General features: G+C 30.7%; 2 protein-coding genes and 1 long non-coding RNA gene across 18 annotated transcripts; 1 reads left to right on the top strand and 2 right to left on the bottom strand.

Annotated features, from left to right (window-relative positions):
* The first annotated feature begins 38,507 nt into the window (after window positions 1-38,507).
* Window positions 38,508-49,738, top strand: LOC107428893 (probable WRKY transcription factor 57). Of its 5 annotated transcripts, XR_009635033.1 has the most exons (6): window positions 38,508-39,196; window positions 41,384-41,527; window positions 42,135-42,524; window positions 45,149-45,199; window positions 45,567-45,804; window positions 49,599-49,738. XR_009635033.1 is itself a non-coding variant. In XM_048462140.2 (4 exons), exons 1-3 carry the CDS (start codon window positions 38,778-38,780, stop codon window positions 42,502-42,504), a joined length of 933 nt encoding a protein of 310 aa, XP_048318097.1. In that variant the 5' UTR covers window positions 38,508-38,777; the 3' UTR covers window positions 42,505-42,524; window positions 45,149-45,522. The 5 variants fall into 5 exon arrangements, 2 of the variants coding, with proteins under 2 accessions (XP_048318097.1, XP_048318098.1); XR_009635034.1 differs by lacking the exon at window positions 45,567-45,804 and having other exon boundaries at window positions 49,599-49,733; XR_007237429.2 differs by lacking the exon at window positions 49,599-49,738 and having other exon boundaries at window positions 45,567-45,938.
* Window positions 49,739-50,016: 278 nt separating this feature from the next.
* LOC107428858 (uncharacterized) lies at window positions 50,017-62,104 on the bottom strand. Of its 7 annotated transcripts, none has more exons than XR_009635037.1 (8): window positions 61,675-62,096; window positions 61,360-61,482; window positions 61,094-61,155; window positions 54,889-60,102; window positions 54,457-54,620; window positions 53,848-53,892; window positions 52,765-53,742; window positions 50,017-52,675 (listed from the first exon to the last, which is right to left on the bottom strand). It is a non-coding gene; the product is annotated as an uncharacterized LOC107428858 (long non-coding RNA). The 7 variants fall into 7 exon arrangements; XR_007237431.2 differs by lacking the exon at window positions 50,017-52,675 and having other exon boundaries at window positions 53,235-53,742; window positions 54,889-54,922; window positions 55,877-60,102; window positions 61,675-62,103; XR_009635038.1 differs by lacking the exon at window positions 50,017-52,675 and having other exon boundaries at window positions 53,235-53,742; window positions 54,889-56,026; window positions 60,009-60,102; window positions 61,675-62,079.
* Window positions 62,105-63,606: 1,502 nt separating this feature from the next.
* On the bottom strand, window positions 63,607-68,005 carry LOC107428864 (uncharacterized). Of its 6 annotated transcripts, none has more exons than XM_048463062.2 (3): window positions 65,493-68,005; window positions 64,868-64,945; window positions 63,607-64,780 (listed from the first exon to the last, which is right to left on the bottom strand). In XM_048463062.2, exon 1 carries the CDS (start codon window positions 67,184-67,186, stop codon window positions 65,576-65,578), a length of 1,611 nt encoding a protein of 536 aa, XP_048319019.1. In that variant the 5' UTR covers window positions 67,187-68,005; the 3' UTR covers window positions 63,607-64,780; window positions 64,868-64,945; window positions 65,493-65,575. The 6 variants fall into 6 exon arrangements, with proteins under 6 accessions (XP_048319019.1, XP_048319018.1, XP_048319016.1 ...); XM_048463061.2 differs by having other exon boundaries at window positions 64,884-64,945; XM_048463059.2 differs by having other exon boundaries at window positions 65,404-68,003.
* Between the last annotated feature and the right edge of the window lie 4,084 nt (window positions 68,006-72,089).

The raw sequence follows: 72,089 nt of genomic DNA, 5'->3' as shown, positions 1-72,089 counted from the left end.
TTTCAAACAACCAATTTACACATAATATATAGATCTTAACATCCCAAAATAATTTTGAAGGTGGGTCACTCACCTGGAGCATGCAATTAACCTAAGATCCTTCATGGGATCAATTCCACGACGCACACGTGCTCCTAGAACAACAATTCACACACAGTCAAATAAATTAATATTTTATTCGGGTAAATAATACTCGGTATCCGGGGGGTTAAACACAAACGTTAACCAAAATTGACGAGTAATATACCGAAACAAAGCTTATGGAATGAGGATCGTATTACCAGCCTCCATTGATCCCAATTCCGCCGGTGGTGGTCGGAATTTGCCCAGGAAGTACCGGTCGAACTTGAACGTGAGAGATCTCTCAAATGGTGGGGATTTTGGGCAATCTAATCACGAAAATGGACTCAGAGGGGTAAAAAATGGTGGGATAGAGGTATGGATCGAACTGGGTTGGCCGAAAAACACAAGAAAAGAGGAGAGAGAAAATTTCCAGCCGTCGGGCTTCTCCCGCTCGATCTGGACGCGTCCGGCGACTGGTGGCCGTAAAAGTTTGCGGCCGAGCTCGCCTCCTTCCCCCGCTCCTCCCTGGCCGGCGCGTGTAGCAAGGTGGTGGCCGAAATTAAAAAAAACGACAAGAACCCGAAAGGGAGAAAGGAAGGGAAAGGAAGAAGAAGAAGAAAGAAGAAGGGGCCCATGGCCCTTTTTTCCCACGTGGGGGAAAGGAGAAAAAAAAGAAAAAAAGAAAAGAAAAAGAAATAAAAATAAAATAAAATAAAATAATTAAATAATATTATTATATAAAATAACAATAATAAATAATATGGTATTAAGCATGGTTGACATGTAGCATCTCATCATGGTGACACATGGTCACATTTATTAAGTCACACGTGGCACATTGTTACACGTTTAAAAAATAATATTAAAATAATACGGTATTTTAAAACTTTGCAGGTCCATAACTTTTTAACTAGATATCCAAATTAGGCGTGCCGCTAGTCTGTGGACTCGTATCGATGAGCACTTTACAACCATATATGAGTCAAAGCTCATTTCCCCATAAATAAAAAGTCAACTCAGGCACCCTTGGACAGTTTGGACCCCAATCTTGTTTTGCTCATAACTTTCAAACCGTAGGTCCGTTTTCAACGTGCTACTAGTCTACGAACTCATGCCAATGTGTACTTTGTAACGGTACCTTAGTCAACCTAGAATTCCATCCAAGTCAAAAAGTCAACGTTTGACCCCTTCGGTCAATGGTCAACGGTCAAAGTCAACGGTCAACCTTGGTCAAATTTGAGAAATTTTCGATGTACTTCGGGATGGGGTGTTACAATATGAGGCATGGATAAGAAGACAATCTTCATATAAATACCTAAAAATATGAGGGTGCTTTGTTAAAGTAGTCATACCTACAGCAAAGAAACTGAAAATAGTCATATAACTCATTGATTGCATCTTCATTGTCCTATGAATGTGTTAGGTCTAAAATATTGATGATTTTATGCCATATTTATATGTTAATATTTGTTAATTTGTTACGAAAAGATACTTAATTATTTATTTTTCTTAATTTAAGTGAAGGAGGAAGAATTTCAAAAAAATGACCGTAAAAATGGATTCCTTGAATCGAATTATGGTGGGAAGCAAGAATAGAGCTCAAACGGACCAAGTATTAAAAAGATTCTTTGAAGATTCATAAAGATTCTGTTGGAAATTTCATAGTGGAAGTGGATGTCATATGAATCCTCATGATCTGACAATTTCAAATATCATATTAGTGTTGGATTTCGAGGTGCGAGCAAAAAGATATCATCATTTAGAATTTGGAATTTATAAAAAAGAATATTCTAGTTAAATCTCCACCATTGATTAAGAGAAGGAATAAAGGCAATCCAAGAGCCAAGATTAAGACAAGTGGCAATAACTGATTAATTTAGCATTATTGAGGCATATATCATATCACATGCTTCATTAAGGGTAAATTAGATTAATTAACTATTTGTTTAGAAGGAATTGGAGAAAAGAAAAGTAGTGGAGAGCAAGTAATATCAAGTTTCCTTTGTACACATGAAATTCATCCAGCCCTCTTGATGGTTTAAAAAAGCTATCTTGCAAGAGTCCCACATTGAAAAAATTTGGAGAAGAAGGCCGCGACTTGGAAAGCTTTTGGAGGATTTCTTCAATAGTTTTTATTTTCTTCACTTATCTCTTTATTTGTGAATCTTACTATTTTTAATAATTATGAATGTTGAATATATTTTTGCCATGATCTAATTTTCATAGCTAGGGCTATGATGTAGCCCTAACTATGAAAGTTTAATTACTTTAATATATAGTAAGTTTTATTTAATTAGTAATATGTTTTGTTAATAAATCATTTGTATGCTTAATGCTTTCATAGGCTGAAAAGAATGAATGATTTTAATAATATTTGAGATTGGAAAAGAATAATATTATGGATCTCCAATGATTTACATAAATGCATTATTGATTGGAAAATACTTATGTCTCATGCCATATTATTTGTTTAATGAATTTGCATGATTTAATTTATAGGCTGGAAGGAATAAATTAGGTTATGTGAATATTATCAATTGTGAGTGAAAATTGCTTTTGATTTATTTTATGATTAAGTGTTGTTAACAAAATTACTTGTTAATTAAATTCACATATTTAAGTAATTAAATTGGAATATTTAGTCATGAAATCAAATACCCTAGTATTCATAATTATTAATTTTACTCTCTCTTTGCTTGAAATTGATCTAGTTTAATTTTTTGCTTTTGTTTAATTTAGTTTATTTAATTTTCAATTGCCATCTAAATTTTTAGTTCAAATATTACCAAAATCTAGTTATCTTTAGTACTTAATTCTTAATCCCTTGGATACGACAACTATATTTTTCCACTTTACTACTTGAAAACAAGTTATGCACTTGCGAGTTGATTTTACACATCAAGTTTTTGGCACCGCTACGGGGATTAAGGCATTAATATTAATTCGGATTAGGTTTAGTAGTACTTTGAGCATTATTTTCCTTATTTCCAACTTTTTTTTGTCTTTGTTCTTTTCAATTTTTAGTTTGCATATTAGGGTTTAATTTTAATTGTTTGCTTGACCAACTTGCAATTAATTTGAACCTTTGTTTTGTGAGTGTTTTAATTTTATGAAAATCATGGAATATCAAGCTTATGGTCATCAACCTTATTGGGATTATGAGGTGCCAACTAGTTCTCTAAGTGAAAATTTTATTGAGTTACGAAAGAATCTTGCGATCATGTCTAAACTAGTTGCAAATTTTGGAGTTCAAGCTATATCTTGTGAATGGTGTGGAGGAAGTCATTTAAGTGAAAATTGTCAATTGGGGAATCGTTTTGCTCCAGAAGACTTAATTGAAGACTTTTCAGAACAAAATAAACGAGTTCTAAATTTTGGAGTTCAAGCTATATCTTGTGAATGGTGTGGAGAAAATCACTTAAGTGTAGAATGTCAAATGGGAAATCCTTTTGCACCAGAAAACTCAATTGAAGATTTTTCAAGACAATATAAACGAGTTGCAAATTTTGGGGTTCAAGCCATAATATGTCAATGGTATGGAGGCGATCATTTAAGTGAACATTGTCAAACAGGCAATCCTATTACTCTGGAGGAGCCATTCGAAGTCTTTCCAAAGCAACATAATTTTTATTCCAACACACATAATTCTGGATGGAGTGAACCACAAAGTTATTCATGTTATGACAATCTAGATCTTTCAAATTATCAAGTGAGCACATCTTTGATCGAGTCTATGGAAAGTTTTAGGGAAACATTTTCCAAATGTTATGAAATGAGTGGCAAGTTGCAAGATCAATATTCTTCAAGTTTAAACTTTCAAGTTCAATTGGAGAAACCGAAGACAACTTTTTCACAAGGAACTCAAGAAGACTTGGAAAGTAATATGGAGATTACTTCTAATAAGCAAGCTGATGAAACTGGATTCTTGCAAGAGCTACATAATGATGACAAAGGGTTTGAGAAACATGAAGAGGAACCTATAAGGAGTGAAATACAACAAGAATCTTCAATTTTGGGGAATTACAATGAGGTACACACATATGACCAAGATTGCTCATTGGAAGAAGTATCTCAATGCATTATCACTAATTCATGGGAATTTTCTAATTTTCCTTCAAATTTATGCAAAAAGGCTTAAGGATCATCAAGATGACAAGTCAAGGAATCAATCAAGCCAAGATTTGGCTAAACCCAATGAGGCTAAAGCTATGGTCACACTTCATGAAGATTGCTTACCAACAGAGGCTAAATCTAAACTTTTCAAGCTAAATATTGAATTTTCAAGAGCCCAAGATGTATATAAATGCTGCAAACATGCAATTAAGGATGCCTGCATCCCAAAAGAAGACAAACAAAGCATTTTTGGACATAAAGAAAGCCAATCCACTACAAGGAAAGTTCAACTCACACTTTTAATTCAAATTGACTAGGGGAATGGTTTTGTTGCACAACATCTGTGCCTTGCGATCCAAAATCTACACTAGCTGCTCCATGTATGATAGGTTTTCCCTCAACTCAATGTTGGGAGTCTTAAGCACGTGTGATGGGTCTGCAATGTACTTCTGTAGCATCGAAACATGAAATACATAGTGCACTCATGCTAACTCTTCCGGTAGTGCTAACTTATACGCCACAGGACCAATTCTCTTGATAATCTCCTAGGGACCTATGTAATGAAAACTTAGTTTCCCTTGCCTACCAAAGCGTACGACTCCCTTCCATTAAGATAACTTTAAGAAAATCGAATCTCTGACTTCAAAATCAAGATCTTTCCTACGTACATTGGTGTAACTCTTTTGTCGATCCTGAGCAGCTTTCAACATTTCTTAGATGACCTTTACCTTGTCCATGGTCATATGTAAATTTCGAACCCAATTACATTGTTCGTCACAAGGAGTCTTTCTTTTTCTAGTTCACTCCAACACAACGGTCTTCGACATTACCTCCCATATAGGGCCTCATATGGGGACATTTTGATGCTTTCTTGGTAGTTGTTATTGTAAACAAACTCTACCAGTGGTAATTGTTCATCCCAGTTCCTTGGAATTGCAAAATGCACGATCTTAACATGTCCACTGAGGTTTGAATTGTATGCTCTGCTTGTCCATCAGTCTGCGGATGAAAGGCGATACTATAGTTGAGCCTTGCTCCCAATGCATCTGCTAACTTTCGCCATAATCGTGAAGTAAAACGTGGATCTCGATCAGATACGATGGAGACCGGCACTCCATGTAGACTTCGGCCAATTTCTCTGCTAAGAACCGCTCTTGCATCGGTAAGAAGTGTGCTGATTTGGTAAGTTAATTGATGATCTCTCAAATGCCATCATACCTTCTCACTATGGGAGGAAGTTTGAAACAAAAAATCCATGTTAAGCTTTTCCCACTTCCACATGGGGATAGGCAAGGGTTGGAGTAGCTTTGAAGGTTTCTACCTTTCTGCCTTCATTTGTTAGCAAATTAAGCAATTTGATATGAAATCTGCAAGTTCCCTTTCATACCAATCCACCAATAGTACTTAATGAGCGTTCGATATATCTTGGTACTCCCAGGATGCATTGCATACATTGAACTATGCGCCTCCTCCAAGATCTCCTGTTTGAGTTCAAGAATATCAGGAATGCAGAGTCTACCTTTGTACACGAGGGGTCCATCACTCCTTGTAGAAAACTCCGGATCAAAACCTTCTTGCACCTTACTTGTCCTCAAATTAGGATCTTCTATTTGAGTCTCCAATATTAGATCTACCAACATTGGTCGCACCTGAAAACTAGCTAAGAGGACTTTAGAAGGATGCATGCGCATTAGTACTCCCATTTTCTTCAATTCCACCATGAGAGAAAGTTGGACTGTTCGAACGTGGGTAAAGGATCCGATAGCCTTTCTACTTAAAGTGTCAGCTACTACATTCGCCTTGCCTGGATGATAGTCAATCACACAATTATAGTCCTTCGATAGCTTCATCCACCTTCTTTGCCTCATATTGAGCTCCTTCTGAGTGAAAATGTACTTGAGGCTCTTGTAATCGATGTAAATCTGACACGTGGCTTCATACAAATAGTGCCTCTACTTCTTTAGAACAAAGGCTACCGCTGCCAACTCTAGGTCATGTGTAAGGTAGTTTTGCTCATGTTACTTCAATTATCGTGAGGCATATGCTACCACCCTTGATGGGATGCATCACAATGGACCTCAAAACCTTCATTCCCATCAGGTAAAGTTAAGACAGGTTCGGATGTCAACCTCTACTTTAATTCCTGCAAGCTCTGCTCACACCTGTCCGTCCATTCGAAAGCAACTCTTTTTTTAGTTAAAATGTGGAGTGGTCTCGCAATCTTTGAAAACCCCTCTATGAAACGGTGGTAGTATCCAGCTAAGCCAAGGAAACTCCGCACCTCTATCACAGTAGTAGAGCGCTCCCAATTCAACACTGCTTTCACTTTCTTAGGGTCTACGTAAATGCCATCTTTTGACACAATGTGTCCAAGAAAAACCACTTGATTCAACCAAAATTCACATTTTTCAAACTTAGCATAAAGCCGATACTGTCTTAGAGTCTAGAGCACTCTTCTCAAATGCTTCATCTATGAACACGATGACGAAACAGTCTAAGTACGGATGAAAAACTCAATTCATCAAATCCATGACGGTGGCTAGGAACTCATGGTGTCCACACCTATTCCTAAAGGCAGTCTTAGGAATGTCCGACTCTCGGATCCTCAATTGATGATATCCCAACCTTAAGTCGATCTGAGAAAACACCTTAGCGACTTGAAGTTGATCGAATAGGTCATCTACTATTGGAAACTGGTAACGATTAGAAATGGTCACCTTAGACTACTATCCTTCTTCTTCACAAATAAAACAGATGCTCCCCATGGTGATACGCTTGGTCTAATGAACCCCTTATCCACCAAATCTTGCAGTTGAACCTCTAGCTTTCTTAACTCTGCTGAAGCCATATGATATGCCAATAAAGAAATAGGGGTGGTGCTCGAAACCAATTTAATAAAGAAGTCAATTTCTCTTTCCGGTGGCAACCCCAGTAACTCATCAGGAAAAACATCTGAAATATCTCTTACCATGAGTACATCTTCCAAACTAACCCCAAAGTCTCACTACATGGGCTAAATACCCTTGATAACCCTTATTCAATAACTTCTTGACAGTGAGGGTAGAAATTAACCTTGGCAAGGGTCTCCCAACTTCTCCATGAAATACCACTTCGAGCATACCTGGTCTCCTAAACATCACTTCCTTATTTGTTGCTAACCAATCCATGCTTAGGATCTCATCGAGTCTAAATAGATCCAAAAGAATCACATCTGCTTCCATTACCTAGTCTTCGATACAGAAGAGGCAACCCTTGACAATCTGGCTAGACCATAGGGACTCTCCTGCCAGAGTGGCAATTTTTAGTTGATATCCTAGGAGGGTTGGAGTTATACCAACTCGGGTGATAAACTCTTTTAAGATGAATGAATGTGTTACTCCCGGGTCTATAGTACAAGTACTTGGTTACCAAAAATATTCTGCATACCTGTAACCACATTGGGTGTAGGTAAGGCTTCCTGCTGGGTCATCGCGAACACACAACCCTGACCTATCTGTTGGGACCTCCTTCCTCTACCTTGACTCGGTCCTGAAGATTCCTAAGCTAATCCCGATGAACCTTCTGCCACCGGACTCCCCTTGGAAATCTGACCATGGAATCTTCTAGTCTACTGTGCAGGTCTATTCCTGAGCATCCCAGCATCACCATATAGGCAATCTCTCCTCATATGGCCAGGCTGTCCACACTGAAAACACACACCGTCCAACTGACATTGTTCAATATGCATCTTCTTACAAACCAGGCAATCTGCTTGGGACCAAGATTGGACTACTGATAAAAGCTCACATCACCGCTGATCGAATGACGGGCTGCCTAGGGTATCCGACGACTGCCTCTTTGCTGAAAAGTACCTTGTAAGCTCGGTCCACCACTATCGGAGGAGCCCAAACTATGACTCTTCTTCAAAGCTCTTTGACTAAATGCCCCCACATAAGAACCCTCAAAGGACCTACACCTCGATCTACGCATCAAGATCTGCTTCTCCATCTCAAGTGCAGCATCTCGAACAAACTTGCAAGTGGGATGTACCGATCCAGCAATAGTCAAGGCTATGTTTTCATTCAAGCCATCAATAAATCTTATCTTCTTCTCATTATCATTTGGAATCAAATGCATGCAAAATTCTGACAACTCCCAAAATTTTTGCTCATACTTATCGCCTGACATACTCCCCCAATGTGATTCCTTAAATTCATGTCTTCTGGCCTCACGATAGGCAAGAGGGTAGTATTCAGTGGTGAAGGTACTTTTGAACTTTTCCAAGTATGTCTCCTTCGTGTCTTTTTGACCTTCCACCACTTTCTTGCATTGCCTCTAACATGAAGCCAAAGATTCTAACCATATCTTTGTCAGAGCACTGCATCTCTTCTTCTAAGATCTTTTCCATGTTAGATAGTTAACTTACAGCTACAGCTGGGCCTTGTGTCCCATCAAAACTCGCTACTCCAAATCGTCGGGCCTGATCCACAGTGTAATTACTAGAGCTTACGCTTCCCAATGTTCAAGTCAATTGGGAGACAAGATTTCTGAGGGTGGACCTATTTTCGGAACTCTTGGCCAAGTCCTCTCGAGTACTGTGAGTGCCCCGCCTACGCATCACTGCACGGCTAGAGAGAAGACACTTTAGCACGGTTAAGTAATTGAATAACTTGCGGATGGGATGTACAACAATGCATAGTCCTTTAAGAATACTAGAACCTAGAGCTCTTATACCAATCTATCCTAACCCATCCAAGATCCTTCATTAGAATCGTAGACAAGCCCTGATCCCAGGAAAACTCTACCAGACCCTCCAATGGAATATCCGGTAGCATCTCCCCTAAGGGTTGGACTTACCACCCTTATAAATGCAAATTTATATGCACCATCTTATTCCTCCCACCTTATTACAAATTATTACCACAAGCTTATATTATTCCAAAAATAATAAACAGGAAATCAGTGCAATATTAAATAAATAAATATCCAACATTGTATATAGAGCATCATAGGGTTACAAATAAGTACAAAAGTTAATACTACATAAGATAGAAAGAAATATTACAAGATAGAAATAAAAGAAAGGGAAGTCTTCTTGGATTTTGAAGAAGAACAAAGGCGTCATGCTCGCCCTTGGACGATTAACGCCTACTAACGTGGGCCTAGGGGAATGGATTTAAAAACGTGAGATGTTAATCATCTCAGTGAGTGACCCAATCTACTATATAATAATGTTAATAATATAACAATATAATAAATTTGATTAAATAATAATAAGAAATAAATAAATAATAAGTAGTTGAAAATAATGTTTTCTCTCAAAACCCTCACAATTCACTCAATTGGAAAGGTTCAACTTTTAAAACATTTTCACAAAATCCAATATTTGTATACCTCAAAAATTAAGGAAATATTAAATAAATAAATGCAATAAAATACAAAAGATTAGATTTATATTAAAGAAATTTGACATAAAAGCAAAATTAATTATGATAAATAATTTGCAAACGTTTAATTATATAAATCAATAAAAATAATGAGGATATATTTAAATTAATTTAAAACGTAAATTTGAAATGGGTAACAAAATACCATAAAAAATTTATTAAATTCTCAAATCAAAATAAATTATAAAACATGTCAATATACATTTTAATTTACAAATTTTAAATAAATAATAAAAACACGATTAAATCCATTTTAAATTTAAATACTTTTAAAACTTTTTATTTTTAAAAATCACGTCAAGAAAACCACTTGATGCACCAAACTATATATCAGTGGTGCCCGATGGTACCCAGTATCCAAAGCAACTCCAGACGAGGAGGTTAAAGAGAGAAACTTGGCAGATGGTCTTCTTGGCATTCCAACGGCGCCATTGCTTATATCAATCATCCCCGCCATGGAGAGGGGCGGCTTATGGCCACTATATAAAACTTGCATATCCTCGGTCCGATGGCATCTCACTAGAGAGCATACAACTTGCGCACTTATCACAATCACATATATAGTACAGAATACTAGTACTGTATGATGCATCTAAAACCAGCAAAACCATATTTTTCCAAGTACCAAAATCTCATCATTACCACTGAACTAAATATATCTTTTTCAAATCCACGCAATCCACATTCCTTTAACCATCATCGGAAATCCATTCTCACAAATCCAATAGTGTAAATCCACAAATTCTAATACCAAAAAATAAATTCCACCATTTTTTTTTTCAATGCATAATAAATTAAAATAAATATTTTCCTTCAAATCTATAAAATCAATCCATACCAAAAATCTAATATTAAAACCTCATGAAATTCATATATTCTTAAAATCATGTAAACACTGTTATTATGCATAATAATTTCAACATTTACTCAACAATAATTTAATAACAATTAAGTTCATAATTTCTCAACAATCAAAATATGATTTCTATGCACATATATTTTATTTCACCCCAAATTCGGCATCGAAATTTTCAAATAGAAATTTAATAATTATTCAGCTCATAAAATATAATTTCCAAATATTTAAATAACATAATATATATATATATATATATATATATATAATTTAACATCCAAAAATGAATTTAAAGATGGATTACTCACCTTAAGTACGTGAATCAATTGAGATCCTCCACAGGATCAGTCTCACTACTCACACGTGCTCCTAAGATATCAACATTACACAAGATCAAATAAATTAATATTTCATTCGGGAATATTATACATGGGTACCCGAGGGGGCTAACACAAATGTTGTCCAAAATTTATAAATGATATACCGAAATAAAGCTTACGATGCGATAATTACAAATCAGGTCTTACCTTCCGGTAATCGGATCTATGGTGGCCCGAATCTCGCTTAAAAGGTTTCAGACTTAATTCTTTTGAATCTCTCAATCTATCAAGAATTTAGGAAAAAGGACCTCATATTTAAGTTTAGGAAGATCAAATTAGCAGGAAAGGGTAAGTGGGTTCACAAGGAACTCCCCGGAATACAATTTCACGATGAGCCATCTTGCCTACCAGGAAAGGTCACTGCTGGTGGCACGTCCAGTGGCCAATGGCCTTGGTTTTTGGTGGGGAGGTAGATCAGAGGATGGGTAAGCCAATGGGATTAGCGGTGTAAAAAATGGATGGCTAGTTTGGGAGAAATCATTTGGAAAAGAAATTAGCATCGTTGATAAAAAAAATGGCTGATCTGGGTGCATGGGTAGTCGGTTGGCCATGAAATTTGGGTGGCCAGCCGGAAATGGAAGGGCGGTGGTGGCAGTCAGGCTCGTGTAGCAAGGGGATGGCCTGAAAATGGGTAATGACGGTTAGCTGGTTCTCACTCTTTTTCCTCACCCTCTCACCTCTTTATCTCTCTTCCCTCTCACCCCTACCACTCTTTCAGCCAAATAAAATGCCACCCGTGGGTGCCACTGTGCACACATGGAGTTGGCTAAGCAAATGGCATGTGCCACAGTGTCGGTGGGCACTGTGCACACGTTTTACACACACAGGCGATCAAACATAAAATAATACTATCTTAGAAAAAATTTACAGGTTCATAGCTTTTTAACCAAATATCCAAATTAGGCATGCCATTAGTTTATGAACTTGCATCAACAAGTACTTTACAAACATACATGAGTCAAAACAAGGTTTCTCAAAAATAAAAAGTGAAACTTGGCATTCTCGGATAGTTTGGACCGCACCTTATGTTGATCCTAATTTTTAAACCGTGGCTCCGATTTTGATGTGCTACTAGTCAACGAACTTAGGTTGATGCATACTCTTCAATGGTGCCTCGGTCATAGCATAATTCTATCCATATCAAAAAGTCAAAATGGGCCCTACTTGGTCAACAACGTTTAAATTCGGTCAACGCGAGAAAATTCCGGTGTACTTCGGGACGGGGTGTTACAACTGACAATTATTATGCTAGATTTGTAATTGAAGGTTACAGAGAACGAGAAGTCCTTGATAATATTGATACTTATTATCTTTTAATGAGAATAAATTCCATAAGAATAGTGTTTGTAATTACTACTTAGTGGAATCCTTTGGTCAATCAAATGGAATTAAAGAGTATTTTTTCTTTTTTTTTGTGAAGAGCGAGATAAAGAGATCTACATAGAGATCTTAAGGGTTTTTCTGCTCCAGGGAGATAAAAGAAAGTCTGCAGATTAATAAAGTCCTTATATGATATAAATCAAGCATTGAAATAGTCGCATCAAAAGTTTAATAGTGTTATGATGGAAAATGGGTATAAAATCAATGAATATGACAAGTGTGTTCTTGTTAAATATATCGAAAATAACTATGTCATTTTGTACTTATATGTTGATGACATGCTCATTTTTGGTAGTAATGACAAAATGGTCAAATCTACTAAGACAATGTTAAACTTATAGTTTGACATGAAAGATATGGGACTTGATAATGTGATTTTAGGGGGTTAAAATCTTGAGAACTTTGAATATATTACGTAGACAACATACTAGAGAAAATTCAATAAAGAGGATTTGGTGTGGCCATAATACCTTTAGATATAAATCTCTACTTTCTAAGAATAAAAGTGAGAGTGTATCTCAAGTGGAGTATTCTAGGGTGTTTGATAGTCTGGTGTACTTAATAATGTGTACAAGATGAGACACAACCTACACAGTTAGTAAATTGAATAGATACACAAGTAATCCATGTTATGATCACTATAAATGAATTATAAAAGTACCGAAATACTTGTAGTATACATGTGATTATGGATTGTAATATACTAGATATCCAGTTATTCAGGAAGGATATAGTGATGCAAACTTTCTGATATTAAAACTTGTAAGTGTTTTTATTGGCAGGTGTAGCCATATCGTGGAAGTCCTTGCAGTAAATAGTGATAGCCTGCTCCATTATGGAATCTAAATTTGTAGTTTTAGAAAAATGTGGTGAAAAGCCTATACAGTTATGCCATCTCTTAGAAGACATTCCAAGATGGTTGAAGCTTGTGCTTTTATTGTGATAAACAAATCTGCAGTAAGCAGGGCATAAAAATAATGTACAATGGTAAGTCTAAATACATATGTTGTAGACACAAATACTATTAGACAGTTAATCTCAATTGTAGTTATCTCTGTTAACCATGTAAAGTCAAATGATAACATTATAGATCCGCTTAAAAAGGGATAAATAGAAGATTAGTTAAGAAATCATCAATGGGAATTGAACTAAAGCCTGCAAAATAGAAATTCTATACAATGGAAATCAAACCTAGTGACTAGAAATCCCAAGATCTAAGTTTAAAAAGATAACTTAATTTTAAAACTAGTTTGGATCATTGTGGGGGTTTAACCTTCTGTCCATTCTTATGATGAAACAATAATATCCATTAGAGATAAAGTTAAACTATATTTTTAATTATTCTTATACATCGAGAAATCCAAGTAATGTAATGCAGGTTATTCTTGGATAATAAATCACCTATGTAAAAGATAAGAAGGGCATTTACAAAGGAGAATTATATAGGATACAATTTTTTAGAAACTCTTGCAAAACAAGAAAGATGTTTATAGCCAAAACGAACATAATAGTGAGAATTGAAATGTATTGAGGAGACATACTTTATTACCAAGGTCAAACACTTTGTCCAAAGGCTCGTGTCTATCTGTTAATTTTATTTATATAAAGGGATTATTGGAAAAACTTATCTTTAATACCTTGATAGATGGCTTTTAAGGTTTTGAAAGAAATTGAATTTTGTAATAGCCTTGATTAATGGCTTATTAAATGACTTTTTTAATATGGGTGTTACAAGGATTTATTGTTTAATTTAATTTTGTAACAGTCAATATTAAAGCCAGCTTTTAATTTTGTAATAGTTTGGTATCAAAGTTAAGATTTGAAACCCCCCTCATATGAAGCATATATATACCCTAACCTATTAGTTGAAAGAGACACACAACACAAGCATCAAGAAATTAAAATTAGTCTTAGTACTTCTTTTATACTCTAGATAGTTCTCTTAGAAGGTTTTTAGTTAATAGAGTTTTGGCATAGTTCAACTACGCTAGAGAAGTTGTGAAGGTGCTATTTATCAAAGCTTTCATAATTTGTTGTATTTTGGAAGACAAGACGCTACAAGAACACTTGCAGAAGTGAGAGTGAATCTATTTTAAGGAAACCATGGTATTACAAACATCAGATTAATTCATTCTTCAGTGAATTTTCCTTGTAGTTTACAGATTCATAATTTGTGTATCTAATTTTTCTTTTATTTCTGCTAACTATGTTTTATTATAATGAAAACATTATTTATCTATTTATTTTTCAATTTTTAATTCATTATTTTCTAACAATATATGTATATATAGAAATTCTCATCATAACGCGTGATGAACTTTTCATGTGAACTCAGGCATATCCAATTAAGAATACGTGGCTATTTCAAAATACACATATCCTTAATTGGATACGCTTAAGTTCACACAATAGTTTCATCCGGACATTCTGATGAGAGGATTGTATATATATATATACATATATTTTGATTAATCAAGTTCAATTTTTTCAATTTCTGGCGTGTTAAAAGCATCTCCAATGACTCTAGACATTAATTCTGTCCATTTAAAATTTTTTTACCACATGAGATAAATAGATAAAGTTTTAAAAAAATCATCTCCAATGGTTCTGTGCATTAGTTCTGTCAAAGTTGATGTCGCAACAAAAGAAATAGAAGCTGTAAAAGATACTGTCTACTTCTGGAAGCTCTGTTAGACAGGTTAAGTCAGTATTTTGTTTATTTTTATTGATTTTTGTTAAAAGAAAAATAACTCCTGCGTGGGTTTTTGGTTTTTTTTAATTAGATATAATTTTAAAATAAAAAATTACACATTAACATTGTAGGACATTTTAAACAGAACCCATTGGAGAGAAATTGTTTAAAACATTATCTATTAAATAGAGAGAATGCCATATAAGTATGAATACTTTCCAAAATCAATGTCATATAGACTCCAATAGAAAGAACTATTGGAGATGCTCTAAGGTTTGTTGAATGCCATAATTAAACATTTTATCAACCAATTAACATTTTTAAGGTGGACTTTACAATTTTCCATAATTAGTTAATACTCTTTATGCTGTGAAAACATATTTTCCCGTCTCTTATATATAATATACTATGCCAAAAAAAAAAAAATGTTTCTTATTCTTATATGCCTCCTATTTATGTATCTTATATTATGGGCTCTATGAGAGCTTGTTTGTTGTAAGATGTAAAGAGTATAATCCTAAGAACTAACACAAAATATTCAAAGCCTTCCTATATCATATAGCTAATATAAAAATGTTAGTGACAAAAAACAATTACCAATAAACAGCTGATAGTGATAAATTTTGTAATTCATCAAAAATTAAAAAGTAGGTATACTGTATCACCTCCTTTCAGGTTTTGGAAAATTAAATGTAACCCCCTCAAGTTTGAAAAACCCATTTGAGCATCTCCAGCACCAGAAACCATCTTTTTTTTTTTTTTTTAATAAAACACCAGAAACCATCTTGAATAGTCAACACAATGTCCTGTTGATTACCGCCGCTTTGATATTTCTGTTGAATGCACTCGAATCAATAACTTGGCTCATTTCCAAGTTGTGGAAACACAACAACCAACTCTGGAAAACCAATAAGAATTTCAGCAAAATCCATAGCAACAAAAGCGAATTGAAATTTTTATAGGTTTGAATTTGAAGTTTTCATATGGATTTGAATGGATTATGGGAATATTTCTTGTTTTTGTATGTTGCTTTCAAAATAAAAATTACATGGGAGTTGTCATGCTAACTGTACCCCTGGTACTGCTTGTGTTTGTAATTATGTAGTTTAGGAGAGAAGCTAGAATGAGGAAAATTTGTAGAAAGGAAAGAGATTTATTCTTTCTTATTTTCATAAAAATAAGAAAAATTAAATAAAAAATTAATAAAAAAACATAGTTACCAATAAAATCGATGTGGGTCAGGCTTTTTTTAAATGTAAAAAGCCATATTTTCTATTTTTTATTTTCGAAACATTGTTTTCAAAATATAGGAAAAAAATAGTTTTCTATTGTTTTATGAAAATAATGAGTGTTTGGCCAATTATGTTTGAAAACGATTTGCAAAAACCCAAAACATACTTTTAGAGGCAGTGCAAGCGGTTTCGGGTTGTGTAGGATAAATTGTCATTTTTACTCTCCTTTATCAACGCTAAAGTGTCAGATGCAGTGAACCAACATATTTTTAATTTTTTTGAAAATATGAAAAATATCTTTTTATTGTTTTCTGTTTTTTGTTTTGTTTTCCATTTATTCTTTGAAAATAGTTTTTGAAAATTAATGGCCAAACAATACATTTTGTTTTGAAAATAATTTTCTATTTTCAAAAACAAAAAACGGTTTTTAAAATAGGTGGTCAAGCAAGCCCTTGGGTTCTTCGTTAGTTTAGACAGAAAACCAATATCGGCATCGGATGTATATGCAATGATTATTTTTAATTTTCCAAAATTTCAGGGGAGGTAGATACAATATAACCTTAAAAATTTTGTAAATGATTTTTGGTAGAAAAATATTACAATTTAATATAAGATTATATAAGTACTTATTTTTCTTGATTAATACAAATTCAATGAATAATTGCAGAATTGCGATTGCACAAATTTATTTAGTGATCATCAAATTTTATTCTGACTAAAAAAATTGTGACGCATAATTTGTTTTCTTATAATATAAAGATTACAAATATTAATTATGTTTATGAACTGATGTGACAAAAAAATTGATAATAATTAATTAGTAGTTGAACTATTAATATAAATTAAAATAAGTGACGCCATTAATACAATTTAATAAAATAATATTACATCATTTTTTTATTTTTGAAAATATCATATCAGTTGGAATATGATAAACAAATTGATACAACTATTGTTACTAAATTCAATTAAAATGATCAAACCACTACAAAAAATATATATATATATTATTATTATTATTGGCCACAAAGAAAGTAGTAGCCAAAAGTATACATCTTTTAGTTATATTGTTGAAAAAATATGTTATTTTAATACTATATTAAGTGGTAAATAAAATTTGTTACGGTGTTAGTTTTTATAAGGCAAAATAAAATGGATTAATGGTGAATAAAATTACCATTATGAATTAATCGTAGATTAATTTGACTATTATAAGGAACTAATTAAGAATGATTTTATAATTTAATTGACCGTCATAAAATTAATTGACATATTACAAAATTAATTGTTGGAATTAATTAGCTTGTTAAATACTTATTAATGGATGATGTAAATTGGAGTCAATTCTTAGTTTTTGAATGTGGGATTTTCAAGAATGGCTCTTGCGAATTCTATTCCTTGTTGTCCATAATACTGTTAGCAAGCCATAGGTTCTAGAAGAAAGGCAATTTAAAGTTCATCGGACAAAAGCCCTAGACGTGCAAGATTTTGAAGTTTGTGTTAGTCCATTCTATCCAGGAGGAAAGAAGTATTCGAGTTCATTAGCACCAGTAAGCAAATCTATCTTAAGGACATTATATGAAACACATTTCTCAAACTCAAATTTCAAATCTTTTGTCCAAATCTCATGGTTTATACCAGGTTTTCTATTTGAATTTTTTTTTATATGTTCATGTTTATTTTTAATATTTTGTCCAAATTATATTTATAAAACCTTTTTGTATGCAATTTTTAACAAGCTTATTGTAAATTAAATTTATTGATTTTTTGTCAATATATTTTATTTGAATGCCCCTATCATTGAATATATCTATACATAATATTTTTTTTCCCTAAAAATCTTAATGAAGATTGTCTAAGTAAGGCATACAAGTGCTTTAATAATCGGGGTCGAACCGGGACTAAGGAATAACAACCTCAGCCCGAACCCAGCCCAATATATATTATTTATTTTTTTAATAATTTCATTTATGTATTTAAATTTAACATTATTTTTCTTTTCTTTACCCTTTTTTTTGTTTTTGTTTTTGCTTTTTTGTTTTTTGTTCTCATAACCTTTTTAAATAGCCAATTGTATGTATGTGGGCCTTCATAAAAGAAATTTTTTACATAAATTTCTCACAAAAAATTATATCAATTATTAAAAAGAAAAAAAAAAAAAAAGGGTGGTGGTGTGGGAAATGGGCTGCCCTGTCCCCGATTAGGAAATCTCCATCCCCGCCCCACCTCTAAAGAAATGAAAAAAACTGCGGGGACGAAGATGGAATTTTAAAAATCGGCCTCACCCCACCCCGTTGACATTGCTAGCTGAAACAACGTGGAAATCTGGCAATTTCAATTGAGCCGTATTTGATCCATTTCAAACTTAGGTGGTTTTTTTTTTCAACATGTTTTATGGAATTGATCTAAAAAAATAGCCATATTTGAGTGTTCTGTTTTTTTACATTTATTGGAAAAATTGAACCCATTTTTTGGTTGTCCCTGATGGGATGAAGAGAAAGAAATCAACCCCATTGAAAATGGCCACTAGAATTGGGAGAAAAATGTTGTGTTGGGTAGATAGGTCACATGGCTCGTTTGCAAAAAATTAAGTTAACTCACGACCTGGGTAAAGCTTGAAGATGACCTAAAGCAACATTATTTTAGATGCAAGTTGGGTTAGTGGGCGAATGTGACTGGCCAGGATATTGATGACAACTTGACAGTCAAGTCAGTTGCTAATGTTAGTATGATGACATAATCAAAGGGAAAGAAGAACAGTAAGCAAACTCATATTTGTGTTATGCTATAAATGGTCTTCCAACTCATGGTTCATGATCCCTTGACATTAGGACAAGCGATTCAAGTTTGAGCTAGTGGAGAAGCATCCCATACTTAGAGGAGTATGGTAAACCATAACATTGTCAATTCATTTGAATTTAAGAAATGTCAGGACCTCCAAGGATTCCCTACCGGAACCCTAAGCGAGCCCTAGTTAGGAGAAATCTTATTGGAAATTCAACTGGTTAGCCTTGGCAGCATCTCCCCCTAGGATTCGATTTATCCCGAAATTCTCGCACATAAAACATACTCCAAAAAGTACAATCACCTTTTTTCTCCCTTTTTTACTAAAAAAATTTGATAAAATAATAGCACTCCAAAATAAAGGAACAAAAATAGTCACAAAAGTATTGTTGAAACTTGCTTAAATATGAATAACTCCCTTTGGTATTCTATGTGCATTTTTATGTGAACCAATACATCTATTCTTACATGAACCAATTCTTGGTATAGGTTTTGCCATTGCATGGTTGGAAAAAGCCCTGTGCTGCTTGTGGAAAGTAGAATTGGAAGTGGAGTAGTTTCGAGCAAATGGATACTCTTAAATAGAACGAGAAAAATTGAATTTGATTAATTTAACTTATAAGACCTTGGAACAATTAGAAAATTACCACAAAAATAAATAACAAACATGAATAGCATTACACAGGCCATCAAATCCATAATTCAATACAGAGTATTCTAAGGTTATATTAAGAAACATAGATATTACAGAAACTGGAGAAATGATAACAAAAATAATATAGAGAGATAGAAAGAAGAGTTGCTACTTGAATGCAGCAACAGAACGACGTAATCAGAAGAACTCATAGCTGGATAATCGATCCACTAGTTACTTGAACCTAAAGAAATGGGTTGGCAAATAAATAAAACTAATGAGATGCTAATTATTTATGCGAGTGGCAACAATCTAATTAATAACAGTAATATTAACAATAAATTTAATTCTAATATTAAAATAATAAAATAATAATTTGATAAATGAAAATTAAAATTGGTATTTATAGTGATATTATTAATGTTAATAGTACTAATAAAGAAATTTTTTAAAAAAAAAGTAAATTAGAAATTTAGAAAAATAAATTTCTCTCAAAAATCTGAGTAATTCACTCAATATGAAAAGTTATCCTGTTAAAAATCATTTTTACAAAACATAATTTTGCATCCCAAAATATTTAAATATCATTATTGGAAATAAAATGCAATGAAAAAGAATAAAATTAAATTAAATTGAAACAAAATATCATTTAGATAAATGTCCCAAAAATATTCATTTAAGAATAATAAAGTACAACTAAGGTGAAAATAATATGATATATTAAATCTAATAAATGATAAATTAAACATTTTCAAAACCATAAATTAAATAAATAAACAAGTAAATATTAAAAACATTATTTTAATCATATACCAGGTGTATACTTGATGCATCATGCTATATATTAAGTGATGTCAAGCGGTGTTTGATGTCCCAAATATTCCCTGACAAAATAAATAGGGAGATACTTACAATCGAACATCTTGGTGTTCCAAGGTGCCGATGCTAATAACTTGTCATTCTACGATTAAGAGGACGATGACTAATGTTTACTGTTCAAACGACATGCTAACTCCTATCACCTAGCTCCTATAGAATAGCTAAATAATACCAACATTAGACAATTAATAATAATTATAAAACAGAACATTAGTATTGTATAGTGTATCTAAAAATAATATAGATATACAAATTACACAAGAATTCCAATTTATACGTTTCACCAGGATTTTTCAACACACCAAACCAATATAAATTATTTAATTTATTCAAATCATATTTATTAAAAAAAAATGATTTATACTAAAAACACATTACCAAATATATATATTTTCCATCTAAATTAATTTTATAATACTCAACCAAAAATTTTACAATATATATATATATATACATATATGGAAACACATTTATAAAACTCACATAAATATCAATTTCCTTTTTATTTATATAACAAAATATTAAGTAATACTACATATGGCATTTCATGTAACTAACCCAAAAATAAATTTTAGAAAATGTACCACTACCTAAAAATGCAAACCATTACAGATCCTCCACTAAATCTATTCCTCGATTTACATAAGTGCCTAAAATATTGAAAAATACAATATCTATTAAAATATTATTTTTATAGGGTATTTTACACACAATTTACTCAGAGACTTAAATACAAATCTCAACTAAAACTAGCATATAAATAAATAAAAAAAGCTTATGGTACAAGGATTGCGAATCGAGTCTTATCGGTAAGAGATTGGCTAGTTGTGGCTGAAATCTTGTCAGAAATTTGGGTCGAGTAAATGTCTCTGGATCTTACAAACTAGCTTGAATTGAGCTAAGAGAACCTTGGATCTAGATTTAGAAGGTTCAAAAAAAGGTGAAATAGAATGGTGGATCGGCCGAAAACTCCCCAGAATTGCGAGATCAATGAGTCGCTGTCGTTGCAAAAAAAAGTCACAAAGGCCAACACGTCGGTGATCCACCGATTGTGAAATTTTAAAGAAACGTTGTTTTTAAGTGGGTAAGAGAATGATGGTGACAGTGTGGCAAGATAGTGGCCCAAAAGGGAGAAATACGCCAACAAAGCAAATGACCATCACCAGACAGCTTGCCATGAATCTCGACAGGCTAGTACATCACTAAGTGGGTAGTCCTATTGGTAGCACATGTGGCTAGGAGATAGTTGGAGGTGGCTGATTTGGCCGCAAAACAGGGGTTGCCTTCACACACACACACACACACACACACACACTCTCTCTCTCTCTCTCTCTCTCTCTCTCTCTCTCTCTCCTTTCTCTCTATCTCACAAACCAAATGGTCCAATGAAAAGCACCACTGATGCCACTACACACCCACAAGAGTGGCTGTGGTGTTGACACATGGTGCATGTCACTAGAGGCCTTTAATCCCACATTCTAAATACATTGTCCAAAAATACCTTATAAAGTCAGTCTCATAAAAATAATTAAAACTTTATAGATCAATAATCTTTCAATCATAAGTCCAAATTAAGTGTATCGGTAGTTCGTGGACTTATATCAATGAGTACTATTCAATGGCATACAAGTCAAAGCCATAATGCATACAAATTAAAAGTCAACCTTAGGCTCACTCGATCAGTCTGAACATCACTTTGTCTAGATTATAACTTTATGATCTCAGTTTCAATTTCAACATGCTATTAGTCCACAAACTCAAGATGACATGTACTTTGCAATGATTCTTTGGTTAAAGTGAAATTCCTTCTGTAACAAAAAGTCAACTATGAGATGCACTTGGTTAACCCTAGTCAATTTCGATCAAACTTAGTCAAAATGCAAAAATTTTCAGTACACTTTAGTATGGGGTGTCATGAAAATGTGAAAAAAATGGGCTTAAAGCACTACAAAGGTTCATGGTTAGGGAAACAAGCACTTGCTTTTAAAGCTCATGTTATGCTTATAATTAGTTATAAAATTGTTGGAATTTGAATAACTTATTTCTCGAATTCTTTTAGTGATTACTATAATATATATTTGCTAAAAGCAAGTATAAAATATGTCAAGACCCATTCAAGATTCTATACCGAAATCCTTGGCTAATCCTAACTAGGGGAAATCCTACCGAAAGTTATTACAAAGAATCGGGTAGCATTTCCCCTAAGCGTTGGATTTGCCCCAAATTTTTTTGCATAGAAAGCGCGCTCTGAAAATATGCATTCGCCTTATTCCTTTCACCTTACAATAAGTTTTCACAAATTTACAAGACTTCGTTAACAATAGCATATGAATGTAGATGCAAGAAATAATTAGCATACCGTAAATACCTTTATAAGAGTCAAGATCCCTTCTAGGGTTTACTACATAAATCCTAAATGGTCCCAACCTTTCCCAAGTCCTTGTTCAGGATAGGTCATACATACTTTAATAACTCATGGCCAACTACACCACCCACTTACAACCGCTCGAGAGATTTGGATAACCTATTCGAAGGATACCATATTTGTACGAAGACTGTAGAACCTACTATAATACCTACTCAAATGCTACCATACTTGTCTAAAGGCTACTGTACATGCTCAAAAGCTACAATACTTATAAATTCATAAACTCAATTATTCGGACAAATACGATAATTGTACAGCTAACAATAACAATCATAATAATAATAATAATAATAACAATAATAGTAATAATTATAATAATAATAATAACAACAATAACAACAATAATAATAAATAATATTAATAATAAGAATAAGAATAGTAACAATTACAATGATGATGATGATGATGATGATGATAACAACATTTATTATAATAATAAATAACAATGCTAAAAATAATAATAACAATTAATAAAAGTAACAATAACAATAATAATAATAATGATGATGATAATAATAATAATAATGGTAATAGAAAATCATAATCATATATAGATGAAATAGAACTAAAATTTATAAATGCGTTACATAACTCGTACACTTTTAACGGACGTACACCCTGTGTACCATATAATACACTAATACACGGTCACAAGGTATTAACTATTGTAGGTATATTATTACTAATACGGTAAATGGTGGTTGTCTATAATGGCCGTCCAACCCACTAGATCCATAGGCAACAAAAATACAATACTAAGCTATTTATGAGCCGAATTAAATTGTTGCTCCCGTATAATGTGGTACATACTAACATAACATAACATATATATGTATACATTGAAAGGACACCTGATGCATTATATTATATATCATTGTTGACAAGTGATGTTTAGCATCCCAAACACCAATTGATAGATAGGAGAGGGAGAAGAGAACCTGCATGTAGCTCCATTAACATCCTTATTGTTTCGTTGCTAAATAACTTGTCATCCTACAGTCAAGTTGGGGTCAGCTGATTGTAACTGTTAAAATACCTATCAACCATCTCACCTTCAACTTCCACAAAAATGGCTAAACCTATCGTCCTTCAACCATGAGAAAAGTGGTTGATTACTTACCTACCCTCTCTTAGCACAGCTTACAAAGGATGACTATATATAACTTGCGTGCTAATCCATAATATAATAGTACAAAATACAAGTACTATATGGTGCTTTTACAGATTATTTGGTTACATAAAATATATAATTTTAAAAACTTCAATTCCTCATAACCATAATTTAATTGTTTTAAATCAATAAATAAATAGATAAGTAAATGAATAAACATTTAGGAAACCCAAAATATAATTTCTTAAGGAAATATACTACAGTATCATCATTTCAATATTAAATATTTTTACAACATTTAATTCTCTTAGATAGGCAAAGATAGATACATAAACAAATAAATCAAAAATATTTTTCATACAATATCCACGACCAAAATTTATATATCCAAAGTATAAATCATTATATGAAATGAACACATAAAATTCGCTAAAATGAAATACAATATTTTAAACACCTCTGCATAATTTAATAATATAAATGTAGATAACATGTTAAATCTAAATTCATCACAATTAAGCATAACAAATATACCCATAAATGTGCGCATACATACCTATATATATATATATATAAACATAATCTCAAAAACAATATATGACTCATAAAATCCAAAATGGGTTATGAATATTTAATAACACACACGCTAAGTGGTACACCAAAACATAAATAAATAGATAAATAAATAAATGAAATAAATTAATTAATTAACTACTTAATTAAGTAAACAAATAGATATACAAAATATTAGTTTATTCATAATTCAACATAAGCATCTAATTCTCCTTTTTTTTTTTTAATTCTATAAAATACTCAATTAATAATGATTGGTTAACTAAGTCCTTTAAATCCAACTTGTAATAATAACAAATTAAATGAATAAATATACTTATAAATATATATATATATATATATATATATATATACAAATCTAATTATACTCCCATACTCACACACACACACACACACACACACACATGTATATATATATATATATACAATCTTTTAACAAGAATATATATATGCACAATCTTTTAACAAATATATATATATATATATCTACACACATGCCAAAAGTTACACATATATACCTATGTATATATATATACAAAATATATGTAGTTACAAGCATATATACAAAATTTAACATAATTTTCACATTAAATACAATAATTTACTCAAAAATGGCAAAATCTCAAATACCAAATCAAAATTTACAAACTATATATCAAAGAAGGCATGAGAGATAAGGATCAAAGATGCTTAGCTCAAACTTGCATATCCTATCGCTGTGGCTAAAAAATGGCAGAGAAGTTTTGGTCAAATTTCAAACCATAGTATATCTTCAACCACTTGGAATTTGGAAAAATGGAGATCATATTTGGACTCAAGAGTCAAAAACTAAGGGGAATGACCAAGTTTGTGGCTGACAAATGTTGAAAATATGGCAAATTGGGAGATGCCAGCCACCGGCGTTGGAGCATAAATCCCAACGTGTCCGTTGGCCAAACAGCAAGAGAATTGGCAATTGAGATGGCCTAACCATGGGCCACCATGCCAATTGGAATGTCTCACTGTCTGACTACTGGAGCATGGCTAATGGTCGGTCAACAAGAAAGAGATATAGAAAGAGATGGGCTCCTTTTGTAGGGGTAAGAGAGAGAAAGGGGGGAGAGAGAGGGGGGGTAGAGAAGGAAAAAGAAAAAGAAGAAAGTATTTTTTATTATTTTTTGTGGTGACATGTGGCATCCATCAGGGATCCCTCTAAATATTTCAATACCCGTAAAGTCAATCCCAAAAAAATAGACACGACTTTACGGATCTATAACTTTTCAACTGTATGTTCAAATTAAGTATGTCACTAGTCTACAGACTTATATTGGCGAGCACTATCACGTAATAGATGAGTCAAGATTAAACTCTATACAAATAAAAAATCAAACTTGAGTTTGCTAACCAATTTGGGCAACACTTTTTTATCACCATAACTTTCAAATCTCAGCTCCGATTTTGATGTACTACTAGTCTACAAACTCAGATCAATGAGTACTTCATCATGGTGTCTTGCTCATAGCAAAATTTATTTCACAACAAAAATCAACCATAGAATCCACGTAGTCAACCTCTATAAACTTTAATCAAACTTGGTTAAAAGTTTAAATTTAAAATGTTTTCTTGGATCGGGGTGTTAGAAAATATGAAAGAAATTATGGATGCAAATGTGATAAGGTGTGAAGCCATTTGATTGTTAAATTACCTTTTAAGTTGTCACTAAATGAAAGAGAAAGAACCATTTATAAACTATTGAAAAGAAGATAACTTTCCTAAAAATTCTTATGAATGCAGGGGTCTCTTCAGAAAATGCCAAGAAGGTGAAATTGTTGAAATTATTGTAACTACATCAAAGAAGGTGAAAATAGATTCAAAAACCATTGATTGCATTTTCATTTGGCATGTATATAACAGTAATGTTGATTCGTTTTGGTGCATGAGTCTAAAATCCCATACTTATAGGGAAATAGAATAAAGATGAGAAAGCATCTTAAGTGGAGTGTTCCAGGTAATTAGAAGCTTAAGGTACTTGTTGAACAAGATTAAACATAACCTACACGATTAGCAAACCGAGTAGATACACAATAATGGTCAGAAAGTAAATGTAAGCCCAATCCGCAATGAGTTTATTACTTTGGATAAATGTGGCAAAAAAGTTGAACAGTAATTCCAAATATATGTCCTAAACACAATATCATTAAATAATTAATCTCAACTGGAGTTATCTATATTAATTACATAAAGTCAAATGATAACATTGTGGAGTAAAGATTAGTTAAGATGTCATCGAGGGGAATGGACTAAAGCTTATGAAACAAATAATTGGTATAATGAATATCCAACCTAGTTGATTGGAGATCCCAAGATCTAGGTTCAATGGTACCACTAAATTATAAAGATTAAATTAAATTATTATCCATTCATATGATAAAACAATGATAAAAGGTTAAGCTATGCTTTTAATGATTCTTATGCTTCGAATCCCATTGGATTAATGTGAGCTACTCTTAGATAACAAATGACCTATGTGAGAGAGAAGTGGGTCGCTTTGAAGGATAATTGTATATAGCTCAGATATTTTGAAACTCATGTAAAACCAAAAAAGATGTTTATGGTCAAAATAAATATAACAGTAAGAACTAAAATGTGCCACAAAGATTTGTGTGTGAGGCATATCATCATTTTACACAAACAAAGGAAAGGTTTAAGGACATCATGCCTATCTTTTAGTCACTAGAGTAAATATATTCTCACAAAGGAGATTCAAAAGGTTATACCAACATATCCTACATAGGTCTTAACCATAGAATTCTATCATCAAGATCAATATTTGTGTTTGTAGCTTGGTTTCATATCATTCTATCAATTTTCATGTCGGGGATTGTTGGAAATATAGTATTTTAATACCATATTAAATGGTTATTTAATGGTGAATGAAATTTGTAACCGTGTTGGAGTTTATGAAGCCAAATAAATTGAATTAATGACAGATTGATTTTACCATTATGAGGAATTAATTAAGTAACAAATTTTTAACTTATTGACAATTAATTGATGCCCATGCATGAGTGTAAATCGGCATCCATTATTAGTTTTCGAATGTGGATTTTTTGGGGATAGTTCTTGAGAATTCTATTCCTTGTTTATCCATAATACTCTTAGCAAGCCATAGGTTCCAATTTGATAAAAGGAATGACAATTCAAGTTTGCTAGAGAGAAGCTCCAAAGGTTTGAATCTTTTGTTAATCTGTTGTATACTTGAAAGACAATATTTGTATTCACTAACATCAGGAAAAGGCGAATCTGTTTTAACAACAATATGTTAAATACAGGCAACGATTAAATTTCAAGTCTTTCATCCAAATCTCATTGTTGATACCAAGTTTTTTACAAGAATTTATAAATATATATATATATATATATATATATTCATGTTATTTTTAATATTTTGTTTATACTATATTCATTAGAAGCTTTTTGTATGTAATTTTACCAAGTTTATTGCAAATTAAACTTATTGATTTTTTTATAATTTATTTTATTTGAAAGCCCCTATCTTTGATATATCCATTTATAATTTTTTTTATATAATTTTTCTAACATATATTTTTAACAGCAATAAAGGTCGTTATTAGGTTGTGGTTAATAGTCCTGTGGTAAAAAGGTTTTAACCACAATATGGTATGGTTAAATATTTTTAGCCACACTTTTAGAAACAATAAATTTTATCACTAAAACTAATTATTGTGGCTAATTGTTGTTGTCAAAAATGTTTTTAACCACAACATATTATGGTAGCTAAAAGTTCCATGACTAATGCTTTTTTTTTTTTTTGGGGGGTCAATTTATATTTGACTCAAATATCGATTTGTTTCTAACATTATTTAATTGATTTTTTTATGTTATATATTTAATATGTACAAAGCTAGGTCTTTCGTACTTAGCATGCAAAGTGAACCAACTCCACCAGCTGTTCTAGGTGTGTAGGGGATTATAGGGATCACTTGGACCCATGATGGCCAATTTTGCAACGCCAAAATTGTAAAAAGGAACAAGTGTGTATATGCAAAATATATGTGAGTTGCTCGTCACGTTATATTCAACTACTATTAATTGATTGGTGAAAAACGATAATGACAATGCATAATTATTATTATTGTTATTATTTACCAAAAAAAAAAAAAAAGAGAGAGAGAGAGAAATAAATAGTGAATTATGAAAATCATTAGAACCAGAATTGGGGATGCATATGGATATGCATCGACCGTGTATTTTGTTGAGTGATAAACAGAAAGCGTAGGTCGGATTTGACCTTACGTAACTTGGAAGCTACAATCTGATTTGATTTTAGATGCTTCATTTTGTTTCTACGAAAGTCACAATAATTAAGCACTTAATCAAATGTGTAATCCAGCTGATTCCCTCAACCATAATATTAGATATGTATACATTATAAAATCACCACTTTCAATTTTTTTTTTTTTTTTTGGAGAAGAAAGCAAACTATTCTTACCTTTGAAGTACTTTTTGGTAATTGGATACAAATATTGACTTGACTAGAGAACCATTAATCTACAATTTGATCTCAAATATAATATTATTATTTACAAAGTAACGCTATGTCTTACATTAACAAATAAGCTACTCCTATGGTTAAAATGCTTATACACTTTCAAACAACTATAATGTATTGCTAGATTTCATCAATTGACAAAACAATTAAAAATACACTTTTAGGTATAAATACTCATTAATTTTTTAAGGGAAGTCCAAATCCGAATTCCATTACATTTTTATTCAACAGGGTTGATATTATATTTTATTAATAAAATATAAAACCTATAGTTTAAAAATCATCTTGGCTAGCATATATGTGCTAAATATTTTAATAAATTTATTATTATTATTATTATTATTATTACTACTACGACAAGACAAATGAGGAGATTTAAGCATTTGCCAAAATTGTAATTTTGTCACTGCTCACTTAGACTGTTCTAAAGGGAGATATAAAGGTCTACATTTCTAAGCATATATTATTAGTTATTTGTTTCTTTTTATGCAAACTGAAGATTTGAATTAGGAATGATTTAACAGGTGGATGTGACGAGTATAGCATTGAAGCAATCTTTTTTTTTTTTGCTGAAAGCATTGAAGCAATCTTATTTGTTTATAATTCATTCTTTGAATATATATGTATATCAATCATAACTGAAATAATACATTAATAATGTTAAAATTATTAAAATGTTTATCAAATTTATTTATTAAATGATATAATAATATTTAATTGATTAATTTTTTTTCATTCACTTATTCATTTAAGAGTTTACTTTTTAAAATTTATATTATATAAATATATCAATTAATCATATTTTAACAAATATAATTTGATAAATAAATTTATTAAACAATTTTTTAGTTATAGCATTATTAATAATACATATCATCCTAACTGTGAAACAATAACTTTTCTCAAAACAAATAATTATCTTAAAAAAAAAATATTAGTGTTCTTCTAAAACTATAATAATATTAAATGAAAAATAAAAACTTTAGGTCAACTCATTCGAGTAAGTATTAGGTATGACGGGCCAATAATTAAGGTAATAGACCAGTTTAATTAAATATTGTCAACTCTTTACAATTTAACACATTATCTATATATCCACATAATCAATTTATAATTAGTAATTTTTTTTATTAATAAATCAATTTGCTTAATTCTACAACATTTAACATATTTAATTTCCTTATAAATAATTTTCACTCAAAAAAAAATATTTTCTTATAAAGAATACTTTTATTTTGATCTAAATAGTTCGTTGTCCTAAAAATAAAAAGTTAACATTTAATAACAAATAAAAAAAGTTAAAAAAGCATGAAATTGTATTCTACATGACTAAAATGCTTTTTTTTTTTTTTTTTGTATACTTGTGCATGATATATAACACCTATACGTAATGCATATATATATATATATATATATATATAGCACCCAAGTTAATTTTATTTTTCACGAACAAGCATAATACAAAATACATATGTATATTAGTTTCTTTTAGCTAAAATAAATTTTCTAATATATGTTTATATGTTTTTTTATTTTTAATATTCTTTCGATATCTTTCTACTTTTAATTTAATTATGTTTAAAAAATATTTAAATTGAAACAAAAATATTCTTGTTAAGCATGATATCTCCAACTCATTCATATTATTGCATAATCAATTTTGGGGTAAAAGACCCAATTAATGCAATGTAAGGTTGAAAACAGATCAAAATTTATACGGACCTCCTTTGAACCAGCAGCGAATCCAAAAGGACTAAGGCAACATTTTCCATTTTTAGGGCAGGAGATATGCCAAGCCGAATGAGGTCCCAAGTCCTCACATTTAGACGATCTAAAAGATCTGACAGTGTACACCATGTGATCATAACCATCTGATCTTCTCGTCTCCACGTACCTAAATGAATCTCTATACATCTGTTAAATCTCGTGAAATGTCATTGTGGGCCCTCGTAATACTACAAGCGAGTTCAAACTGTATCATTTTAGATCGTTTTCAAATTAAAATAAAAAATCAGTGCGGTCAAATATGCTTATAGTGCAGCTTGGTAACAGACGATCCTTGCTCTTTCACTTATAAAAATTTCTAATTCAAAAAAATAAATAAATAAATAAAAATGATATATTCCTTTTTTATGTGAAGTTCCGTTGAGAACGACGTGCAGCTTGCTTATGCCTCAAGTAAGCCCATTCTAGAAAGAAAAATGTAATTGCTCCAAAATTTTATGGAATCTTTTTTTTTTTTTTTTTGGGGGTAAATATTCAATGATAAAAGAATATATTAATATATAATTGAAAATTTTAGATTGAGTATCACCAAAATAATTCAAAATAGTAAAATTAGTTTTAAATTTGTGATAATATAATGCTGATGTAAAAGACATACTGAGTTCATTTAACAATAAGTGAACTTAAATAGATAAATGAAATACCATACAAGTCAATAAAGTATTATCATAGTATTTTCTAGATCAATTGCAAAATAAAGTCAGCAAAATAGTGAGTATCTCTAGCATTATTGTGCTTCAAATATATTAAATTAGTAACGCTGCAGACACTTCTTTTAAATGCAAACTAATTATTTGAAATTATTTTATTGTTTTATTTAGAATTCACTTATTATTTAGATCATATTAATTTATCGACTATTTGTTTTATTTAGAATTCACTTATTATTTATATCATATGAATTTATCGACTATTCTCACATCAGTTATTATCTATTGCCCCTAGCAGCATTCATTCAAGTTTGATAAATAGAACTATTAATTTTCATATAATTGCTAAACAAAATTATATTTTAAAAGTTTTCCTAATATTTTCTTTTGTGATTTTGAAGGTGTGAGGTTGCGGATTCAAGATTATGGTTGGAAAAAACAGTGAGTTTTATCACTGGATTATTCCTAAAATAACCTTTATATTTTGATTGTTGATATTTTTGTAATAATATACATTAAAAAAAAAAAGAATAGAAAAAACTATACATGTGCATATATATATATATATATATATATATATAATTTTACTATAATGGATAACGACTACCATCATAATGTGAGTGGAGTCATGATTTCACTTTGGGAGGCCAATTAACATTTTTTTTTCTTTTAATGATCAAATTAAGTCAGAGTTTTTTTTTTTTTTTTTGAATGTTCAAATTGGTGATATAATTCTTCTATTATATTTATAATCCCTAAAAAAATTGATAACTAGTTTTTTTTATATATATAAAATTTCATATAATTTATTATTTTAACATATGGATAAGTCTATTAGAAAATATGGTTTAGTTTGTTCCAACCAAAAAAAAAAAAAAATCTATTAGAATAATATAAGAGAATATACTTTAGAGGGTAAAATTGATACCGTACAAAAACTAAAATATTTGTTTGAAAAATGATAATCAAATAAATATATAATTGAAGATAAAATGCCAATAACAAATTACAAAACAAAGTAATAAAAGATAAAAATTTTATAAAATACTACCCAAAATAGATATTAATCGTAAAAGGAAATAACATTAGTACTTTCTAAAGCCAGGAGTTCATCAGCCATACATAGTGAAGGGAAACCATAAGTATACTATAAATAAATAAATAAAAAATCAAAATTTTCATTATTTTAACTAAAATTTCTAAATAAAATGTTAAAAAAAATAAATTTTCTAATTCATAACCAAAAAAAAAAAAAAAGAGTAAATACTGTAATTTGGAATAAAAAATAATTTATACTAGTAGTGTACTTCAAATTAGGAGGCCAAATATACTATTTAAGACAATTATACAAGTATTATGCTAAAAATTTCGAAAAACCAATATAAATTAAACAACAAAATAAGAAACTTTAGCCCCCAAGCCTGCAGTAGTACCGCCCCTCAATCGCAGTGTCAAAAGACTGGTATGTATCATTCTTTTAACATCGACAGATTGATAGCACCCACAGTTTTATAATAAAGTGGGTGGTCATCCATCATAGCAAATCTGTACGTATACGCATGTATATATGTGATTGATGCATCTCACCTAGGCCGCTGCCTCCTATTAACCATCACAACTTCCACGGAATAATTACAAATGAAATTTTGAGTGGACCATAGTGTGGCGTCCAAACGGATGGCCTAGTTAACATAGTTTTTAGGCATTTAATTGTAGCACTAAATTATCAACCACCATTGTAGTTGAATATGTATCATATGGTACCATCAAACCCATAATATTAATATATACACCAAAAATCATACATATATATATATATATATATATGTATATTTGATAGGGTAAGGATTTCATAACAATTTTACTTTATAAATAAAAAATATATCCTATATGACTTTTATGTAATAATCCACCTAATCTGAATAATGATATATCATCATTTTTTAGAACAGTTTAGTTAACAGCAATCATTGATGATAACTTTCAAATCCAGAATTTAAGATTTAGTGACGAGATCCCTTCTTCCTAATTTATCAATAATAATAATAATAACACATTATTTAAACATTTTTTGATTTTTTTAAATAAAAAAATTAGAGAAAGAACAATCCAAAAAAATTGAAAAAAAAAAAACCATGTTGAACTCCTTAATAATTATCAATAATACAAGTTACTAAAATATTTAACAAATGAGGTGATAATATTTAATTATTTCTCATTCACTATCCATTTAAAAAATTATTTATATTTAGATTATAAAAATATATTAACTAATAATATACGTATTATTTAGTACGTATTTTAGAATAATTATTACTGGTAGTTGATTGAAAAGAAATAAATAAATAAACATGATAGAAATTTTGTTTTCTATGTGACATAACAAGTGCTTTTTCCGTAAGTGTTTTTCCATAAATTGCTCATAAAAGTCCTCAATGTACTTTTTTTCTTTTTTCTTTTTTTTTTACAAGTTTGAAATATTTTATACTTTAAAAGGGGAACATATCTCATATAATCTCATAATGTAGATATGAAAGGCATATTATTGGATAACCTCACTTGACATCTATATATTATAGTTATAAATTGTAATTCTTTTTGGTGGTTTTTTTTTTGGGTATTATGGTAAAGGAATATGCGTTAATAATATATGTACACTTATGCTGCACTAAGACAGAGCAATAATTGTGTTATATAAGTATGAGAGGACATAACAATTCCACGTCAAATGATATTGGTTTGGTACGTACATATATATATATATATATATATATATATTATATATATATAGGGACGATGGTTTGGTTGGACCTGGACCAAATACTTTACCACAGAATATGGCTTTGGAACTGCCTGCATCAATTGAATCCCACCCTATAAATTAGAATGGGCCAGCTAGCTGCTATATATGTATCTTACACCTTCACCAGTATTGTCCAAATTAATTGGGTGCAAAGTTTTAACCATTCGTGCGGAAAAAGACTTCCAATCTCAATTTGTGCTTTTCCATTTTCTTTGAAAAAATACAATGGAACCTTATTACTAAAACTGTTTTTTTCTTGTGATTTCTTTTGTTTCTAAAAATTAATAATGACATAGGACAATTCAATGACGTTTAACAAATTTTTCCAAAAAATAAAATAACATAATGCTTAACAAATTACTGTTGTATTCCTTTTTGGATAACTTATATTAGTGAAGTCAATATTTTCTCTTAGGAAAATCTAAATTAAATTCAAATCCCTTATCTCTCCATCCTCATGAATAACACACGCACACACACACACAAAATAAATAAATGAATAAAAAAAATAAGTAAATTAATGTTTAGGCTCTATTTTATTTCTTTACCGTTTAAACATTAAATATGAGGGTTTCTGTATTCTAGAATAATAATTTTGAATTTGAATAATTTCATCCCTAATATTAAGTGCTCATATTTAATAGCAGACTGGTCCATTTTGTACTCAAATTAGAGTTACACAAGTCTTTAGGTTCTATGTCCCCAAAAAAAGAAAAAAAGAAAAAGAGTACTTTAGGATCTACCACCATATTGAATTATAATTTATTCTCAAGAAAATTTTTATTGCATTAGTCTTTACTTTCAACGATATTTTTAAAAGAACATTCCACAGTTTAAGATGTATGGACGTAAGTATATTTTAATAAGATAAGACTTCATGGGCAAGTGTTTTTTTTTTTTTTTTAAATAAAAAAGGAATTATTGTGAGAATAAGAAGGTTAATATTATATATTCACAGCATGGGATTCTCAAGGTAATAACTGTCCATGTAAATCACGTAGAAAGTTCAATAATACTCTTTTTATACATTAAAATTCACTGATCATGTTGATGAGGGCCTTGGGGGAGAGAAGGTTTGATTGATCTAATTTTTAAACTTAATTCAAAGGACATATCCTATTTTTAAGTTCAATAAGTGCTTAACTTAAATAAAAGTTTTTTTTTTTTTCTTTTACCCATGTACGTAACATCTTTCTTCTTCTCATCACTTTGATGATCTTAATTAAAGGGAAGTCATGATCTCCAAAAAAATAATTCAAGTAACGACAACATTTATTTCGTATTTTATAGATTTTTTTTTCTTTTTTTGGAGGGGAGAATAGAGCCCGGAACTTTGTTTAAGTGGTGTCTTTGCCACTGGATTAATGGGACAGTATTATAGGTTTTTTTTTTTTTTTTTTTTTTTTTTTTGGAACGACGGTGTTACAGTTTTGAATCAATAAATTACTCCAACTGAAACATATCACTAACTTTTACTATTATTATTATTATTCAAAAGACAAAAACTACTACACATGTTACCAATATTATCTTTACCAGTGATTAAAACTTTTTGCAACGGATCGAGTTGGAGAAACATGTATATTAAGGGCGTCTTCTTGTTCTAAATGAAAATATATAAAATTTGACCTAGAAAAAAAAGAAAATATATAAAAAGCGACGAATCAGACAACTTTGGCACTGGTAGAGACAATTTCCAGTTGGTGGATGGTCATGATGCATCTTAATGATATCCATGAATAACATATAAAGAAACAATTATTCCAATTTCCAATCACCTATCTAACCTTTAATGGTATCTTTTGGAATAGTTTGGTGACAAAGTACTATTTCTTGCATAATATCCCCATTCCCAGATAAATAACAACAACAACAATCATAATAATAATAATAATAATAATAATAATCTTTTATTTGCTATATCTACACATGATATTATAATGAAAAATTAAAATGGTATGAATCTAATAAAATCCTTCCATGTCATTGAGAATATATATATATATATATATACACATGTATATATATATGGAGAGCGTTTAATATATCAAAACATTTTACAAGTATTTTTTTTATGAAATATACATATATATAAATATGATTCAAAATATATATATATATATATATATATATATGTAATACAAAATTTTGTTTATCAAATCATATATATGATAAAATGTGATAAATCATTATCTCATCTGTTAGCCTTAATTTGTTTTTTTTTTTTTTGGGGAAATTTTAAATATTCCTCTCTATTTTGTTATCTTTTTTAAAACATCTATATTCAAATTTTATACAACATAGCTTGTTTCATTTTTCTTTTAGTTTAGTGCTGTACTTTTTTTTTTTTCCCATAGAAGTACATTTTTATTTCCAGAACATGAGTTTAGTGTTTATATATATATAATGTATACACACAAGTTGAAGTTGGTACATTTTTGTCGGCATGAGTAGTCTAGTAGCACATATCAACACTTTTTATATATAAGGTTTTAAATTCGAGTAAGTCTAATAATAAAATTTAAAAAAAAACAAAAAAAAAAGGCAGGTTCATGCATATTTTTGCATATATGTTTCTTTGTTTCCATATGACTAAGGAACAAAATGCAACATTGACTAAAATAAAATACAAAAACAATACATTACGCACATATACGAAAAAAAGACAAGAAGTCCTGCCTGATTGTATATATTGATTTAATTGGCTATTTGTATTATTATATATGCACACATATTTAACTAACTAATTAATTTCCTAAAAAAATATTTGATGTCCTATAAGATCTTTTTAAACTGCAAATTCACATGCAAGCTAATCATATGCCATCTTAACCAACAACATAATCTCCATGTTGAAAAGAGTTTTCAAATTCCCATGTTCCACTGTATGTTTGACCCAAAATCCTTAAGCTCACCTCTAATGATCTCCTGGTTTTTACATAGTAAATGATTGTATAATATCTTTTTTTTTTTTTTTATGTTAATGATTGTTAGTATCTAAATTAATAATCCGCAAATCAATCCACATGGTTGTTTAATTATATTAAGTAATCAATATGTTTAGTTAATTTATTATAAACTTAATTACAAGCTATTTAGTTTTATTTTTTTTATTGCATCAATTTTATTTATAATTATAGATGATGTGTCAATTAAAGAGAATTTTCGAATAAACAAGTAAAAATCCAACAATGGTAAAACCAAATACAAATAAATGAATTATGAATAGTAATGATATGGATATTAAAATATTTATAAAATTTTGATATTTTTAATTGATTTAAATTTAGTTACACCTATAGATCCTAAGAGTTTAATTATTCATATTTAATATTTCGACCAAATAAAATAATAACTCCTTATTACATAATTTTTATAGTATTTCGACCAATAAAATAATAATTTGTTAAGACATAATTTTGATATACTTATTGGAATTCTTAACATTATTCATTAATTATTTTTATGTTATATCATTTATTGATAAATAAATTTAGAAACAAATTAATAGATAAAATATTATTCGTTATTTGTATTCTAACTTTAGAATCCCATCAAATAATATGATTACCATATCAATAAGGTACAAAACACCAAAAGGAAAAAGGGAAAAAATAGTGCAATAATTGCGAAGGTATTAACATATTCTTCAAACTATAATGTTTAAAATTAATTTAACTTTTGTTTTTTTTTTTAATAATGATATTTTATAATATCTCATTAAATTCAAAAAAAATTAATGAAGGGGAGAGGCAAAAAAAAAAAAAAAAAAGAGAAAAAGAGAAAATTCAAAGGTAAAATAGTAAATTGAAAAGGAGAGGAAAATGGGGGAAAATTGGATTAGCAGAGAGAGAGAGAGAGAGAGAGAGAGAGAGAGAGAGAGGGGGTACTACAGTGTTTGGCTCGTGTCGGAAAGTATCTTCTCTCACTCACTCATTTATTCATGCGCGTGGGGTCCACTCTCCCCTCTCTCCCATGCTTGAATATCAGCCTCCCGTACTCCCATGAGAGGTTGACGGCGATTTTTCTAACTTATCTTTTTCTATTCCTCTCTCTCTCTCTCTCTCTTTCTGTCTCTGTCTCTCTCTCTCTCTCTCTCTCTCTCTTATTTTTCATTTTTTCATTTTTTTATTTTTTTATTTTTATTTCTCTCTCTCTCTCTCTCTCTCTCTCTCTGTATGAAACTGTTTATTGACGAGACAAAGCTTTTCAAAACCTCTCCTAAAAGTTCAAAAACTACGCGTCCTTTCCAACACACAACGAGCTCGCACACACCCTCCATAGAAACCCTAGCTTTCCTTCCTCTCCTCTCTTCCTTTCACTTTCTTTGCTTTTTTTTTTCTCTTTGTTTTCTTCGGTCTTTATTGGAGGTTGAAGAAGAATCGGCTTTTTGCCTGTGAATTTCGGATTCCGATTTTTTTGTTTTTTTGTTGTGGATGGATGAAAAGGAGAAATCCGATCCAGGAACTGAGTTTGGTAGCGATTCGAGCTGGAATCTTGGAGGAGACTCGGACAGCGTCTATTTCCTCTCGAATGACAGAGAGAGTAGTATACTGAGCGAATTCGGGTGGAATTTTCAACCGGAGGAGGTGAACCGGACCGATGAACGCGAACGGTTCGGGGACTTGGACCGGATCGGAGGAGGAGGTGAAGAAGAGAGGTCGGATTTAGCGGGGAATTTGGGAGGGACGTTGCTATTGCCGGAGAGCAGCGGCGAGTTGAGGACCAACAATCCGGTGGCAATTCAGGTGGGATCGACGTCGAATAATCCGTCGGTGTCTTCGAGCTCTAGCGAGGATCTGCCAGAGAAATCTGCTGACTCCTCCGGTGGCAAACCTCCGACTGATCAGATACCGTGAGTCGGTTACCATAATAAATCCGTGTGTGTCTTATGGCTTAATCCGTAATTAACTTGTTTTTATTGGGCATAATGACAGATTTTTCCACATAAGAAAACAAATGCGACAAAAAAAAAAAAAAAAAAAAAAGAAAAAAAAGGAAAGAAAGAAAAACCGTATCGAATAACAGAGTGCAATCCCGTATCCGTACGCTCCAGAAACTTGCTCAACACACAGTTCATGCAAGTTGGGGGAGCTGACAGTAGTGGTAGTTTCGTAATTGTGAGAGAGAATACGGTTCTGGAAAAAAAAAAAAAAAAAAAAAACCAAAAATATAAAAAGGGGTTTCTGGTTGGTAAAATATGAGTCCTCGAACACCGCCGTTATTGCGGCGGAAATGGCGTGCCGTAACTTTTTTTCACGCTTTGGGGAATAATCTTTTAGCTCCTATACACATTTTTTATTTTATTTTTTTGAAATTTATTTCTTATAAATTACTCTTTAAAAAAAAAAAAAAAGGTAAGAATATAGCCGAAATTATAAAAGTATGAGACACTTAAATTTCGGCAGCTTTTTTCAGTTATTGACGCATTACTTTTGAGCCTCAAGATACTAATCATCTTTCATTCTGCATATATAATTTTAGCATATATTTTTCTCTCTCTCTTTTTTTATTTTCCTTTTTTTTATGAAATTAAAATAAAATAAATTAGGTCATACTTGCTGTATTTTCTGTAGCTAATTTCTTTACATTCATTCAAGTTTCTTCATTGATATAATACCACTGCAAATGTGAGTGCACTGGGCGTGCAGTTGCGTCATTATATTGATTTAAATGTGATATTTGTCTGCAAGTTGCATGACATAATGCTTCTCAAATAAAGTCCATAGGGGAGGTGATAATTTTTTCTAGGTGGGTCTTCTTTAATTTTGTGGTCCTTATCTTCACATATGGTTCTTTCTAATCTTTATTTGTTCTAATAATTTGATTTTTACTTTCGTGGTTTTTGATTACTAAAATACAATATGCTTTTTTCAATTAAAATTTATATCTATGGCTTTTGTTTTTGTTAAGTAGCATTATTGCTTGTATGTTTTGGTCTAAAATTTCACTTCTACAAGATCTCATGCTGTTTAATATGATCTCTCCCTATATGCATTTTGTAAATACTTTTAAGTTTCTGACATATATGACTTAAAAGCGTAATTGTCGGTTGCTTAATGGGCTGCTTGGCGTAATTGTTGTGAGATTTTATTTTTGTTCTTCAAGGCATGCTATGTTACATGCTCACAGGAATATTTTATGAGTTAATATAAGGCAAAACAAATATAAGATCTGTGACTTAAAAAATGACGATTGATTTGACAAAGATGAAACTTCCCGAAATTCTTGGTATTATTCCAGACAAAACAAGATTCTATACTTTACAATGTAGAGCATGTTTACAACGTTGGACTCAATTTTTATAACTTATATTCATTTCATAGTCCATTTGAAACTCGGAGAATAATTCTCTTCTCATTATAGCTTGAATGTTATTTGGTTAATCATCATCCCTTTGAAGCACAAATTTTGAAATTGTTAACCTTCTGGCCAAAAATTCTTCATTGAATTTTATAAATTAGATCTTGCTTCGTAGTTCTCTCAATCCTTGTAGCAGTAGTACTAGATCAAGACATGTTAAAATAGCTGCACCATGTGTTTTCCCCTTTTGGTGATTGATTTCCCTTGGATAATTCAAGGGAAAACTTGTAAGCTCAAGTACTAGCTAATCATGTGCAGTACATGGTAAGCAGCTTCTAACGTTTTGACTTCTTTTTTTGTTTGATTGAATTTCTAAAAGCAAGTGTCATCTATACCTTCTTCACCATATTGAAGAAGAAAAGAAGAATTGCTGCTCTTCTATTTTATTAGTATTTTATGATTGGTATTGGATGAACTTTACTAGAGAATCTTCTGATAGACTACTATAATTTCCTACAAAAAATTATTTCCCATTTCATTTGTTTAAACCAGTCAGGTAATCTGTTCCCCAATAGGAATGTATCAAATATGGACGTTCAGTAGAAAATTACATCTAACATATGGAGAAACAAGAAAATTATATTTATTAGTTTGCAATTGCGAAATGCCTTCAATTTCTTTCAAATTTGATACGTTGTGTTTTTTTTTTTTTCGTAATTGATGGACATGTGGTGTGCAGGAACAAAGTTAGAAAAAAGGGGCAGAAGCGAATCCGGCAGCCACGATTTGCATTTATGACCAAGAGCGAAGTAGATCATTTAGAGGATGGCTACCGTTGGAGGAAATATGGACAGAAGGCTGTCAAAAATAGTCCATTTCCTAGGTCTGAAACTGTTAATCTCTATAAGTTAACCGAAGTGAATAAAAGATTTCACATAATTTTTTTCAAAATTAGTTAGAGTCCTTTTCTATTTCTTTAGGCTTGGGGCTAAAATGTTTTCTTTTTCTTATAGTTTGTTGCTGTCCTGCAAATTGTTAATTGTTTAAGTACATGACTGTTTTCAATAATCAAGAATTGGGATCTATCTTTTCTTTCCTTAGAATATTTTTATCGTTATTATTATTTATGCTTCTGACTAATATAAAAATGACTTTTAAAATGCGTTGCTTTTTTTCCATTTACAGTTGTTATAGGTGACCACTTTACCTAGTAAGTTTTAAAAGTTCAAAATTACATTGCTTGGTTAATTATTTTTCCTTTGCATACTGAAACGGAAGCCTCTTCAATTAAAAGCTGTATATGGTCACTTGAAGATGTCGTTGAAAACTGGAAAATACTATTAAATTGATGGGATACTCTAGAAGATCAAATTAATTAATGGTTTACTCAGGAAAGGCATGAAACATGCTCATGTGAAAGTAAAGTTTATGATCAGTACATGTGACATAAAAAGTGTATCCAAAATTTGTAATTACTTCATGATTTGCAGGAGTTACTATCGCTGTACTAATAGCAAATGCACAGTGAAGAAGAGGGTAGAGCGTTCCTCTGAAGATCCCACCATCGTAATTACCACATACGAAGGCCAACATTGTCATCATACCGTTGGATTCCCTAGAGGTGGAGTGATTACTCATGAAGCTGCCCTTGCAGGGCAGTTGACAAATCCAGTTTCACAATTTTATTATCCAACACTTCAGTTTCCTAGAGAAAATCCTCTTACCACAACACAACAGTCACATCAAGCACCCAGCAGCGAAGCAGGAGAGTCCCGGATAGTGCGACCGCAGACATCTCAGCTGCTTCCAGATGAAGGATTGCTTGGAGACATGGTGCCTCCTGGGATGCGTAGCAGATGAAAGATGGGAAGAAAAAAAAGGTGAGCCTAATTCTCAAATCTTTTATTGATTGAATGCCATTAGCTTATATGCATATTAATTATACTTTCTAATTAAACACTTAAGCTTTTAAGAATAATGGTGATTCAATATAATTACAGAGTAACATCTTTGAAATTGTAAATTCAAAACTTGATAATTTTATTAAAAAATTAAAAAGAATATTTATAATAATTTAAATTTTTAAAATCAATAATCGTACTACTATTTATAAAGATCATAATGATTAAAAAGAATATAAAATTTATATACTGTACGACAAAACAATTTTTTTTGGTTACAACATAAATCAAATGATGAACACCAAGACTAATTAGTTTATGTATAATTAACTTTTAGCATACTAGAAGAATCAGCTTTTTTCTTTGGTAGACTAATTATTGATTACTCTTTTCTCTATATAAACATATGGTCCAAACTAACATGAAACTTATAAAGGTAATTACTCAGCTAGATTATTCACCTTAGAAAAAAGAAGCATGTTTAAGAGCCAGTTTGACAAGATCCACAGTGAAACATTGTAAATAATGGATCATGCTAATGGGTGGTAGGCCAATCTCTTGCTTATTGTTGTATAGTGTTTGCTAATTATTCCTTGGTGCCCGTGCATCATTACCAACACCATGTAGTTTGTATTGGTTAAAAACGTATCTCTACTACTGTTTATCCGGACCTATAGTGCTTGTGACCGTCTTATCTTTTGATTATTATTGCCCACTTGTTTATGCTTCCTTATCGTGTATATGGGTCCAAACAGCTTTCCTACAAAAGAGTGTGGTTGGAAGCAACTTTGGTGAAATAGCTTTCTAATTGCCACTGGAATGTTCTCAAATGACTGATTTCAGTTGTCTACTTTTTCAACGAAAAAAAGATGAAAGCTGAATCTTTGTTGTGGATATACTTTTTTGATATGATTTTATTACCACTAATATCTGTTTACTTAAAGCCTCGTACATTTTCTAAATCTCCACATGTCCATATCATGGACTGATTCACATTTAATTTCTAGAAGCAAAGAAAATTTGGAAAAAAAATATTATATATATAATATGGTAACGGATTTAAAAAAAAAAAAATTTTGATTGTGAAGATTTATTTAAAATATATATACATATATATATATATATATATACATTTTAATGAGAATGCGGGGAGGTCATTGAATATTTTATATAGAAATGATAAACATTAAATATTTTATATAGCAATGATAAATATATTTCTTGCTTTTAACCCTTTTTTTTTTCCCCCGTAGGTGGCTTACTAATTTGGTCTCATAATATTTTACATAAATATATGCATATGGTGAAAGATCTGCTCTATTACTTTTCTTCATTTTTTTTTTTTTTTGGGGGGCAAATGCTCTGTTACTTTTCTTGTGCATAAAGAGGGGAAAACAAAAAATCTACATAGAAAGAATGGGCGAACACAAAACCAACGTGTGTCATAAAAATTAGAAAAAAAAAAAAATTGGTTAATTTTCTTGTAAGTTCTAGTCTAGATTCCCTTCTATAATATTTAGATATTGACTTGTATTTTTAATTCCTAGATAAACGGTTGCATGATAATAATTTGGGTATCACCCTAGATCCAGATTTTTTACCGATGAATAAGTGACACTATTGCTACCCACTTTTCCTTAAGAGTCTGTTTAGGAAGTATCCAAGTTGAGAGGGAAAATGATTTTCAAGATTTAGTTTTCTGGGATTTAATTTTTTGAGAATTAATTTTTCTCTTGTTTTGTTTGATAAGTAATAGGAAAATTAAGATTTATAAGTAATTAAATTTAAAATTGTATAATAATTAAGAATAAATATATATTTTAAAAAAAATTTAAAACTAAATGACACCTATATACGTGAGAATAACTTTTCCATATATTTTTCTACATTGATGGGAATCTAATTACCTGAATCTATATTTTTTCATTTTATAATAAACATCCAAACAAAAAAAATTATTATTTTTTAAAAAAAATTAAATTTTCACTAATTTTATCTTTATCCAAATATATCTCAAGGTTTTGACTTTGAATTAGGATAGTAACCTTTGTCATACCGTGATAAACCGAGGGAACAATTACAATTAAAGTATGACATGTTCATTATTTAATGATTTTTCTTTTAGAAAAGGAATATAGACCATACATTGTTAGAAGAGATAAATATAGACCATACATTGTTAGAAGAGATATAGAAGAGGAATATTATATTAATCATTTCGATATCTGGAATGAATAATTAAAATAAAACTGCATTGATGTTTAACATCAGTTAAGATGTCATTCATCATTTCATATGTCAAACACTTGTCCATTCTAGTTTTATAGTTTAGTCTGATTGTTGAATTGTCAATATAATTATTATATATTTTAGCAATATATATATATATATATATATTATATGTATATTTTTTTATAAAAATTAGTATATATGTACATATAATATTGTAAAGGAGTTTGCATGTATAAGATTAGGTATAAATACAAGCTTGAGTGTACCCGTGAAGATGCATCATTATAAAATTCATCCCTTTTTCTTGTAAGGGAAATTCGATGTGATTGCTCACCTTCAAACTAGTTTTTTTTTTTTTTTTTTTTTCATAGGAATTTGGTGCTAAAAGATTATGACGTCTTACGAAGCTGCATCAAATACAGGTCAGTTGATTCTAAAAGGTAGAACAACCTAAATATATTATATTATATATAATGGAAAAGTTTTGAAAGAAAAAGGACTTCCTGGGCCACACATATCTGAGTCATGCATATATTATTGTTGATAATATACCTGTGCTGCAAAGCCTAGGTGATAAAGCAAAAACCGTACTGTAGAATAACCCTAGTAATTTTACCTTATCATGTTCCTTAATATTACTGTAGTAGGTTAATTCATCGTCCTTTAGTAGCTAAGCTTAGCTTAATCTTGCTACGGTTGTTGTTAATATTTTTAAAGCTTTTTTAATTTAATCGTTTACAGGACATTTTTTTTATTTTTTTTTCTTTTTGGTAATTTAATTGTTTACAGGGACATGCATGCGGGGAGTGTAGGCAATATTTATAACCTAAAACATAATATATAGTAGCCATGCAAATAATCGGTTCGATCTGAAATTTTTTTTTTGTTTCCGAGAGTGGCAAAATTGAAAAAGGGAGAGAGAGTAGATTTATCTACCTTGCATGGACCTGAGAAAGTGTTTCCCCACATGCATGACTGATGAGTAGAATCCGTATCTCTCATATTCATGCGCATGCACGTATATCAGGTACTCATTCACATGGGTGGTCCAGCCCCTATATTTAATTCAGACTATATATCACTTTGATATTTTATATAATTCTATAATTTTGTAAATATATATTTATATCTACATATATATTATTCTGATCATCTCATTTATTCCTTTCTCCTTTCCTTTTCTTGCCGATCGATAGAATATTGAGCATCCTTTGATAACTAGCTAGCTTCTATATTGTGTACCTTCTTCCTTCTAGTCAGGTGGCCATCCTAAAACTTAGAATTACCTTATATGTAAAATCCTTCAATAAATTACTCTATTCAATTCACTCATCTAACTAATGCTATTATATAAATATAAATATATATATATATTTATATTATGAACTCTCTTCAATTCACTCATCTAACTATTGCTATTATATATATATATATATATATATTTATTTATATTATGATAATCTCAATAGAATATTTTTTGCTGTTATCTTAATGGGAATAGAATTAATCCTCGACAAAAATTTATCCAGAATTTTGAACTTTGTTCTTTATTTGTTTTGTTCCTTAATTTTTAAGAAATGAAGAAATTAATATATATATATATATATATATATGTACACACTATTAATTAATCTATTTTGAGATGGACCCAATAATATTAAACTAAGTTCTCTTAATTATGACAACGGTTGGAATTTTTTGAATTTGTTTGATTAGAGTTATACTTATAAGTCGATAAGATAGATTTTTAGTGTAATATTATCAGATTAATCTAGTAAAAGACTACATACATTGTATACATTGTTCATATTTGTTTAATATAGTTTATTTGGTTGGTGTGGGTGTGGCCTCTCTTTGCCACTTTGCGTGTTCTTCATGCTTGTTACGTGAGTAATAAAGTGACTGTCTGTGATAAGAAAAGGAAAAACCCAAAAATAAATAAAAAAAGAAAAAACAAAACAAAAACAAACTAGCTAGGGAAGTGTGAATTCTTTTCTAGTTGTTGTTAAGTAAGTTTGCGTGGAGTTCCATGTTGCTTCAGTGTTTACCGACATTGCTTTTTTCAATCTTTCCTTTTTCCACTGCGTTTTATCTTTTTCTTCAGGTTTACGTTACCATCATAACCCTGTCACTTTACCCAGAACCTTTAGCCCTCTTTTGCTTTTCAATTTTTTTTTTTTAAAGAAAAAAAAAACTAACAAACAAACAAAAGATCATAGTTAAAGAGACGGGACATATATAGTGAACTTAGCCCCACTTCTTTACCATTCACTCTTTCCCTTCAGAAAAAAAATAAAATAAAATAAAATAATAAAAAATGTTAACGTTTCCATTCATTTGGAGTTTGATTTTGAGTGGAGGCAGTACTGAACAAAAGGATCATTCTTTGTGCGTAAAATGTGCATTGTTTTAATAATAATGTTTTTGTTCTACTTATGTATGGAGTTGGATTTTCATCCTTCATAAATCAAGTTCGTTCTATAATAAATATAGAAGTTAATTCCGGTTCGATTGAATTGCTTTCGTTCGAACAGTTCATAACCTAAGACTATATTCCTAGCATATGAGTCTACCATGATCTCACCATCTTTATTTCAAAATTCCTAAAATCGGTTCAGAACATGAGAAATGCTAGAAATATCAACTTGTTTTATCATTTTTTTTTTCCTACTTTGATGTAACCAATTGGATGCTAATTGGTTGAAAAATTAATATACGGTTAATTACGTTTGCACCCCCAAACTATGCATTGTTTCCCACTTTTCCCCACAAACTTTGAAAACTCTAACATCTATCATTTTTCTTTGGCACAATTAATTGTAAACACCATCCAAAATAAGTAGAGAATATATCTCATATACAAGTCACATGCCTTTAAATAAAGAGTATTTTTATACAGAAGCTACTAATAATTTATGAAATTGAAATATATAAAGACAAAAATATGTGTATACACAACTTGTGTAGTGTGGTTTGACTAGGATAAAGCAATGGATATTGTAAGTTTCAATTAGTAAACAATTTTATGCATTTTCTTTGTTTATTTTGTATGCCTAGATTATTTTTTTCCCAAAATACCCTTTATTAAAATGCATGTAGCCTGTAGATGAAGCATATTCTATATATATTTTGGATTGTGTTAACGATTTATTCCAAAATGATAGAAAAAATTATATTTAGGGTGCTATGTAATAGTTTTTAAAATTTGGGGAAAAAAGTAAAAAACAATGTATGATTTGAGGTGCAAAGTGTAATTAGACTAAAAATTAAATACAAACTTTAAATGGACAAGTAAAAGTTGATGTAAAAGTTTATCGTCTCTCATCCAGCTTATTACCTTTTGAATTTTTTCAAGGATGGCTAAGATTTAAAGATGTTTTGATAGTTTAAATAAGTTTGATGATGTAATATAAACTTTAAAAGGACGAAATGGGCTCATTTAAACTTTAAAAATAATTTTAAGTTTCAATCCATGAAAAATGAAAAAAAAGCAAAGAGTTCAAAACAAGCAAAAAAGGTAGCCCCCATATCTCATTCATTTTGCAAAGAATAAAAAGTTTCGATGAAAAAACCATCACGATGTTTGAGAGGAGAATTCTCATATATATATATATATATATATATATATTTCATTAGATGGTATTCTAGAATTTGGTAAACAAGTTATTAGTGATTGTTTTATTAAAAAATAAAAATGAAGTTATTATTGTTAGTGTATCTCTTGAAGTGTGCAATATAAAATAATAATTTTATTTTTTTGTTATTTATATTTTTGGGTAAGAATGTCACAAATCTTTCATGAAGCTGCCTTTTGAAGTTGATAATTCCAAAGAGAAAAGTCATACTAATTAATCTAATCCTTATCTGAAAACTGCCTCTTAGGATTGAGAATTCCTAATTTAATGATAGGTTTGCATTTACTAATTTTGATTATTTAAGTGATAAAAATAATTTTGAAATTACATAATTGAGCAGATTGGAAAAGTGCTAGATTATTTACAAATAAATAATCATATAATTGTCATTATCCTTGTGGCTATCAAATTTATTAGTGATAAGCTTTGGCTGGCTACGTTTGCATAGAAATTATATCTCTCCCTCTCTCTCTTTTTTCCCCTTATAAATATTGAGGTTTGGGTTTTGTTGTTGGACATTTTTTTTTTTTTTTAAACATCTCGTTATTGAGCATTTGAGAGTGTAAAAGTTCATCATAAGTTTTTTTCTTTTTTTTTTTTTTTTTTTTTTTTTTTTTGGGAAACAATGAAAACTTTGTTAACCAGTCAAGTTGTTCTTCCATCCAAGTTTCAAAAGGATCTAATTAAAACAAAGCATAATGTGCCAAATCATGAGCAACATGATTAGCATCCAATGAACATTAACAGCAATGAAACTAACCAGACTGTTCTAATAGCTTCCTAATATCATTTACTAAAAAACAATCCAGACCCAAATACACCTCATAAACTATAATAGAGCTGAATGGCCACTTGAGATTTGAGAATCATATTCCAACCCGGGAAAACACTAAACCCAATCTAACGGCAGAAAAGCAAATCCTATATCAAATTTTTTTATTATGAGACAACTTATATGGCATATGTCTCTCCACAATTCCCCTAGTCTTTACTGTGTCGAAATTGTAAGCTTTGCTTTTTTGATAAATAATTGTAAGCTTTGCTTGCCTATATATCAAGCTAAAAACCTCCATTAAACATAATGTTTGAACAAATAAAAATATCTAATAACAATCCTTTACTATTGAACAGTACACTTTACTATTGAACTGCGAGTATTCACTAACTGAGTAGATTTAATCTGCAGTGATTCAATTTCCATGCTAAAGGGTTATGGAGTATAAACGGGACCCACTATTTGGGGTATTATATAGGTGTGGGAATCTATCAATTTTGTTTGGAGCTAGTTTGACAGTTAAGTGATAGAAGATGTCATTAACACATTGCTATATACTGAGGGAGACAACTGCTGAGCTCGCTGACAGTTAGGCTGTTAGATGTCATCTTCTTCGCAGTCCTTTCTTATTTTTTACTTGCAATATTTATATTGCAGCAGCATTGTACTATTAAAAAAACAAAAAGAAAATGAAAAAATGGTCCACCAATGGTTTTTTTTTTTTTCTTTTCTTTTTTTTTTTTTTTGGTTGTTGTTTTGTGGTGAAGATGGTCCATCAGAGTTGTTTATCGATCACGCTATTGGTTAACGAAAAAAATACTAGACTAGTAAAATTGTATAAAATAATATCACATTGCATTCAAAATTTTAATAATTAAAATTCAGTATTCTCTAATATTATTGATTGCATTATGGTACAACTTGTCAGAAATATTTTATATTTTAGCGACATTGTCTGTCCTTTAGGAAGATATTTTTAAATGTCTAAATTTTAAAAATAAAATAAAAGCATTCTACAGCGTTTGGCTAAAAACATAAAAAGTACTCTAGAAAATCTATCTATTTGGTGATTAACACGGTGAATTATTAACTAAACTTTTAGTAACAATAATAATTAACACTGGACTTAATATATATCCTCCACCGTTGTATATTTGACCATTATTGCTTTTAATTTATTGACTAGGTCAAACCTATACGAACAATCAGATTTTATCAAAAATTTGTCAAAAATTAAACATAGTTTTCATACTCTTTAATTCATAATTTTCCCAAATTTAATGTTATATGTAATTCTATTAAAAAAAAAATTTGTCTACATATGTAATTTTGTGTATTTGTTAAATTACATTTTGGTCAACATACTAGAGAGAGAAAGAGCTGATGGAAAACGTAGTTTGAGGGTACAAAAACTGTAAATAGTATCATCGTCCTCCCTGCTACTTTCTTCTTTGGATTATATTTCTTATTTTAAAAAAAAAAAAATGTATGCAATTTTGAAACATATAGGACATGGTCAGTTGGTCATGCATAAATGAGAAGTACCTAAAAAATAAAATATAAAATATAAAATATAAAAAGGAAAAACTTTATGAACAATAAGAGGAAAAGAGAATATAAGAAAGCGTGTGGCTCTAATTGTAGTGAATCAGTCAGAGTTTTGAGATGGTCCACTCATGCTATATCTGAAGAGATGAAAAAAATGGTGGAGCCCAGGATCTAATGGGCTTAAGAAATTGGACCACTAAAGTGGGCCCATTAATAGATGCTTCTAATGGTACCAATCCAATTTAACAAATCGCTGTCCCATCTCTATTATAGTGACTGACTTGGACGCCCAGTGGATGTGACCTACTATGGGCCATAAATAAAATTTGGCTATCAATGTTAAATTAAAGTCTATCCGATCGTATGCCTTTCGTATGTATATCATTAATATTTATTTGAATTATACCTTCTTTGTTTTCAGATTTAAATATTCGTAGATGCAGCTTGGTAACATACATGATTGGTTTGTAATTTTTAATTTTTATTATTTTTTATCTAATTGTGTGTAATTTATTAACATCAAATGTTTTTCAGTATTAGTTAAAAGTAGTTAAGTATTATTAAATATCTCGATTAACTATAAATTAAACTAGAAGAAAAAAAATTACAAATACCAAATTTGACACAATTTTCAATTTTTTTTTAATTTTTTAATTTTTTATAATTTGTTTGGCTTAAACTTTATAATCATTTGAGATATTTAACAAATTAATTAGCAATAACTAACATTTGAGACAACTTAACTAACGAATAACAACAACAAATAGCATCTTAATAATTAACAAAATATTACAAGTCAAACTAAGATTGCTCTTCTTATGATTTTGAGAGAATAATAAATAGAATGTAAAATAGTTAAGGACTTGCCTTCAAAATATTTATTGAAACGCATATATACAAGATCGTGGGTGCATCAATATTCTTTGTATACTTATTTGATAAGCTTGCGATTATCTATATAGTAGTATTATTATAAGATTGATACAATAGATAGAAGACTATCCTTTAGGAAGGTTTGAGCATCTATCTTGAAATTTATCCGAAGACACATCAACAAAACCAATTACCATGTTATCATCCCCCCTCAAGCTAAACTGGGGTGGAGCCACTTTAGCTTGGTCTGAAGCTGTTGAAAAGTAGCAACAGGTAAAACTTTGGCTAGAATATCAATGACTTGATCTTTGGTAGAAACATGCTGTACTTCTAAAGACAACTTTGTCCTAAACAAGTGTACATCTACCTCAATGTGCTTAGTATGTTGATGGAAGATCAGGTTGGCAGCTAAAGATCATGCTCCCATGTTATCGCACCAAAGAACAGGAACTGTTGGAGAATATACCTTTAGTTCATGTAAAAGCTATTGTAACCATGAAATTTCTACAGCAACATGCACCAAAGATCTGTATTCGAACTGTGTGCTAGAACGAGCAACAACATTATGTTTTGTTGATGACCATGAGACTAAAGAGTCACCTATATATATATATATATAATAGCCTCCTATGGACTTGCGATCATCTATATTAGATGCCTAATCAGCATCTATGAACCTTGAAATTCTGAGTAGCTTTGAAGGTTGGATGAGAAGACCAATGCTTTATGCTTTGAAGATACCATAGAACGCGTTTACAAGCCGTCCAATGCACAGGTAGATGTTTTAATCCCAATTATTTGCCACGAAAGGAAATTGCAGAAAACTTTATCAGTAAGTTATCTATTGAATCCAAAGAAGAGAAATCATGTAGCAGAAAAGAAAAACTTGTAAGAGTTAAAGAAGAGATTATTTTAAAGCATGGAAAAGATGCAAACAAGCTCAAGAGCTCCCCATCGACTAATTCCCCCTAAATTGTTGAGACGTATTACCCATATAAGGTGAACTATGAAGAACAACTTCATCCTTTTATGAAGTCAATAGAAAACCATAATTTCTATGATGATACCTGACAAAGGATATGACTCATATGAGGTAAGAAGGACATTTACTTTAAAAGTGAAGCAACTTGCATAACCTAGATAGGACTTCTCTTACCCAGCCCGCAAAGAATCTACTTTATTTGGACAGCATTTTAATGACATAGCATAGAAAACTCTTTCCAGTTCCCTGACAATAAGATGAAAATAAATTTACATCCAGGCAAGAGAAAAGATAATTAACTTACTTTAATGATATTTGTAATAATACCATAGAATCACACCTTTTCAAATCTAAACCTTTGAAAAATTTTAAAAGAACAGTGAATGCACATATCATATAAGTCTGTCTAGATCAGGAGATCAACCAATTCTGATGGGCACTTTGTGAATCCCAAAAACATATTGGAAAATAAAAATCAAATATATTAGATGATAAAACTGATTGCTCCAAAGTCATTTTAACATAGGGGAGAGAGTTTCAGCAGTAAATCTCCATTTGACATATGCCAGTGACGGCAAATATTCAGCCAAACTCAGCACAGACTCATTCTCAATTTGCTCAATATCAATATACAAATGCAAAACTTTAGTGGCTGAAAATCAGTTCATGATGCTGCAATGAAGATGCAATATATTGCCTCAAAAACAGAGTTAATATGCAAATGCAAAAATCAGATTAGGAATTTATCCATGATGGGTGCAAGATAATCATATGGGCAATCATGCAAACAGTGAAACATGTAGACATAACGAAAACAAGAGAATCTTGGTTGCTGTATTAATTACATTCTTCTTCCACCGCTCCTCTATCAATTTTAAATGGATAATGCTCATCCTGAACAGAATGTCTCTCAAGCAGGGAGTCAATCCAGGCCTATGCAGGATGAACAAGATGGAAAGCATTGATAGCAGCAGAGAGCCCTTGCAGATCTAGCAAACTATGCTAGCAGTCTCTCACAGCTGCTTCTGTTCTCAAACGGTCATAATATTGGTATATGTAACTTGACGCTCTTTGCTAGTTGTGTCGATGCATTTCAAATGCATAAAGCAATTTACACATGCTTGGCTTCATTAAAATATCCGAATGCTCCACCTGCATAAATTACCTGGCCATTAGTTTTCATTAACTATATTGAGAATTCAGTGGCATATACTCTTTGCGACTAAGATACAACTTCCAGACAAGCTCTTGCTCTACCTTGTCAGTTAAACCGATGAAAAGCAGCTGACCACCTCAAAGAATCTAAAATAAAAATTGAATCACAATTAGCATAAGCAACATTATAAAAATACTAGCCTCAATACGATGCATCCACCACACTCACGAAATTCATTACAACCCATACAGAGCAACAAACAAAATATAACAATACATGTAGCAAGCATATCCCTGTGCCATAACTTGGAGAACTGGTAACCTCAGCTTCAGCATTGCATGCTCCAGAAAGTTCAACTTGCTTTTAGGGTTTTGCAACCGAGGCAGAAAATACCAAGTTAAATTACAGTTTTGTTTCTAACTTCATCAATGTTATTTCTCAAAACCAAATAAAATTCTCTTTTCTAGCCAAGGAAGATGAAAGTTTAAAAAGAATAAGTAAAAATGAAGGAGGGAGGGAGCAAGGAAAATAAGAACTTGATAGAAAATCTTCATGGCACTGCATTCATAAAGAACTATTATGAAACGCCTAAAGCAAACACTGTACAGTCTGCAATGTGACATATAATGAGTGTTTCCATGGAATTACCGATTACCATAAAGAAAACTAACTGACAGTAGCAATTTAAAAGGAAACAAAAATCAACCTACCGATCTACAAAAGTGATAGTTGGGAACTGAAATCTTCAATTATTGCTGATTCAGATGCTGTGGTGGCAAGGAAATGAACAAAAAGTGACTCAGAGATGATTTCATGAATCACCGGAACCAACTCAAAGTTGTATTTTGAATAAATTATCAGGTGATATGTTGATCTGCATGCAAAAATGAAGGACATTTAATACAAAAAAGTCCAATTTAAGAGCACTGAGCTAAACTTCAGAAAGAATATGAGGACCCTAATAATAAGCATAACTCGTAATATTATCTTTCAAATCAGAAACAAGGTGTAAACATGTATACAGACAACTAATGGGCACACTATATTATTAAGAAATATGAAAACCAAAAGACCTTGTAAAACATTTTTTATGCATCTAGAGTTAAGAAAAAAAAGCATAAAATGAAATAGATACAAATTACCTTTAAATGGCTTGAGATGCAAGATCAAACTCACCTGTATTAAAAATCTCAAAAGTAGTTAAGAAGCTGTTTAGATGGCACAGTAATAATATCAGAAGAAAAGGAACAAGTTTTTAGGCACAACTGATCAATCAGTTCAATATCTATTATAAGTTCAATAAGCAGTGGCTTTAATCTGTGGGGTGAATGAATGGCATTAATTTTGAGAGCAATGATTTTAACAATTATCTGTTATGATGCATAACTTACATATTTCATATTATGATGCATAACAGTTTTAAATTTAATTTTCTTTTCTTTCGTTATGTTCTTGATCTTTTGAGGATTTCTCAGTCCTCTGGCATTTACAATATTATTAATAAAGCTTCAACCAAAAAAAAAAAAAAAAAAAAAAAAAAAGAATGAAACACAAACACAGTGAAGAAAAAAATATATAACACACCATAAAGCATTAAAAGTAAGCAATCCTCGCTACCAACATCATCCACCTACAATCTAAATTGATAAATGATACTCTTGATGGCCAAAAAGAAAAATAAAGGACAAAAGGAAGAACAACAACAACAAACAAACAAACAAAAAAAAGTGGAAAGGAAATAAGCCTATATGGTAAACCAGTCGAAACAAATCAATTTGAGGCAAGAACGAAATAGCTTTGAAATGACATCCATGACAAAACATGATATATCATGCAAAATAGATCACCAAATCACAACCAGTAATACAAAAAAAGTGGTCATGTTTTGGGGAGGAAAAAAAAAAAAAAAAAAAGGAGTCATCAAGCTGTTCTTCCACGGAGAAGGGAAAGCATGAATTATTAGGTATAACCAATAAAATAATACCGCACACGCAATGAAAAACATGGAAAAAGAATTGAATATCTTCCAATAGGTTACTTTATTCACTGAAAACTTTTGTTCTTAACCACAAAAAAACTGAAGGAATCTGTCAAAGAAAAATATAATTTATTAAAAACAAAAAATCCTACCTGCCCACTGTTGTTCGCAAGCTAGCTTAGGAAAAGAAGAATGTCTAATGCAGACTTAAACATCATTTTTGCATCTTGAGAAGTAGCCTGGACTAGGATGGAGGTATTGATATCTAACAGTAGTTTAGCATCCAAATTTTGTACAATTTTCTGAGGAACAAGAAATTTTAGATAACTCTCAATAACGCTCAAAACTTTGCTCCATATCATAGCTTTTCTCACAAGGCATGAAGAGATACAAGCATATCAACAGAAAATTTCCTCAAACTTTTATGATCCATCAGTTTTTTTCTCCAAAGCTACATGAGTTCCAAACCTGATAATTCGAGTGTCACTACTGATATTCAGGAACTCAAACCAACCTTCATAGCTCTTTCGCAAGGTCCATTGAACACAAAAAAAGTATACGTCTATGTGAGGATTAGAGGATTTGCCAAACCAAAACTTATATCTTTCTATAAATGACTCTAGGAAGAGTATAGATGTATAGCAAAGAGGCTAACAAATAGGAAGCAGAACCAGCCTAAAATGCACCCCAAATAATTAGGAACTTTAATAAACTCTTCTAAAACTCAAAAATGCAGGGTCGTTTTATTTAACTAAAAGGATGAAAAGAAATACTTGGAATTTTTTTTTTTTTTTTTTCCCCTAAATGACTTTATAATTTTGGAATAGTCCAACACATAACCCATACCGTTGCAAAAACAATTCCTTGCCTATAATGGCAGGTAGGAGAAGTTGGTAAAGGTCCACAACCTGGAATAAACTATTAATAACTCAGCAGTCAATGGTAAAAAGGAATTTTACAGAAAGAAACTAAGCAACTCTCTTTATCCTTTTCTTCTTCTTCTTCCTCTTTTTTTTATTTTTATTTTTATTTTTTTAACCCTGATATGGATAAAAAATTACATCAAGAAAGAAGTTCAACTAAAAGACAAAAAAGACAATCTACAAATCAAGTTGACCAAAAAGTGAAAAGTAGCTTCGACAAACTATAACCTCATTCGGTCAAACATACAAAAATAATTAGTATAAATTGAATACATTGGTCTCCTTTATCTACATAAACATAAACATATATATTTGTGTTGTTAGTTGGTATTGGTAAAAGTCAATGGAAAATAATGGATATGGAGTTCCAAGGTTAATTTGAATATGAATTTGACCCATATTTCACCAGCATATAAATGATATAACTGTAGATATGAGCAAATTGCATCTGTTAATCAACTTCTGCGTTTTTATCATTTTACTTGTTTATATCTACAATAAGTTATCTCCCAAACATTCTGGAAGATGTCAGCCAGTATATTAGCCTTTTACATATATGATGTTGTCCAGTAAATCATAAATTGATCCTATAGAGTGTTCATGTTCTTTGAACCTTATATTTTAGATCTAAATAAGACAAAGTAGTGTCTAAATAATATGATTATCACTTCCCTCTAAAAATGCACACAATGCACAGCAGAGCCACTCTCCAAATATTACAATCCCAATTATAGACCCTTCATCTCCATGAACCAGCCATCTCCTGAACTTTTCAAGACTTTGAAATAGCTAATCAGCAACAAACTCTTCTTGCAATGCATAACAGCAAATGTCTTAAGAGAAGAGTGTCAACAATCAAGGTGACAAAAGTAATGTCTAAAAGTAACATTTTTAGAGAAAGAATATTCCAATATTAGTTAGGTTAAGTACAAATATTCATGTTTCCTGGTATGCACATCAAGACAGAGAGCTGGTGAGAACAAGAGCGAGATGCACTGGGAATCTGTTGACCATGTAATATTTCCTTTTATTGATAAAGTAAAGTTTTATATATTTTTTTTAAAAAAAAAAAAAAAAAAAGTTGTATCTAAGCATGCACATTTCATAATTTTAAAGAAAAAAGAAAAAGAAAAGCATACATGCCAACAAATTATAACCTATTAAACACTTAGAAGACACAAATCATTGCAGTCGTCACAATAAATGAACAACATAATATCGTCATACAGCCAATAATCTCTCCTCATCATTTTACTCTTGAGTAAATTTATATTCAAAAAGAAAAATAAGTGCACCATAGTATGTGAGGATGAAAAAAATGCATATGAGGGAGAGGTTCAATTTGTCACCATGGTTAGATCATGGACCATCAAAAAAAGTTACAGGCATGAAGAAACTTACATATTGACTTCTGTACTATACAAAACTGAACTCATGGAAAAGCAATTAGAGAATAACCCAATTATTTATCTCACCCTAATGAGGATACAACGATCCAACAGTAAAGCAATCTTGTCCTCCATACTATACTTAATGCAACACAAATAAATTATCTCCGAGCTAATTTCTACATAATTTGAAAAAGAAATTAATCAATCTTGCCGCAAAGAGTAACAGCATGACTTATGCTGGTGTCACTAATTAGTTATTACACATACAAGAAACATCAGCTCATGTTTTGATAATTTAAAATATACCCTACCACATATTTTCTTCCTTTCATTGAAAAGACCACCTAACAAGTAGCATGGACGATAGAAAATAAAATTAAAAAGAACCCCTCCCACCCAACAGCCACACTCAATACACAAATGCACATATAAGCAAATAAAGTATCAAAAGAACAAAAATAAATAAAAATAGAATTAAGGGACACATAAAACTCAATTAAAGCATAAAAATGTAGATTTCTCCAGAGAACGAAATCCTATGATGGAATTCAAGACCTCTTCCCACCATATCTAACCATGAACAAACTATCATTTTATTAGTCATTTCAACGCAATTTTTCATTCACATTGTTCTCCCTCAAGAACTTATAAAACTAGTGCAGTCTCAAATTTAGTATCTGACTTTGCACTTCACATTTACAGGGTTCAACAACCATTCAATATTTCACAAATCGAGACCAAGGGCAAAGGCCCTAAACTAAGGCAGAAAGTGAAACATCTTAAGAGAAGGTGGAAGCGAACCACTTTTGGGGTTATGGTACATATGTTAAAGCGCATTCTTTTCTTGTTTACATTCTTATTTACCTTGTTTGATTTTGTTTGCTCCTGCTTGCTAATAATTTTAAACAAGATTTATTTTCAATGCTATAACAGTGAAAACTTCATGTCAACTCCAAAATTATTACTATTGGACCATTCCAAATATAAAGTTGACAGACTAAAAAACAGAAAAACATTATGAAAATGTCTAAACTAAGATTCACCCTGCTTACTGTTAACTTTACAGAAAAACATGACAAAAATGTCTAAACCAAGATTCACTGTGCTTACTGTTAACTTTCAAAGGCAGTTAACTATAAATTCTTATAATTCTATATACCTCACTACATATTCATTTTAAAAAATCACCATTTCTAACACGTACCAACTAAAATTAAATTTAATGATAACTGTTCAGAATAGTGTAAGGGTATGTAGATAAAAGACTATCACATATGAAAATATAAGAGAATAAACAATAAGGTAAACATGTTTTTCAACAAAACTTTCCTTTCAAAAAAAATTTAACACCAATTTAGGAAGTGCATACAACAGTATGTCTACACAAAACTACCAAAGGAATTATACTTGAAACGTATGCAGCTTCTCCCAACCATAACCTTACTCATGCAGCTCCTAAAAGTACAAAATATAAGAAACCATTGGACAAACATGTGAGGGCACTTATGCATTAAGCAGAGAAAAGAGCTGGCTTTTAATCACCTTCCTTCATGCCTACTGTAGCCTATCTAAGCACTAGCTATAGGGCTTTCTAGCTTGGGACGTATCTTGTTGGCATCAGAATCAATGCATTTCAATTCCATTCAAACTTTCTATCTAGTCTTCAAGTGTTTTAGAATTCTAGTAATAAGGCAGATATATACATATATTTATATACACATTGAATCACTTAGGATGCTAACACTTTTTGTTACAGAGGATCTGTTGGCATATCTCTTTTCTATTTTTCCATATGTTTGTGCTTAGAGCTACTGATAATAGATACAAGGCAATAGAAATAAAAATACATATAGGACTACATAAAAAGAAAAATAGAGAGAAAATTGGGGTTAAATGTGAGAATTGCCTGCAAATGTTGGAACATTTATGATAAGACTAAAGACTTTGCTATAACATGAAAGATTCCATACTCGTAGGATCCCATCAGAATGATGCAGAAATAGAAGTTTTTTTCTCATGAATCTCATATATCACCACGTCCTGCACAGCCCCTACATCCTACCCCTGCATTACATGTTTTACAAACATTTAAAGCAAATTAGCAAGAATTTTACAATTGTAAAAGTTGAAAGGAGTAGAATATTAAGGATGCAATAAAAACAACCAAATTGTGAAGTATAACTTTACCACAAAATGAAGAATTTTGAGAACTCGCAATTTTAGATTTCAAAAAGTGTAAAATGATAACTTGACATCACATATGTCATGCTATTGTTTCAAGGCATCAAGAGGTTTTTCCATTTAAAATAGATATGCCCCTTCACTAAAACAACCAAGAAGGCAGGCAAACTGGCCACATCAACCAAAAAGCTAGCTGTAGCAGGAAGCTTACCACCAAATGGCATAATAAACCTAAATCAGTCTAACCCAAGGAACCATGAACACCAAAAACCAAGTAATCAACCAGTCAGACCAACTAAACCTTTGTCATGCTAAAAGGAATAATTGTCCAGGTTATATAACTAGCAAAAAGTCAATTAAGATAACTCGTCCCATTCTTAAATCTAGTTACATAAACATTTTATCATCTTGAAACTGAAGGGAAAGAGCTATAAAATAAACTAAAGTTTATGTATATACATACAAGCACATAACGATTACACAAGTAGCTAATATCATGTATATATGTTTTATATATATATATATATATATATAATCCTTCTGGTTTTATAATGATAACACGTAAAAAAATTCATAACAATCACAGATAATATGTTTTGAAGCCATCGAAAAAATACATATATATTTATATATATATAAGCACAACACTAGTTATGTAAGTTAACCATGGAAACTCAATGAAGGCTTTGAATGAAAACACCAAGAAAGATAATGTTTCTCACAATTTTATGACAACATTAAATTTGAAGTTTAAACTAGTTCATCCAACCCCAAGATTACTGCAAATACTCATCATCAACAATGACAATGCAAAAAAACACTACAAACTGACTATTTCCTGAATATTCTAATAGTAATCTACAATGTGTAGTACCTTGACATGAAACTCCACAAGCTACTGATTCCTGAATCATCAAGCAGCTCATGCACAAAAATCTAAGAAAGGACAAAGACAATAACATTAAAGAGAATGAAGCTAAGTAACAACTATGAAAATCAAGCATACAACTTGAACAATGACAATAGTAAGCTGAAATCCTACATTCCTTGAGCTGAAAGCAAGCACAAATAAAAAAAAAATAATCCAATGATTACAGAACCCTCAATAAAAAACAGCAAGCAAGATAGAATTCATAATACCAGGAGCAGTAGGCTCAAGCATTCGGGTCCCAACCATTAAACATCCCGACCCACGGCCGTAACTGCCGCACTAGTAATGGGTCCATAAGCACCCATATCAAACGCTATAATAAGCAAGTCAATCTGGAGGGGAAAAAAAACAAAAATTTAAATTAAATTAAAAATAAAAAATAAAAAATAAAAGGGGAAGAAGATGAGTAAGAAAAGAAATGTTTCTGATCTTCAAAAGGTAAGCCACCCCTGACTCAGTCAATGCATTCAAAAAAAAAAAAAAAAAAAAAAAAAAAAAAAAAAGCAAAGTAATGGTGGAAAAACCTCATTTTCTGAGAAAAGTGATTCGCAGTCCAATTCTCGGAAAATTCTTCAGAAAAAGCAGCACAGAACTCAAATGTAATTTGTAGGGCATTGGGTTCAGACTTATGTATTCTCCTCAAAAAAATTTCAATTCGCAGTCCATTTTTTATTTTGTCTTCGTTTTTGTTAGTCAGACAATTTTCAAAAACCACCCCCACGTCTTAAAACCCCCACCATTGCTGTGCAACTGCCGAGTAAAACAAGCAGAAAAATAAATTCAAAATTTTAATAATAATAATAATAAGAAAAATAAAAATGTAATTTGGATGTATTTGGCTTTCATGTGGGTGTATATGGAGCTACTCAACGTTAAATTAGCAAGCTAATTTTGGCCCCAAAAAAATGGAGCAAACTTCGGTCAAACTTGAATAAAATTTGTTTTCCACGAAAAAAAAAAAAACAAACAAACTAAACAAAATCAGAACGGATTTTGACTTCTTTATTATAATTTTTTTTGCTTTTTCCTAATTTCCCTTTTTTTATTTATCGATGAAACATTGGGAATTACATTAAAAAAAAAAAAAAAAAAAAAAAAACAGCCAGGGGTTTTCTTGTACAAATTTCACCGGGACCCTTTCAACTTTACCACAATTATATTTAAACCTACACTTACTTTTGAAAAATTATTTTATTATTAACCTCATTTTAGTAATGTTGACAACTTAGTTTTAAACTTTTAATAGTTAAAGATTAAAGAAAAATTAAAAATTATATTTTATAATTAAATAATATTATAAAATATATTTATGATTTTTAATTATTAAAATTAATTGATAAAAACTTATAGATAAGAAATTCACAATAATTTTTCAAAAAAAATATAGGTCTGAGGGAAAATTTGTATATATATATATATTTTTTTTTTTTACCAAAGAAAATCGTTTCTTATATATGGATCTTTGATGTATATATGAATTATAATTTAAGTTTTTATGTTTCGAAAATTACAATTAGTATATATTTAGTAGTATAGATGATATTATAAAAGATGTAAATGAAATAATAAGGAAATTAAGGGGAAGTCGATGAAATTAACCTTTAAAAATTAAATTGAAATAATATTTGAAAAGTAAATGTAAAATGTTAGAAGGTAGCTTACGAAATTAGAACACTGAAATTGTATACAATAATTTTCATATTGCATCTACCACTTTTAATGGCTTAATTTGATTGGATAAACTTAGAATGGTCTAATCCAACTCAAACACCTCAAACCCACCATACATCTTTTTGTGGAACAAATTATGTGACAATAATCATTGTGCTTTCATATCATTTCCTATATTTATCATCAAGTAAATATTTTCCAATTTCTCTTCATCATATCACACACACACACACACACACACACACATATATATACACACGTGTTTGTGTGTGTGTGTTTTTCTTCTTCTTTTTTTTTTTTTTTTTTTTTCCCAATCTTCTTATCTATAATAAAAAAAATGTTTTATTTTATTAGCTTGCATAGTCACTTGTCTATATATTTAAATAATGTTAATTTGTCAATTATTCCTATAATGTTACATAAGTTGGTATCTAAAATAGATATAGGTAGTAGCAGTTAAATAAAACAAGAGGTTATTATTATAATTGAATAATATTTAATGCACAATACAACGATTGTCTCTTTTGAGCTGTGAGACAATTGTATAAATTAAGCATTGCAATTTACCATCTCATCCACATTTTGTAAGATAAAAGAATGACAGTGAATTCCACCATAAAATAATAATAATAATTATTATTATTATTATTATAAAAATTATAATAATAAAAATAAAATAAGAAGGCTTTGATCTTCTTGTTAAAGCACTTATTCTTGAATATTTCAATGTAACTGTCTCTCAGTTCAAAAAATGCAATAACTCTGCAATTGCTTTACAAGATGAATAGAAGTAGTAAAGTGTAAACCCTTTTACTGATTGAAGTTTATATGCAACATTTCTTACATATACAAACAATATTAACTGTGTATTTACATTGATTTTAAAACGCTTAAAATTAATTTCTGAAAAGATAAAACACTTCTGATGGTGTTGGATAAAAAATATATATATAAATACATTTTTGGTTTTAGATCGTTTATTAAGTGATTTTGAAATAAAATACTAATTAATTGATTTTTTAGAAATCATTTCCTAGAGAAAAAAGTTATTACGACAGAATTATTGGCTATACTCCAGTAAATTTTAAAGAAAAAACAAGCAAAAACACTGTTTCAGAAAGATAAATATTAAAAAGAACAAAGTTTTGAACCAAATCTAAAGCAGCTCAACAAATGCAAATATATCTCTATCATGCAGATTGAGTCCAGCCCATTTGAGTTTTCATAATTCCCAAATTCCACAAAAGCTTTTGATACTTTCCTTTGAGTGGTTCTTGATTCCACTTTGATGCAGTCTGACTCTTGCCCTTCCTTTGGGCTATGAAGTGGTCGTATATTTAACACTCCCAACTCTCTGAGATAATTGAATGAAGTGGAATTTGAAAACAATAAATAGAAGGGTATGTTCTGCAGAATAAAGCTATACAAGTAAAAAAAAAAAATTAAAAAAAAAAAAATCCTCCAATCCTTTCAAACTATAGAGGAAAATATATACATATATATCTATATATATATATATATATATATATATAATAAAAAGAAAGACTTTAAAATAAAAAATTTGCAATGACTTGGTATGGATTTTTATGCTTAAGGGTTGGCTGTCTGTGCTAACCACTTTGAAACAACATTTCTTCTTGGGAAATAAAAAGTGCATATGACCTCGATTCTTTCATGATTCCACAAATTAATCATCCATTTCTCAAAGCCTTTAAACTTAAGATTTCACCCAACTAACTCTTTGTTTTGCTCCCATTTGTAAATGATTAAACAGGAGAGTCTCAATTGGTAATGCTTTTCTACTTTGCAGAGAAAATTAAGGCAAGCAAGACCAAGAACAATGCATTACAGGAACTGTGTTCATACTGTTTTAAAGTGAAGGATAAAAAAACTTTTTTTTATTACGGAAGTGGAGGAAGCTGTTGTTGACTTGCAGGAAGTGGATTTCCTAAAAGTTACCTGTCCAAAGTAGGTTCAAGAAAGAATGATTAAAACACTGTTCTGCAAATAATCACATAAAAATTGTATATATAAATGTGGACATACAGTGTTTGGTTAGGACCTTAAGAAACTTTAAAAGGAAATTTCTCTCCCAACATTTGAAGGGGCACTTTTTAGAATTTCCTGTAAAGAAAGTGGTCCTTGATTCTTTTAGAAAGAGCACTAAAACACTTAAAAATGTTTCAAAATTATCATAATTTTGAATAGTTACACAAAAAAAGAAAAAAAAAAAAAGCAAAAAGAAAAAAAGGTCCAGAATAACAAAAAAGTTTGATTATACAACTCTAATGAGAAGCAATTGGTCTCTCTTTTTTTTTTTTTTTAATTCTTTATTTTTGCAAAAACCAGTTCCTGGGATACAATGATTTTAAGAAAGTACCATAAAATATGTAAATCCCAAGAAGAAATGGAGGATATATTGCTAAAGCTCCTATTAATAAGGAAAGAAATAGACAAAATGAACAAAAGTTTTGAAACAACTAAATTAGTCCATAAATGAACAAACTTAATAAAGGAAAATTTCCAACTGCAGGAAAAAAATATTTCTTGCAGTCTATGAACAAGAAAATTGGAACAATTACCTCCATAAGAGGTCCATGAATTTGGTGCCTAAGGAAAGTAGAGGGGGGGAAATTCAACCCAACTTGTCTATACATCGTGAATGAATTACCTTCATCATGAAACAATGGCAAAAGTACTGATCGGTAAAAATAAGACCCATCATGAACTCAGTGTTTCTGGCTTCTTCCAAACCTACCATGCCATAAATCCGACATGCCCATTTGCAGCTTCCTCCATTGGAGCTGGAAGATTAAGATCAAAAAGACCACTAATCTGAGTGTCAGGTGTTTCTTGTCTAACCACCATAGTTTTGTCTTCAAAACCTCCAACAAAATGGGACCTCTTGTGACCACCTAAAGCTTGGCCTGATCGGAAAACCCGCAAGCATATTGGACATTCATGTTCCTTTCCCTTTTTTGTTGCCGGTTTTCTTTCGACATTGCCGTAGAAATGCTGCTTAACTGTGTTTTTCCCACTTGAATTCTCAATGAGCTTTACCACAGGTGTTGTTTGAACAGGATAGTCATCAGTCTCTATACTGTTTTCACCACTCTCATACACTGATTCACAGCAGCCATTGGTCTTTGTATGACTAGCTCTGTGTCCTCCAAGAGCTCGATGGGAATGGAAGATCTTGTTACAGGTCATGCACTCATATTTGTTCCTCTTCTGAGAATTTCCGCTGAATTCAACATTCGAAGAAGAATAATTTGTTTCTTTCTTACAGGAGGATCCAATTTGTGGTCTGTAAAATCCATTCTTGGCTCTCTTTCTGAGCTCATATTTGGAATAACCTCTACCTTCTAGATTGTTAGCAGCTTCTTCTTCTTCTTCATTCACCAAATTCTTCCCCAATTCAGATTTCACACACTGAAATTTGTCAAATCCGGATCCAGATTCCGCTTCAATCTTCTTAAATTTGACATTTCTCAGAGACCCATCAACAGACACATCGGATTCAATCTTTTTGGGCCCATTTCTGAAATACCCAGAATCGGAATTCTCAGAGACACTAATCTCGGCAGATTTCACAATCCCATCTCTAGCTTTCTTGACCATTTCAATGGAGGACGATTTAGCTTCCAAAACCACTGAATTGTTATCCGAAGATTCAGCAACTGAATTCAAACCTCCTTTATTATAATAACCATTACCAGAATCCCTAGACAACATCATCAAGCTTATAGCAACTTCCTGTTGTTCTTGCTCAATTCCCGAGACAGATGAAGAACCACCATTCCCCAAAGAAGAGTAAACATCAAGGGTCATGTACTTGATTCTTTTTGAGATCTTTGTCTTTCTTGGAGATGATGTTTCAGTATCAGAATGACTATCCATTACTAGTTTCTGCTTCTCACTAGTCTCTGATTGTTCTTCATCTTCTTCTTCTTCGTCTTCTTCTTCAAGCTTGTTATTGTTGTTGTTTATTAGCAGCTTCTCCTTGTCCGAATGACAAGCCATGTGACCACAAAGAGCTTTCAATGATTGAAACCCTTTACCACATTCTTTACAAACTTTTTCTTGCCGTAAAGTAGAGCTCGAATCCACAAACCTCCAAGTCTTTTTGGGGTTCTCTCTGAGACCATAACCAGATTGCCCTCCAGCTTCTGACCCTGAATCTTTCTGGGTTTTTTTCACACCATTGAAAGGTGAAAATTTCAGAGCTTTTTCTTCTTCATCTTCTTTCCTAGTTGAATGATTCTCATTCATATGGGTTCTGATATGACCACCCAAAGACTTCCCACATGGAAACTTTCTATTGCAAAATTTGCACACGAATTTCTTTTTCTGATTTTCTTCCATGGTTCTTTTTGATTTTGATTACCCAGTAAAAAAAAGAGAAAGACAAAACCAATAAAACAAACCAAAAAAAGATGAAAATCAGCCAACTATGGCTTACCTGAAAGCTGAAGCTAGAATGCTGCATTCCATGATCTAGTTTTCCACAGCAAAAAAAGAAAAAAAAGGACCCAAAAATGGTGGAAAGAAACAGAGGAATTTTCGACAGAACAATCTTAGATCGAGATAAACAGATCACGAAGTTTCCTGCTTTATTGCCAGATGATGATGAACACACAGAGATGGAAAATCAAAGTGTTTGAGATGTGACAGTTTTTGTGAAGTACGAGATCCGACCCATTAAAAAGGGTTCCCTTTAAAATCCATTTCCATATATACTCTTCAGCTCTGTTTTCAAAATTTAATAAATTTTTGTTTGTAAAAAATAAAAAATAAAATAAAATCTAGTAGGAATGGGTCGCTAATGATGGCGATGAAGAGGCCTGTAAGGAAGAATCAAAGCAAAAGCAAGACTCTTTCTTTCTTTCTCTCTCTTGTTTTGTGTTGTAGTTGGAGGAGAATTCCATGCATGGAAGCCAAACAAAAAAAGAAAAAAAATCAATATAAAAAAAGAAGAAAGAAAAGATAGGAAGCACGTGTAGAGGAAGAGGACCTTTGGCTGTTGGATATGGACGGTCAGGATTGGTGGGTATGGTTTGGAGAATCCCAAGGTGTAAGGAAGTAAATAGATATGGAATACTGAATCTGAAACATCCAAACTATGCCTTAACTTTGTCTTGTTTGTAAAAAACTCACAACCCAAAGTGTAACTCAGAATCTCTTCCCACCCGGTATCATTTTCCCCTTCTTTTCCTCTTATTTCTTTTGTATTTTACATTTTGATTTTCACAAGGACATTGTATAACATTTTGACCTCTTCTTCTTCTTCTTCTTCTTCTTCTTCTTCATTTTATTAGCAAAGGTTCGAGCACTGTTTTTATGTGGGTAGGAGGTTTAATTATATTTATGGAACTACAAAATAGAGTAATAAACATATGCAGATTGCCTGATTAATACAGATGAATCTACCATTTGAAATTGTAAGTGTACACCTACATCTGCCTTTCCCCATTTTTCTTTGTTTTTTTCAAAAGTATATTTCATACATCATATTAGATAAATAACATATTCATGTAATACGATTCATTTTCAAGATAGTTTTGTAGGTGTGAAATGGTAGAAACTTAATAAATGATGTAGTTTCAGTTTTTAAAACATTAAAATACAGCATATTTTTAGCTGTTTGGACCTTTTTTTTTTTTTTTACATGTTAAAGGCGAAATTAGATTAGGATTATTATTATTATTATTTTTTTTTTTTTAGAAGAGATTGGGAATAGTTTGAGTAAAAAAGAATTAATATATTTAAAGTTAAATAATAAATTTCATGGGCCATTAGTACATTAGCTACTTGTTTATTTTTGTGTTTCAATACTTGTATTGATATGCTTGTCAAACATGCATAATTTTTATGCATTTTATTGTTTTCTTCCTCGGCGTCTAGTAAAATGCATCTTTTATTGTGGTTCATCTTTTTATTCCAAATATAGAATTTATATTTTAATGAACTAGGAATTATATGAATGGGTGTTTTGAGTTTTAGCCAACTATCTTCCAATCATATTTACCAAAAAAAGAAAAAAAAAAGAAAAAAAAAAGAAAAAAAAAAAAACTGTCTTCCAATCATGTAGAGCAAAGGCTTTCATCTTTGTGGAGAATAACCAACAAATTTTGTTTTTTGTGGGGATTTGATTTGACCGAACGTATAGCTTTACTTTTAAAATTTTAAATTGTTTTCAGCAATTATCTTTATAGTTTTTTTTTTTTTTGGGTAAATCAATTATCTTTATAGTTGACCAAAATGAACCAAACCTAAAAAGAGTTTACATGATATAAAAATATTGACTTTGAACAGACTTTTTTGTCCATATGATTCAACCACACTAATTTATTTGTAAATTAATATTTGGACTATGCTCTGTTGATGGTATGTGTATTTCACTTTTAAAACTCTTCAATCATAGACATGGTATATGAATTTAGGTGTTAATTTTCAAAGTAATAGTTGAGGTCGTCAAAGAGGCAGCTTAAAGTGAATAGTATATATATATATTTCACGCACTAAATTTTCCTTCCATATGCAGAAAAATAAAAATTTTACAGAAAATTTTAATTTTTAAAGCCATATATATATATATATATATATATTCTGACATAGGAGAAGACAAGTAATTAACTTTGCAATTCCTCATTATTTTATTATTCATGAACCAGCATATTCAACTTAAACTAGAAGATTCAAATGACGCAACAGAAACTGTACAACTAAAGGGTGTCGAAAAAGTAGCTGAAACTTTATGTAAGCAATGATCCTACTTTTACTAAAAGTATAAGAACATAAATTGTACTCAAAAAATCTAAACTATTTGCAATCATTTATATAAGAAGAGGACAATTTTGTTCTTAAAAGAAAAATTAATCAAAATAATTTTACCAATTTAATGTTTGCCAATTGGGATGCTTTTTGTATGTCATGGTTATAAATATGAGAAATTTTTTGATAACCGTGCTACTAATATATAGTTGGGATACATTTTATAAATAAATTTCATATATGTTTGTTAAGGGGATGTAATAGGACCTAGGAAATATTTAAGGGAATATTTAATTTAGAATTTAAAATATTTAAAAAATTTTAAAAGTTTAAAAGTATTCAATTTAGATTTTAAAAGAGTTCACATAAGTTTAATGATATTCAATTCAGATTTTGATGGATTTTATAAAAGTCCATTAAAATCTAGGTGTATTTAATTAAAACTTTGTAAAATCTTTCAAAATCTGGTGGTATTTAAAAAATTATTGATTTTTAAATATTTTAAAAAATGATGGATTTTAATAGATTTGAAAGGATTTTAATTATAAAATTGTAAATAAAATTGTCACTATAAAATCCAGTCTTAAACCCAAATATTTCATTGGATTCTTATAAAATCTTTATGCAGACTATAGAATTTCATAACAATCCATCAAATCCTTTAAAATCTATAACTCATTTTAAATCCATCAAACTCTAAATTGAATACATCCCTTTTATTGAATAATTACTCTATAAATGTTATTGGATTAATATCATTTTATCGAAAACTACTATATATTTTTCACTTTGTCCCTTCAACAATAAAATTTCTTACATTACCCCTTGTATCATTGTTTTTACATCACTTTAATCTAATCATGCAAATTTTTCAAATGAATTTGACCAAAGTACCTATATAAACTTTATAAAAATAAAGTTATATGCTTCCTGTATAGTTAATTCCACCAAATTCATTTATCCAATATATATATATATATATATATATATATATATATATATTTATAATTATCGGTATTGCAGTTTTACCATCGAACTTAAATAGGGGAAGATAAGAAAATATAGCACTTTTCAACTCAACTGCAATCTGGCTGCATTTATCCAAAATATTTGATTAAACTAATGTGATACAAAAATAATAATTTGGAAAATAACGAGAAAAATATATAGTAATTTGGAAAGTAAAGTGAAAGACGTATCTTTAGTTTGGGGGATAAAAGAAATTAATATATTATTTGAACCGCGTGATAATAGAAAAATTTGCAAACACACAAGGAAGATTTCAAAGTATCTTAAGCATGATAGACTTTGAATTGTCTTCTAGTCCACCCAAGGCGAGATTGATCCATTGACCCAACTTTTCTATCCTCCATTGGATGACCTCCACCTTGAAAGTGGTAGGAAATTTGACAAACTAAAGGTCCTTATACTGCTTCACTTTAAAAAAAAAAAAAAAAAAAAATCTCATTCAAAAGTTTCAAACACACCATTCATTTTCCTAAAATTGATTTGTTTTGGTTTTTTCTTGGGCAGCATGATCATTTTTCTACAATAGGATTGTTTGTTAATAGGAAAGTGAGGGTATATGAGAAAAAAAAGACTAACATTATTAAAATCCTATAAAAATATAAATTTTATAGTAATTTTGTTATAGTGGGAGCAACGCCCATCTTATGATAGAGGACGGCCATCTATTTACACATGATCGAGGGATAAAACGGTTATCGTCCACCACAGTAAGGCCAATATAGATAGACAGTCTTTTAATATAGTAAAATCATGTTTCCATCTCATAACAAGATTCATGGTCATGTGATTCTTTAAAAATTGTGATACCTCAACATGTGATTATTCAAACCTAAAATCTTAAACAATGAAGTGGAATATTTAGCTAGCACTTGCTATGTCAATATGGATCCTAGAAGGTGGACAGATGTTCTTATTAGATCAAAATTGTATGTGTATGTGTGTGTGTGTGTGTGTATGTGGTACACAAGTAGAAGAGCATCCAATTCTATAGGAAGATTCTAGAGAAAGAGCAAACCAGGTGTAAATACCTGTAAGAGATAAAAGCCAATTACAAACAAGAAGAACATTCTCACTTTAAAATGCACATGAATTTTAGATTCCACATATGAACTTTCAAAAGCAAAATCACATATCAGAATTTGATCCGATGCTTAGCAACTTCTCTTGCATTTGCATATTTACAACGTTATTTATTTTCCCATGCCTAAAACTTCATGTCCTGTTTTCTAATATTCCTTTCCTTTTGCGAAGACCTCACCAATCATACCTTTAACAGCACCCACAAGATTCCTGGCATCCCAACCTTTCACGTTCTCTATATAACCAAGCTTATACCATCTTAATCTCATAGTTTTACCAATTGAATTTTCTCAATCAACTTTTGAATCCCTTCAGAAATTGAAATTTAAAAATTCATTTGTAACCCATATTTTACAGAATCTTGAGCTATAAACATATTAAGACA

The sequence above is a fragment of the Ziziphus jujuba genome, chromosome 12 (genome assembly GCF_031755915.1).
Source record: "Ziziphus jujuba cultivar Dongzao chromosome 12, ASM3175591v1".
In the NCBI taxonomy this organism is placed as follows: domain Eukaryota; kingdom Viridiplantae; phylum Streptophyta; class Magnoliopsida; order Rosales; family Rhamnaceae; genus Ziziphus; species Ziziphus jujuba.
Note: the sequence above shows the minus strand (reverse complement) of the source record. Positions and strands in the feature narration are given on the sequence as shown.

What these genes read in the sequence shown, in the direction of transcription:
- LOC107428864 (XM_048463062.2), bottom strand. Translation starts at nt 67,186, where the DNA reads ATGGAAGAAAATCAGAAAAAGAAATTCGTGTGCAAATTTTGCAATAGA.
- LOC107428893 (XM_048462140.2), top strand. Translation starts at nt 38,778, where the DNA reads ATGGATGAAAAGGAGAAATCCGATCCAGGAACTGAGTTTGGTAGCGAT. An exon ending in CCTCCGACTGATCAGATACC is followed by an intron (nt 39,197 to 41,383) that starts GTGAGTCGGTTA and finishes TGTGGTGTGCAG; the next exon opens with GAACAAAGTTAGAAAAAAGG. An exon ending in AAAAATAGTCCATTTCCTAG is followed by an intron (nt 41,528 to 42,134) that starts GTCTGAAACTGT and finishes CATGATTTGCAG; the next exon opens with GAGTTACTATCGCTGTACTA.